This window comes from Hoplias malabaricus, chromosome 13 (genome assembly GCF_029633855.1).
Source record: "Hoplias malabaricus isolate fHopMal1 chromosome 13, fHopMal1.hap1, whole genome shotgun sequence".
Taxonomy (NCBI): Eukaryota; Metazoa; Chordata; class Actinopteri; order Characiformes; family Erythrinidae; genus Hoplias; species Hoplias malabaricus.
The window spans coordinates 22695842-22767930 of record NC_089812.1 but is presented as its reverse complement, the minus strand read 5'-3'; the positions used below and the strand labels follow the sequence as shown (position 1 = coordinate 22767930).

Sequence of the window (72089 nt, the reverse complement as noted above, 5' to 3'; positions counted from 1 at the left end):
CACAGAGAACAGTGAATTACGGGCTGCTCTAGGTGAATTGCAAGCAGCAATAGAGAAACTGAGCATAGACAACTGTGAATTACAGGCTGCTCTAGGAAGAGCAGACTGTAAATCTGTGCATGGTTCTGCATAGGAATCACAGGACTCTGTGATACCTGTAGTACTTATGCCATGAAACAGTATTGTAAGCCAATTTTAAATGTTATTGGAGGTCAGTGCAATGATGGGCTATTGAAGATATTAAACACATAAAATAAAAATGATGCATTTGTGAAATCCGTAATAACCATTCATTAGTGGTTTTGTATTCACCATCTTTGCTGATGCACGATGGAACAGTTCGGCCCATTTGACATTGTTGTGTATTCACACCACAATCTGAATATTGGTGTTTGTTTGTGCTGCCATTTGGCACAAACCACCCACTGACAGGTCTGACACTCAGCAGTTACAGCTGTGTGATAAGGAGGGGAGGGACAAGGTGTGCAGGCAGCTTTCATACAAAAATATAAACACTTATGCTTCACATCATTATTTAGTGCTACAGCTAATATTAGGGAAAACATGAGTGACTCTAAAGAAGGGCTTTGAGCAGAACCACAATATTTAGAATGTGGGGATATTCCCCCACAAAGCGGTTAGCGCTTCCTCACTTCTCTTAGAGTCTAGAACTCTCATGGTTAGGTAGGGACAGTAGTAGCACTATTTAATATGTGAAAGTCCACAGTTATTTTAATAACAGATGCCATCAAAACAGGATAGTGCTATTGCTTTGTTTATCCATTTCAGGAAATGTCGAGTGAGTGTTGGAGGATTTTCTGAAGCTATGGTGGATAAAGAGATGCCAGCAGATACTCTACTCAGCAACTTGAAACTAACTGAAATACAGATGACGACGGAAGATGCAACACTTAAAGCATTCATCTCTCCTACTGTCTTAAATGAAATGAACTCAAATGAAAACAAAAAGTGCTTTCAAAAATGGAGAGATTTTAGGATTTATATATATATATTTTTATTTCTTTTATATACTTTCTTTTCAACTTCCTCAAACTTCCTCAAACACTTCATTTTGGCAGTTCCACTGAATGTTATGGTTGTTGAATGAGACTCCAAGAAATCTTGTTAATGTTTGGTTTCTTACTTGTTATTCTCTCATTCTCTTCTTCCTTGTAGAGGAACTGTTATGATAGTTTACTATTAGAGTATGTATGTACCAGTGTGTTTTGAGCCACTTCTCCAATGACGGGTAAGACTTCTCAAGCCAGTGAGGGGCAACCTAAGGCAGGAGGGTGTCGACCACTGGGTATCACTCAGAAAATGTATGTATAGTAAGTAGTTGATGTGATGCTTCAAAAGCATCAAAGGGGGGAACTGTAAGAAATTACAGCATGGACCCAAATGTGACTGGCTTAACTTGCTGCAATCAACAGTATTAATATCATAACAAATGTTTCAAACCTGTGTGTCTTCCTAGAGATAGGTTGACCATTTGGCATATTTAGTATATAAACAGGCAAAGCAGGAAGAGCCACAACAGCTCTCACTGTGGGACCAGAAGACCTAATCAATATCAAAGGAAGTTTATTACTGAGTAATCAACAACCACCACAGACAAAGTGAACTAGTCTAGACGTGAAGGTGATAGAACTCAATACACATTAAGTTCCTCACAGATGACAGGGTTCCATGTGTATTGTGTTCCTTAGGAGGAGCTGAGATGGAAGGCGGTATTGTCAAACTATATAAGCTGTGTTTTTCTATTACTCAATGTTCAGTCTAGCTCCGCTGAACCCATGGTACATCTTTGTATCTTGCAACTGCTTACTGTAATAAAGGTTTTCCATTTTTCATCAATTTTTGAGAGACGTCCCATTTTTTCCTACACAGCTCTGTTTCAGCATTTCTCTTTTTAGAGCACACACTTTAAATTCTTCCTCTGACTTGCGTTCTTCTTAAACCACTGTTTCTCACCTCGTACCTCAGCTGTGGGTCGCTGAGTTCATTAAATGCACAGAAATGGAGGTCTGAGAGTGTCCTGAGTAAACTGCTACTGTAAAATGCTAGTAAAGATACTCTGGTTCAAAAAGAAACACTCAGAATTAAATCATGCTCAGTTTTTCATCAGATGCAGGCCCAGGTTCAGATAAGACAACAGTCTGGGTCTGGATACAGCATGAGAACATCACTGACACCATGAAAGGAAACTCTCAAACAGCCCACACTCTTTTTGAGTGAAACTCACCACAATATCGAGGCAGGTGGCTTTCAACAGCGTGATCTGGTCAGCGATGGTGAGGGTGGTGAAGCCCAGGAGCTGTTTCGCAAACTCCACCATTTTTATGATGTACTTTGTGGAGAGCTCACTGAACTTATCCCACAGATCAACGTCCAGAGAGACCCTGTGGTCTGCACTGTTGTTCTACAGAACAGAAAGACAGACTTAATGTTGCAGTGTACAGACAGGATTTAGGACACGTTCCACACCACCTCCACTTTTCTCTTGTGTAAACAGAAGCACAAACAATCCTGATCTGCATAAAGTCATGAGAGTTGATTCAAAGCTGAAACTCTGTGTGACACACACTCCATCCACTGATCAAGTGTTCAGGAGCCACAGCAGAAAGTGATCTGAGATGCTTTCAGTTTTTCACTGTGTAAAATTAAGTTGTGTTTTAAAAAGGTATGAATTTTCAAATTCTACCATTTCAAGATCTCCACAGAGTCATTGTACAATATTCAGTTATATTTCCTGGCTGCAGAAAGTCTTACTTTAATGCACTGGGTCACCACTAGATGGTGTAGCATACCAGAAAGTTTCTTGTGGCTCTTTATAGTTTAAGCAGCGTGTTTCTCAAAAAGCATAAACACTAACCTCCACTTAGAAAAGCTCGGTCAAACTAGTCCCCCTCTGTTTTGGAAGAGTATAATGGTAAAGACTTGGAGGTGAACTGATTTCAGAAGAAAAGCAACAAGTTGTTGACAGGAAGTGAATGTGATTTCCCATTCATAAAATACATTTTATAAAAATAAAAAAACTCTTAATTTAATACACAAATGTCTAAACAAATAAATAGGATTTTGTTTGAGAAATAAATAAACACCTTTGTTAAAACTGTATGTAGGGGAAAAAAAATAGGATTTGCTACTCTGGATGCGATGAAGATATCAGGGAATTCTGGTGTTTCATTTCAAATAAAGGCCCTTTAAACGATCATATTTCTATTGGTTTTATTCTAAATTGAGATTGTTATTAAAATTCAAATTGAATGCTTCAGTTTGTAAAGACCAATTTCACATGTGTCAAATGTTTAATATCAAGGCATTAATGTGTCATTTCAAAATAAAGGCCCTGTGTTATCACATTTCTGAAGTTTTAATTCCAAATTAGACAATTATTAAAAGGAACTCACTTCATATCAAGTCATGCTAGTTCGTCATTCTGAATAGTAGCACTATTCAAATGATACTATTTCAGTTATATTTGCTGTGTTTATATTGTTTTTGCACACTCCATTTTCACTGCAGAATTATAGTTCACCGCCTGAATATGTCACTCATTTAATATCAAGACATTCTCGTGTGTCATTTCAGAATAGAAGCCCTTAATATGTTCACATTTGCAATATTTGCCCTAACTTTGTTATGAAAAGGAATTCTCCAGGTTGCATATACCAGTTTCACTTCATAATGATAGAACACCACCTGTATATGTCTCTCCCTTAATATCAAGCCATTCTGGTGTGTACTTTCTTAATAGTAGCACTTTAAATGATCACATTTCAGTTATATTTGCTCTGTATTAAGACTATCATTTAAAAGATCCTTGATTTTGCACACACCAATTTTACTGCAGAATAATAGTACACCAACTAAATATGTCAGTCATGTGCTGTTGAGTCATTCTGGTGTGCAATTTCAGAATATTAGCATTTGAAATTATTAAATTTGGAAGGTATTTTTTGTTTTTGCCTTTCAACAAATATTAAAATGAAATGACATAGATTTTTATTATATATAGTTATAGTATATATAGGTAGTTTTTCTTGAGCTTTAGGAACAAAAATCCAGAAACAAGGGTTTTAATATAAGAACTGAATATCTGCATTCATTCATTATCTGTAACCCGGAAAACACCCTGGAGGGGGTGCCAGTCCTTCACAGGGCAACACATACCCACACCCACCCACCTACAGACACTTTTGAGTCACCAATCCACTTACCAACATCTGTTTTTGGACTGTGAGGAAGAAACCCACACAGACACAGGGAGAACACACCACACTCCTCACAGACAGTCACCCGGAGCAGGACTTGAACCCACAACCTCCAGGTGCCTGGAGCTGTGTGACTGTGACATTACCTGCTGCACCACTGTGCCGCCTAATTTCTGCATTTTAAAAAAAAAAATGAATATACATGAATGAATATAATCAATATATTCTCAGCAGAATAGCATTGCCTGTGGGTAATATAATATAGTAAATTTGCTGAAAACATATTTGAACATGTTACTTCTAAATGATAAAAATATTATTTCAGTCAGTTCTGTGTTTGCAGACTCTCTTTAGTTTAACCTCCATAGTCTCAGAAGACTTAGTTCTGTACTGAGGCATAGAGACTAACTAATGTAGTGTAACTAATGTAAATATAATGTGTTGTGTAAATAAGTCGGTTGATTGATGGATTGAATTGTGTTCTAGCCTACATACAGTGTCTGAGGACAGACACCCTCACCCCTTGTACTAAATGGTTTAGTCCGCCTTCACAGGGATTTTTAACTAGGTGCATTTAACTTAGTTCATTCTGCTGAAGCGGCAGTTCTCATTGTATCCGTGCTATGGAAGATGATGCCCAAGAAAACTAAATCCGCATTTCAGAAAGGAAAAATTTAGAAAAAAGACCAAAAAAAGCAACTGTTACCAAACTTCTTTCCCAAGAAATGTGAGCCCAAATGTGAAAGCAAATAGCCTGCAATGTTAAAAGGAGTTCGTGTTTAATTAAATGACCTCCAGTTGTTATAAAACACTTTAATACCACCGCGACTGTTAGTGCTAAAAAACACCTAACACAAAATTAGAAATAGCATGACGCCTTACCTGTAATCCGAGGTAAACTCTAAATACAGTTTTGTTTACATAACCGCAAAAGTGCTCAACTTCCGTGCAGGCCTATGATGTTAGGAAACCTCATGGCATTCACTGTTACAGCTTTTAATCATTCTGTTTGAGGGGGACCCTGGGCACTGCTTGTGCATAGGGCCCAGAATTTGGTGCTACGCCCTTGTTCCTGGTCCATATGACACCCTCTGTGTGCAAAGCTCATACACATCCACTTTATGTTCTTGCCACATTACAGTGCTCTATATTAGTCTTGATCTGCAGCTGTTGATGAAAAGCACAGCAGATCCCCACCATTGTCTACACCATGCCTTGCATTGGCCACTCACACTTCAGAGTATTATTTTAGCTAAAGCTCGTGTGTGTGGTTTCCTTTTAAAAGAGCAGTTTATTACTACAAAAATATGTTTAAGAAAATAAATATTTGTTTATTTGCTACAAAAAATTATCTACAATTATCTACAAAGTGCTACTCACATGAGATGAAGCATCAAATTGCTTTGTAGTCCCTGTTGTGAAGATCAGAGCATTTAACTATGTGTGGTCAGTGTGTGAGGGGTGCCCCCTGGAGGCCAGCTGGTAAAAATCACATTAAAAGTGACTGGAAATTTCCGTTGTTGTTTTTGGTTATGTGAGAGAATGCATTGAAGACATTTGGGGTGCTAGTGGAATGGTTCTTAGTTTTTCTTGGTGATCCTCTTTGGTGTGTGTGAATGTGTGCCTCCAAAGAGTTAACCACCCACACACACATGTACATAACTGTTGAAGTAAATGTACATTGGGAGACTGAATAAATAGAATTGGTGGAATTTCTCTAATTTGTGCATCCTTACCGATTGCCCACTCAGCGATTACATCTTTATACAATCAGCAAAAAAACATTTTCCTCTTCAAAATAGTCCCTGAAGAAACCAGTTTATGCTCCATATACAGGTCCGCCATGTGGAGTATGGCTGTGTTTCTAATAGATTTACTACAGAATCTCTGACAAATCCAGGCCACTAGGTGTCAGTATAATGACATTTTTATAACTCGATGAAGAATCATTAGACAGAATGACTGACTGCTTTTTTTTAAAACTTTATTACAATATCTCTGTAGTTTATGATTTTTTTAATTAGAATCTCTTATTTTCTCTTATTAAAGTTTCAGGGAGAGCTTCAGACACAGACACTTTAATAAAGAAAATTAAAACTACAGTGCAGCTATCGACTCAAACATGAAATCAGGTACTCGAGGGAGAGAGAGACAGAGAGTCAGAGTTTGTTATGATATTTCATACATATTTCAGCATATATAAAATATAATAGACCTCCTGAACTCAACAGTAGCAGCGCTGCGTTTACATTAATATATTCATCCACAAATGTCTCACTATAATCTGTAAAAAGCGTGAAATATGGGAGGAAGATGTGGCCAAATTGAGTAAAATAATGAATTAGCATTAAAAATATTAATATGTTACATTCCAGTGTGTGTTGAAGTGTGTTAACTTGAGTTAAAGCAACACTTTATTTCTCATGCTACGCATTTGCATACATTTGCTCATCCTCATAGTCACTGTCCACTGCAGTTTTCTCTGCCTCTGCGTCTATATCAACATAGTCCTCATTGAGTCCTCTTCCTGATGGACAATGGCTTCCTGATTTTCATAATCGTCTTCATCATCGTCTCATCCCCTGCCTCCTCAGTCCAATATGTGTCGCTGATACCTGGGGAATGATTTTCAAAATACAGTTATTTAAAGAAATCAAAATGTAATTTTTGTAATATCATAGGAGCCCAATTAAAAAGTATCCTTGTCTTCTAAGGAAGTCGTATTTCACACTGTACCAGACAATCTCATGCTACACCATTTTTTCTACAGAGTTCAGGCCTGAGTTCTAAACTCAAGTATCCCTTTGACCATTTTAATATTTTTTGCCATAAAACTCATTTGTTTAAAATAATTCTCATGTCTCTATATTATTACAGTTTATTACAGTCACGTGTTTCTATATTCTTACCTCTGGGGATGTCCCATACCTGATCTATGAATAAGTGGATTCATATATTTTTCATATGCTCACTTTTTTCCTAATTCTCCATCACTGTTTTCCCACGAAACAGAAGTTTTAATAAAAGTGCCTGAATTTCTTCTTAATTCTAACTACAATACTGGATAGCTGAATTTTCAGGTTATTTACACAGCGTTTATTTGATCGCCTGCATTGTTTTTGTCCACTTCTTTGTTTTCTTTGTCAATGTTTATGTAAAATCTACTTCATGAAAATGGTGTCTTCATTTTTGTAGTAACCTTCATCTTTCATTCTTTGGTCCATTTCTTCCAAACATGTTTTTGGCACCTGCAGAAGAAGTGTGTGTGTCTGACATTGGGCGGGGGGTGTGAATAATTGTCAATTGCAAAATGTTTGGAAACTGAAAACATTAAATATATTATTCATTACGTCAGCAGTAAAGGGTAAAAATTAATTATGAATTCAGAAATGTCAATAATAACAATGTCTGGGATCCATCTTTACTTCCGTTTGATGATATTTCTGTTTTTTATTTCTGTAGCAGGTTGCTCAGAGTCAAAATAAATACAACTAAGAACCACACAACACCATTAACATCAAGCATTAACATGGAAGCAGTGAGCGGAGTAAATGAAATACTTTTTTATTTATAATATTTCTTGAATAATTTATTACAAAGTGCACATATTTATTTTGATTTTTTTTTCAAATATTGGACATTTAAAAGAAAGGAAATAAAATATTTGTATTTAATGTTTAAAAATTAAAAAATAATAATAATATCAAGAGCTTTGGAGGAAAGTCATTTCTGAAAAAATAAGGGCCCATGACTCCCGGGAAGTGAATGTATATTTGTGCTTATCTGACTCCTGTTAAGACGAACAGTTCACAGTCTAAAGTTCCAAAGCTCTGGGTGCTCAGCTCCAATTCATTGTGTAGGTCGAAGAGTGTTCCAGGATCCAATGGGACGTACTCGCCATCAAAGCTGACCCATGCAGTAAATCCAATCTGTAGTATATACAACAGTAGTACAGTGTAGAAGTACTGCTGGTCTACTATCAATACATTCTTCACGTTCAGAAATTATACTCCACATCTCAGAACAATAACTCTTTTCCCCTCAAAACACTTGTTTATGAACACATCAGCAAATTCATGTTCAAATGAGCCCTATATGAAATTCACATAGACTTTTTCTTGGTTAAAATAAAAAAAAAAAAGTTATAAAATATTTTTCGACATTAAACTGATTACTCTGTTTGTTTTTTAGGGTTTTTTTTTTTAAACAAAACAACTTCATTCTACGGAACCCAGGGCGGACGGAGGGTAAATATAATTTGAGTGAAGGGATTTACAATTTGTTGGCACATTTAAATTAATTTGAGGGAACAATTTACAAATAAGTGCCCGTGTTTTAATTATTTCAATGGAACAATTTACAATTCGGGGCGGCACGGTGGCGCAGCAGGTAAGCGTCGCAGTCACACAGCTCCAGGGGCCTGGAGGTTGTGGGTTCGATTCCCGCTCCGGGTGACTGTCTGTGAGGAGTTGGTGTGTTCTCCCCGTGTCCGTGTGGGTTTCCTCCGGGTGCTCCGGTTTCCTCCCACAGTCCAAAAACACACGTTGCAGGTGGATTGGCGACTCGAAAGTGTCCGTGTGAATGTGTGTGTGTGTCTGTGTTGCCCTGTGAAGGACTGGCGTCCCCTCCAGGGTGTATTCCCGCCTTGCGCCCGATGATTCCAAGTAGGCTCTGGACCCCCGCGACCCTAGAATTGGATAAGCGGCTACAGATAATTTACAATTCGTGTTCATGTTTTATTTAATTTGAGCAAACAAATTTGCTATTCTGCTAATCCATTCACTGGCCTTTTGTGCATGTCCTGGTAAAAATGACTGCAGACACTGCACATTAATTAAAATGACCTCTTATTGAATTTACCTGGTAGTAAATTACATCCATTATCATGGACCCATGTAGATATAAAAATATATATATTTGGACTGGATTGAATTTCTGAGCCCTCCTTTCATCACATTTCCCATAATTTTCCTGATTATACTTTAGGGTCGCGGTGGGTCTGGAGCCTACCTGGAATCACTGGGCGCAAGGCCACCCTGGAGGGGGAGCGAGTCCTTCACAGGGCAACATACACTCACACATTCACTCACACACTCACACCTACAGTCACTTTTGAGTCACCAATCCACCTACCAACGTGTGTTTTTTAAACCGTGGGAGGAAACTGACAAGTAAATGATGATAGGCACTAATATGAGTAACAGTCCTTCTGACACTCCTAAGGCAATGATGGGAACAGGGGATGCTGCAGGAGAAATCACCATCAAAACTTACCCCACATCAAATTTGTAACTTCACATTTAGGAGCATAACGAACTAATATTAGTACTTTATTAGACTTTACCTTTCACTGTGACGCTCAGTAATGGAGTGGAACTGGAGGTAAATGTGCGTGTACACACGGCTACTTCATAAACACAGCTCTAGTTTCTTTGGTGGGTGAAATCTGCCTCAGGAAAGAAGAAGGAGGCTGAGTGATTCACAGCTGACTGTGTTCTGGTGATGCTGGATCCACTGAACTCCAAGTGGAAGGATCCCCCTGGATACTGTGGCTCTGTGAAGCAGATGATGGAGAAGCTGTGTCCCCTGGTCACCTCTGAGCTTTGAAGCCACCAGTGGGAGTCTCCATCAGGAGAAGAACTGAAGGAGATGTTGGGCTACAGCAGGTTCACTGAAAAACAAGAGGGACTCGAATATGAAACAGCAAATGATGGCTCAGATTTGACAGGAACTACAAACAAGACCCATCTTACCCACAACAGAGAAACTAACAGAGCTGCTCTGAGGAGAGCTGAAATCTCGACTGGAGACTCTGGTCTGGTACTGGCAGTAGTAAGACCCCTCATGAACAAAGTCCACTTTTGTTAAACTGAAGGTGACTGAGGTCCCACTCTTGGTTTCTCTAAATCACCCAGAGCTCTTTATCAGAGAGAAGGACCCACCTGTGAACTGGGTTTCTACAGAGCAGCTGATATCAACCTTCTCTCCCCATGTGACCTCTCTTGAGGAATGGAGAGAGATGTGTGGAGTGGGTAGAGTTACTGGAAAAGGAACAGGTTTTACCATGAGATTTACCAAAACAATTGTCAAAATGTGTCTAAATGTGACTGATTTAAATGAACAGAATTACATTTTACAAGTGCACTCTGGTGTTCCTTTAGGAGTACGACTAGATCAAGTGTGGAACATCTCCTTTCATGCTGTCTATTCATATAAAATTCAGCACTCATCTCAGAACAACCCAAGAACAGCAGTTTAATCCACTCAGATTTCTTTTGGGGGACTCACTCCCACGCAGAATACAGGCCCAAATACTGTTATTTATTCTCCCCTCCGTCTACAACCTAATGCACCTAGTGCTGGGCGTCCCAAAAGTAAGAGACAGAAGACACCCATATAAAAGATGGTGATCCAATTTTAGAAACAGGTGGGGAACCATGGCCAAACAGGTTTTGCTCTTGCCTTAAATCTTGTGTCTAAAACTGGATCAGTATTTTTCAGATGGGTGTTTTTTTCTGTGTCCTTAGGGGCACCCTGTAAAATGTCTTTGGGAAGATGATCATTCTTAAAGCCCCTCCTTACAATGTTATTTAATATAAATTTCCAACTCTGTGTTCCTTTCTCCCTGACGGGGCACCTCAGCATTTCCCCGTCTCCTCCCTGTTCCTCATTGTTCTCTCTTAGTTTAATCTCCTCATAAAGAGGAGGTCTGCACTTCTGATTGTAAGAAGTAACTAGAGATACATTCTCTCCTCTAAGTCAAACAGGTTCTTCTCATACCACGAGTGTATGTTGAAGGCATATTTAAACATAAAGGAATACTAGTTCATGCCAAGTACAGTTTTCTTTATACAACTAGACACAACCCACACTCAAGGTCTCTGCAGAACCCGCCTCCATCTCTCAGACCTTTCTGTTCATTAAATGGAGCAGTTTGTTTGTAGTGGAGCTGTCAGGAACCTAGTGAACTGTGCTATTGTTTATCATTTCTTTTCACCGTTAAGTTCAGACGTTTTAACAGTCGTTTTGTGTTCTGCTCTTTGTTGCACTAACACATGCTCTGTACCCTGCATGTCAGCTTCAGTTAACTTCTTATTAGAACTCTCCTTTCCTAAAGGAACTCTAGGTAAGATATGGGCTTTTGCTCCTGGGGCTTCACCTAGTGTAATTAATTATTACTTCACTGTAGTGAAATCATTAAGGATGGGGAGGGAGTGGGTGGTTTTCTACTCTCTCCATAAATTACTCTATAGAGCAGTGTTTACCCAAATGACATGGCAGACAAGGTGTTTACTTGTGGTAAAGGGGTATAATATTGTAAAGTAATTTTGACTGAAGTCATTACGATATCAAACTGTGTTAATATGTACTGAGTCATTGTGTGTGCCCTTACTCACTGTAATACTGATAGAGTTGCTCCTGGATGATGTGAGATTGATACGTCTCCAGTAGGAATAGTCACAGCTGTACTGGCCTTGACTTGAGGAGTCCACTGTGAAACTAAATGTTGTTGAAGATACAGCTGTTTGGGTTTTTATAGTTCTCCCATCTCTGTATAAACGGTAGTCTACAGAAATGTACTCTGAGATGGGTGAAGTACATTTGATCTGAACAGTTTCTCCTGGAGAGACGGCAGAGTGTGAGGACAGTACAGGGCTCTGTAAGGTGTCTGTTAAAGAATAGAATCAATGGATTAATGAACATTCATTCATTCATTATCTGAAACCGCTATCCAGTTCAGTGTCGCTGTGGGTCCAGAGCCTACCTGGAATCATTATGTAAATAGACATATCTCACATGTGACTTTGTTTTATCACATATTATTTTCTTAGTGCAGTACCCACTGAGGCTGCTACTTGTGTATGTCATTCACATAATTCATTTATGTATATAGACGATTCTCACTATATTTCTTACAGTCAATAGTACTTCTCCTCTTCTGTACTCTCTGTTACCCCTCTCTATATCCCTGCCCTATTTATTGTGATTACTGTACACTTTTTCTTGTGCACTATGTAAAGTGCTGACACTGTAATTTCCTTTGGGATCCGTAAAGTCTCATCTTCTTTTCATTCAATGTCTGTATCCATTCGGAGCCTAACCGAAATCACTGGGCGCAAGGCAAGAACACACCCTGCAGGAGACGCCAGTCCTTTACAGGGCACCTGGAGGAAACCCCATGCACAGTACCACTGTGTCACCTCATCTTTTATCTTATCTTATCAACTTGGCTGTGTAATGAACATGGCTCAGGTCAGGGGAACTTAGTAGAGAGAAGAAATTCTGAAGGTGATTAAGAAAGGCCATGGTCATGTTCTTCAATTTTTTTTTTTTTTTAGAACTAATGTTGTTTGTTATAAATTATTTTAACATTTGGTTCAATAAATAGTCGGCCAGTCCAGCACATAGATATTCGTTGTTAAATTGCTTCATGGAGCTGATGGAGCTGCTCTCATTAGAATTAACCTTGTCTTTAAAAAATGCCTGATGTTCTGCATTTTTCACGAAGCTGTAGTTGGCTTCTTAAACTAGCATCACATTTCTACAGGTGTGTAAGAAAAGTATCAGATATCTGCATCAGCCCAAATCTCCCATAACATTTGTACGACAAATAACTAAATAAAACTAATGCTCTTTTTTAAATAATTGATCTACAAGAGAAAAACCCCCAGCAGGTTATATCTAAAGTCATGATTAAATAGTGTTTCTAATGTAAAGGGTCACTAAAATGTCATTGTTTACACAACAGGAACAATATGATAAAAGTGGTAAATAGTTCGGATAAAATAAAGTGAAATGTTTAGAGAATCAACACAACAGCAACATGAACATTACAGTGTTTTAAAGTGAAAATGACTCTTTACCTGAGCACACAACACTCGCGTCTTCACCATGACCACAGTCGTGAATGTTAAATCCTCTGTGACTGCATGATGTAATGGAGCTTTCACTTCCAGAACAACCAACATCTTCCAGAAGAATTGGACCACTTCCCTGACCAAAGCGGGCACTCAGAGGGGCACTGATCGCTTGGCCACATCCCATCTGTCTGCACACCACCACTGCATCGTTCATGTCCCAGTCGTCATCACACACTGTTCCCCACTGGCCGTTATGATACACCTCCACTCTACCAGAGCAGACACCACTGCCATTGACGAGTCGTGTATTTAAGGATTCTGTCACAAATGGAGAATGTGAGCTTTTTTGAGGCAGTTGCTATGTTTTTATAAACTGGTACAAAGTCTTAAAATTCTAATTTCACATGCATTACAGCTGAAATTATTTTGGTACTTTCAGAAAACAGACTTACGGAGACCTGGATGGGACATGGGTAAAATCAAAAATTTAATTCATTGAACGATTTACAATTCGTTCACACGTTTTAGTTCATTCAAGCGCACTATTCAGCCAGTTCAAGTGAAAGAATTAGTAATTTGTGCACTTTTTAGTTATTTCGAGTGAACGAATTAGTTATTTAGTTCCTACATATAATATTCCTTGTTTATTTAAACATTTATTTCTTAATTGTTTTATTTGTTGTTTATTTGAAGCTTGTTTCAGTTCGTTTCTAACTAAGCCTACATGTTCTTTACTTATATAAGCGCAACCTTAAAATGCTTAATGTCCCTGCCCGGGGAGGCTGACGCACAGATATGAGCCTTACCAACTTTCACAGGAATTATGTAAAATATCCATGGCTCCTAAGTTATAAACAGGACATCTGTGTGAAAGTTTGGGCATTGGAATTAGATCCAGTGCAAATAATTACTCTATTTTGGTGTAGTTTTGTTTCAATGACAGCTATGAGCTACTAGTGCTCAGCCGAAAAGATGATGCACGCCGTTTACTTCAACACTTCCATACATTTGCTTAATAATCCATACGTACACAGTGTGATAAACACGGAACTGATATCTTTTGTCTTCATGGACTAAATAAGGTCATTTTACTTCATGTGCAGTGACTGCAGCCAGGGCACGAACATTATAAGAGTTTTGGGAAAAAGGTAGCTGGCTTTTACGGATTCCCCAGTGAATTAATTAGTTATTCATGCGCACAAATGACTAATTCCTTCACTCGAATGAACTAAAACGTGCCCACGAATTGCAATTCATTCACTGCATTAATTAAAACGTGTGAACTAATTGTAAATCGTTCACTGAATTATTATCATTTTTTACCCATGTCCCCTCCAGGGCTCCGTACAGATTTACACTATTTATTAAATAAAATTTTACTCTTGAAACAACTTACCCACCAACAAGTGTCACGCGCTCGTCTCGTCAAGTCTGTTTTCCCCCGGCCATGTGCTCTTTTAACACATGGCTATGTTTGTTTATGTTCTTGTCCCGCCTTTGTTCCGCCTCCTCGTCTGTGTCATTTGTTAACCTGCCCCCTCATTAGCTGTCCAGGTGTATGTGTTCAGTATTTAAGTCCCCTTCCTGCAATTCCTGTTGATTGGTCATTTGTTCTTTCGTTCTTTGTATTGTATCGAGTCTGTCGTGTTCTCAAGTCTGTCTGTCTCTGCAAGTTCGTCCGTTATTGTTTTCCACGTCGTTGTTTCATTTCCTCTGTCGTTTGGTTCTTTAGTCTGTCTGTCCCGTTTAGCCTGTTTAGCTCCCCGTGTCCCGTTTAGCCTGATTGGCTCCCCGTTTCTGTTCTTTCTGTTAAAGTCTCTTTGTTTTGTTATTATTGTAAAATAAAGTTTATCGGTGCTTTAGCGTGTGCGTCCGCTCCGTCAGTCCGCCCCGCGTTCCTGACAGAATGACCAAACCTATATAAGGACGCAGCTAGCACTAAGAGTCTGTATGACAGGGCTTTGGAGTAGAATAACCGACTCCAGCTTAGGCCCGGCGCGGTTTTGTATCCTCTACCGGAAAAGTCAACTCGTGAATCGAGTGATTGCACCTCCGCGAGTCCTGACAGAGTGAACAATGATCTTTTTGCGAGGTGTGCTGTTCGCCGGACTCCATTTCGTATAGGCCCCAAAGATCCTGTGGGGGAGGTTTTGAAAGCGGCTTCGGAATGGAGTCGCCGGCTCCAGCTCCTGCCTGGCGCTGTTCCGAATCCCATACCGGAGGAGTCGACTCGTGAATCAAGTAATTGCGCCAGCGGGAGCCGAAAGAGTCGGCGAAAGAAATTGAAGAAAGAAAAGAAAAGAAGAGTCGGCTGGAGGCACCCCCTTGATGGTGGATTACCCCCTCAGGTCAGGGGAAATTTTTTTGGGGGGGTTAAGGGTAGGGGCTGTTAGCCTCCAACCTCAGGACAACGGAGGTGGGGCTAACAGGGGCGCACCTCTGAGGGATCTGATTGGTGCGCCTGTCAAACCCCCTAAACCCTCTACAGGTCCAGCACGTGCCCGGCGAGCGGCACAGCCCCCTGTCTCCGTGGACATCGTCGCAGGGCCCCCTGTCTCCGTGGACATCGTCGCAGGGCCCCCTGTCTCCGTGGACGTCGTCGCAGGGCCCCCTGTCTCCGTGGACGTCGCCGCAGGGCCCCCTGTCTCCGTGGACGTCGTCGCAGGGCCCCCTGTCTCCGTGGAGGTCGTCGCAGGGCCCCCTGTCTCCATGGACGTCGTCGCAGGGACCCCTGTCCCCGTGAAGGTGGCTCCCTCAGCCGCCTCTGTCCCCGTGAAGGCAGCTCCCTCAGCCGCCTCTGTCCCCGTGAAGGCGGCTCCCTCAGCCGCCTCTGTCCCCGTGAAGGCGGCTCCCTCAGCCGCCTCTGCTCCTGTGACTGTGGCCTTGGCAGCCGTGACTGTGGCCCCGGCCACTCCTGGTCGTGTCCGAGGGACGGCCCCAAGGACTTCAGGGTCGATCCCCAGAACTGTGCCCAGGCTGGTTCCTCAGACTGCCCCACAGACATTTGCCAGTCCTGGGCACCCCAGTTATTTTGGTTCCCTTGTCTGTCCCTGTCCTGGTCCCTGTCTCTGTTCTCGTCCCAGTATCTGTCTGCCTTTGTCTCTGTCCCAGTCCCTGTCACTGTGTTTGTGTCTGATTCTGTAAACGTCTTGGTCCCTGTTCCCCTGCCTAGTCCTGTCCAGTCCCCTGTTAGTCCTGTCCAGGCCCCTTTTCAACCCTCTGTCCGGTCTTTTGTCCAGTCCCAGCACCCATCCTCTGTCCAGTCACATACCCCTGTCCAGTCTAACGTTTCTGTTCCTATCCTGTCCAGTGTCTTGTCCCCTGTCTCCTCACCAGTCTCTGCTCCCGTCCATTCCCAGCACCCAGTCCTGTCACCTGCCCATGTCCAGTCTTCTGTTCCCAAACATGTCCAGTCCCCGTATCCATCCAGCGTTCAACCCCCTGTCCTATCTCAAGTCCCGTCTCCTGTCCAGTCCCCTGTTAGTCCTGTCCAGTCCCCGTTTCAATCCTCTGTCCTGTCTCAAGTCCTGTCACCTGTCCTGTCTTCTGTCCAGTCCCCATTCCCATCCAGTGTCATTTCCAATGTGCAACCCCAGTCTCCTGTCAAGCCTTGTGTTTCCACTCCCGTCCTGTCTAGTCTGTTCCAGTCCCTGGTCCCGTCTCCTGTTCCATTTTGTAAATCACCTGTCCAGTCTCTTGTTCGGTCACCTGTCATGTCCCATGTCCCGTCTCAGATATTTGGTCCTGTCGTGTCCCCAGCTCCTGTGTCTGTTCCTGTCCTGTCCTGAGTGCTGTCTCTCATGGTTCCTTGTCTTAGTCTGTCTTGTTTTCCGTGCCCTCTCTTGTGCCAGCTCCTGGGGGGTTTAGGAGTACGAGCCCCGGGAGTTGCGCGTTCAGGGGGGGGGCATCTGTCACGCCCTCGTCTCCTCAAGTCTGTTTTCCCCTGGCCATGTGTTCTTTTAACACATGGCTATGTTTATGTTCTTGTCCTGCCTTTGTTCCGCCTCCTCGTCTGTGTCATTTGTTAACCTGCCCCCTCGTTAGCTGTCCAGGTGTATGTGTTCAGTATTTAAGTCCCCTTCCTGCACTTCCTGTTGGTTGGTCATTTGTTCTTTCGTTCTTTGTATTGTATCAAGTCTGTCGTGTTCTCAAGTCTGTCTGTCTCTGCAAGTTCATCCGTTATTGTTTTCCACGTCGTTGTTTAATTTCCTTTGTCGTTTGGTTCTTTAGTCTGTCTGTCCCGTTTAGCCTGCTTGGCTCCCCGTTTCTGTTCTTTCTGTTAAAGTCTTTGTTTTGTTATTATTGTAAAATAAATTTTATCGGTGCTTTAGCGTGTGCGTCCGCTCCGTCAGTCCGCCCCTCTTTCCTGACAACCAGGTCTCTCCAACAGCACTGATTACTTAAAGAAGAGTTGTTGAAAGCAGTGATAAAAGAAAACACTGTTCTGTGAGACAGTTATTCACCTTTTAGTTGATGTTGTATATTTAGATGTGGAACTTTGTTCCCATGAAATTTTGGTCATGTTTGGTGCAGCACATTGACCTTTCATTCACTTGCACTGTATGGTCTAATGTTTCTTGACATGTTTTCTTTTAAAATGGAGGGCACCAATCAGGAGTTGTTGAAGGCTTTACACTAGATTTTAGAAACTTTGTGAGAATATGATGGTATTTAGCTACACAAGTTTATTCTTGGATATGGATTATTCTTTCTGCCTCATAAGGCTCCATCACTCCAGAAAACACAGCTCCACTGCTTCACAGCCCAAATCTGGTGGAATTTATAACTAATGCTTGGCACTGAGCTTGTGGACCTCATGTGAAGCTGCTCTAGAGAGTTTAATTCTGTTGGTCAGTGCTTGTTTTCAAACGGTGTGTTCACTTCTGTTCCCATGGTTGAGGCACCATAAAGTAGGTAAATTCTATCATTACAGAAGTTCTTCAAACACCTTTGGACATTCAGTGTATGTTACTGCAGTTGTTCATAAACAAAATGTTTTGTTTAAAATATTACACAACAAAATGTTTGGAAATCCACTCAAAAGCATTAAACTGACATTATTCAAATGATATAAACCTGTTTTTAGACAAATTGGGGTGTTTCATAACGTAATAAATACAATAACCTGTGATGTCTCTTTTTTAACAACAAATGCACAAAAACAATAGGTTTCCAAAAATACAGACTATAGTTGTTTCCTTTTCTAAATACAAACACATTTAGAAACGCATGCTTTCAAGAAACTCCAAAAACTTTGGGACAGGGTCATACTAAGGCTGGAATCTTTATAGAATATTCTAGTTCCATGGTCTGAATCACTTCACTGTAAGCATGAATTGAACATCCACCAGAGTAGTGTGTGCACAGTGCTCTGTTTTTTGTTTGTTTGATTGCGGATACACAGCTGACAGTCAGGGCAGGCCCATGCACACAGCAAAGTCCAAAAAGTTTTGAGATTTTTTAAACGACTGTTTCTCTAGGTTTTTTTTTTTTATCAGTGATGTCAGTCTCACTCTCTAGAACTGCAGAGAGCCGGTCCTGTGTAGGAGTGTGTAACTAATGACTCTGGAGCTGCTTCAATTTGAGCTTTATCTTTGAGGGCAGCGATTCTGAACTGGATTTCATGTTTGTAAATGTTGTTGTGATAAGGCTCAGCTGACCACAAATCGTCAAACAGCTCCAGGGTCCTGGGGTTATGGGTTCCAGTCCTGTTCCAGGTGACTGTCTGAAGGTTTTGTTGTTATCTCCTTGTGTCTGCGAGGGTTTCCTCCCACGGTCCAAAAATGTCAGTAGGTGGATTGGTAACTCAAAATGTCCATAGGTGTAAAAGTGTGAGTGTTCCTGTTAAGGAGTGTTGCCCCCTCCAGTGTGTGTTCACACTTTGCGCCCAGTGATTCCAGGTAGGCTCCAGACCCACCGTGACCCTGAACTGTATAAGTGGTTACAGAAAATTAATGAATTTTGAATTCCATATGAATTCCACCTATGCCTCCATTACTTTTATTGATCTTAAGGTTTTTGTCATTGTATTTGTTTTAGTATCTTGTTTTAGTATCTGGAAAGTAAAAAAGCATTATATTGATGTAATAATTTAGGACATGTGAAAGAACTCAGGTGGCAGGAACATGTAATACTAGAGGAGATAGGTGTTAGGGGATTTGTAGCCAAGTCGGCCACATTCCTTCTTGTGCAGTTCGTCATCAGGGGCCGGAAACTAGGGGCAGCTCTGAAGGAGTTATCAGAATCTTTGCCCATTGCATGGGACTCTTAGACAATTCAATGTGGTTTTGTAGACACAGCTCCAGGGCTTCACGTGCCAGCTGGCCTGCAGTCCCAATTCGTCTCCTACAGCAGGGTCATGGAGCACAACAGAAAACTCATCCCCATCCCAACTTTTGTCAAGAAATACAATCGAGTTCTTCAGAGTGAGCATTGGAAATCTTTTTGTGACTTTGTTATTGTAATAAAAGTTTAAGTAATTAAAAAAATAACACAATTTTAAATGTATTTTACACAAAATCACAGCTGTTCTGGAAATGATTGCGTATCAGACGTTACATTATATATGCATCATTGGATACAAAATAAAGTGCAATCAAAATGACTTTCGGATGAACTGAAATGATTATTTAGATTATTTTAAAAATTATTAAAATGTGTCGTACACTCAAATTAGTAACAGTGCACAAGAACTTTTATTTTTAATGTGCTTTAGTGTTCTGGATTGTCTTAACTGAGAGTGGGTGAGATTTCACTAAACCAGTAACACACAATACAGAGCATACGGTGTCACTAGACGAAGGTGTGTTATAAGTGTATTCACTCATAATAATTCAGTCAGCGGTTAAAAAATGCAGAAAATAGAAATCAGAATTTATAGAATTTGGATTTAAACATTATAAACTATGTGCAAGACATTGTTTTCCATGATAATATACAAAAAGGTGTATACAGTATATAGTTGTGTACAAGTTGTGATGTTTATAATTGAAGCAGGTTCTAATAATTTAATTATTCTGAGTTGTAATTTTTTTTCACTTTCAGCTTCAAAGAGGCATTCAAGTGGCTCTGATTCCAAGAAAAAATTATTTGCTGTAGAACATTTAATTGCTGAGCTGCACATACACATGCAATTAATTTAATGTGTCAATATTTCTGCTGAAAAAATATTAATGCTCAAACTTAAAGGAAGAAAAATGAATTTACAGAGAATACAGACGAGAAGAGGTCTCAGCATTTTGGTTTCACTAAATCCTTGTTGAAATGTTCAGTTTGCAGAGGGGTGGGCACTGCTGCTGTGTTCAGACGATGCTCTGAGGTTCTGATGTCTGTGCCTTACAAGCTTCTCTTCCTCTTGGGCCCCTTTTCCTGTTAGCAATAACTCATACTGAAAACACCACAGCTACACTATATGTACAGATGTACAATGATCAGAAAGCATGTCATTTCACTTCAGTTTTCTAAGAGTAGATGTGACCATGGGAGATTCTAGGATCAGAGTTTTAGGAGTGCTGAGCATCTAACGAGACAAACACTCTCTCCTTCACCACCTCCACCCATTAAAAAAACTACATTTAAATCTGACTCCCAGATTTAAATATCCCACACTTCTGTAGGAAGAAAATCTGACTTTTTGGGTACGGGAAACACTTGCCTAAACAGACCCAGCCAATCTGAGACTACTCCCTTTAATGCTAAACCATTGCAAAACTTTAGTACAAAAGAAATTGTATTAAAATGAAACATAATGAGGGATAAAAACATCTGGTCACACTGCTGTGGGCATTCAATTCACTTCATTGTGACCTTATTCTGTCACATGAGCCTGGATCACACACATGAGCATGCACACACCTACACACACACACTCCCACACAGAAACACACACACACACACACACACACACACACACACACACACACACACACACACACACACACAGGACAAGTTAGGAGTTGGGCATCAAAAAACTGGCACTAGGAAGTGTGTGTTTGCTCTCAGCACGGCTTCAGGGAAAGAACATGGATCACACCATTTGTGATGGAAGGCAGGACTTGTATTTTTCTTCATAAATTATTATATTTAGCCACGCATATAATCTTGTGGCACAGTGGTGCAACACTTAGTGCCGCAGTCACACAGCTCCCAGGTCCTGGGGATGTGGTTTTGAGTCCCTTTCTGTTTGACTATCTGCGAGGAGTTTGGTGTGTTCTCCCCATGCCTGCGTGGGTTTCCTCCCATGGTCCAAATTTATTTGGTAGATGGATTGGCTACACAAAATGTCCATAAGTATAAATGGGTGTCCGTGCTTAATCATAATAATAGAGTGCTTAATTTATAAATAATTATATGGCCTTTATACTCTTTCAAATTTATTTTCAACAGCCTCTCTGATCACCTCATTCCAACAACTGCTGAGCCAGCCAGGAGCCTTTATATACAGGAAAGGGAAAATCCAAAGTCAAGTCTGAGGTGCGAGCTGTGCTGACCTCTGCTGTACTGTGTGAGACCAAGGGCTCATGTAGAAGGCCTCATGTAGAAACACATCTATTTTATTTGTATTTAATAGTCTATAACTATAACTTAGGCATAAACTATATTTTTTGGTTGAAATGAAATCCAGGACACACTTGGCCAACTGGTGAGATTAAACAATAGCCCACTGTAATGCGTTGTTGTAATTAGTGCACTACTGACATTAACAAAAACAGTCTCTATACGGGTTTACGATGACCTGAAACAAATTTGACTCTTAGCTATAACAGGCACATCGGTTGTGTGTTGCCAACAAATTACACAAACAGAATCAGTCATTTAAATAACAGGCTGTAATTTAATTGTAATTTTATTTAGAAATAGTGTGTTCTGTTGTAGAGTAAAAGTGTTTCAGCTTGTTTTGACATGAAAGAACATTTCTCATTAAGTACATGGTGTACTGCACTAAGCAGCACTATCTGTTCTCACTATCTGCCTGGTGAAGATGAGCATCTCTGTGCTGTGGGTGCAGGCTTGGGAAAGTTTACAGAAATTATGCATGTCTTACTACTTTACCTGTCCTTCTTGGCTCTCTCTGCAAGTCTTATCAAATAATGTGCTGAAAATATTAGGGCTGTAGACGAAAAAACGTAATATTTAGGACGGTTCTGAGAAAAGTCATGTCATCGCCCTGGTCCATTGTATGTTTAATATATCCTTGTGTTTTCTTTTTTTATTGTGTCTACAATAATAATATATTACATACACATTTACTAAATAATTTTACTATAGTAAGTAAATATTTTTGTGTAGTTTTTGTTGTCATTATTTTTGTCTGTAACTAAAATAATATCCATCAATTATCTGTAACCGCTTATCCAACTTAGGGTTGCGGGGGGTACAGAGCCTACCTGGAATCATCGGGCACAAGGCGGGAATACACCCTGGAGGGGACGCCAGTCCTTCACAGGGCAACACAGACACACACACATTCACTCACACCTACGGACACTTTCGAGTCACCAATCCACCTGCAACGTGTGTTTTTGGACTGTGGGAGGAAACCGGAGCACCCAGAGGAAACCCACACGGACACGGGGAGAACACACCAACTCCTCACAGAGAGTCACTCGGAGCGGGAATCGAACTCACAACCTCTAGGCTCCTGGAGCTGTGTGACACTACCTGCTGCGCCACCGTGCTGCCCTTACAATAATATCAATCAATGATTAAAATCTCACCATAGGACCATGTTAGTTTCCTGAGTCAAAGTCGTTGTTTAAGTCACAATTACTCAGTTTAGAGGAAAAGCATAGGGCAGTGTTTCAACCTACAATTCACAAACTCACTCTTTTACAAAAAACAGGCTTTAATTAAATTTGTATTCTTTAGAAAAAGTGTCAATTTCTTTAGAGCAGAAGCTTTTCTGTCTTTTCACATGAAATAACGTTTTCTCATTAAGTACATGACTTACTGCACTATCTGCTGAAGATGAGCATCTCTGTGCTGTGTGTGCAAGCCTGAGAAAGTGGACAGAAATAGTGCCAGTATTCAAAAGGGCTGTCATTTCTGGAGATAAGGACTACAACAAGGAAACAGCTGCTGTTGTGGTCTGTCTCAAATTTGGGTTCTCTTCAAGATCTCAGGAGCACAAAAGGTGCACACGCTTTATCAGATCTACAAATCCACTTTTCCAGCAGAGGATTCCCTGTAGTGTTGATTCTCTCTCCATCGTCAGCTGATGTTTCCATTAAATCCAATTGATCCTAGAAAATTTTGCATGCTAACTAATATGGTAACATACTAATGGACCATTTTCTTGTATTCTGTGTAAAGAGTGGAATTTTGTGTTGTTGAAATGGCATATGGGTGGCACGGTGGCGCAGCAGGTAGTGTTGCAGTCACACAGCTCCTGCGACCTGGAGATTGTGGGTTCGATTCCCGCTCCGGGTGACTCTCTGTGAGGAGGTTGGTGTGTTCTCCCCGTGTCCGTGTGGGTTTCCTCCGGGTGCTCTGGTTTCCTTCCACAATCCAAAAACACACGTTGGTAGGTTGATTGGCGACTCAAAAGTGTCCGTAGGTGTGTGTGTGTGTGTGTGTGTGTGTTGCCCTGTGAAGGACTGGGGCTCCCTCCAGGGTGTATTCCTGCCTTGCGCCCAATGATTCCAGGTAGGCTCTGGACCCACCACTGGATAAGCAGTTACAGATAATGAATGAATGAATGAAATGGCGTATCAGAACTAGAAAGCAGAGCGATAGAGATAAAACATTTCCCCCATTATTTGCATGAATAACGTTTAGATTTTTTCGTTCTAAATATTGCAATAAACACCCAACTTGGTAAGCTCATAGTTAATATATAAGCTCTAACATTTTTTTTTGTGTGATGCCACTAAGTGTGTGACATTATTCAGGAAATCAATCCCCCCTTCTCTCTCCCTTCAGTTAGATTTATCTGCAGGGAAGGAGGGGCTCCATGAACAAGTGTTACACAGTATTAACCAGAAGAACACAGTGACTATGTCAAAAAGACTACCTTTTGGTGCCCAAAGCAGGAAAAAAAAGAAGAGGAAAGAACAGAAAGCTAGAGGTGATGTAATGTAGGTATTAATATACCAGCTGCTTCTTCCAATTTTCAGTTCCATGTCAAATGGAGCAGAAACTGTAAACAGTGCTACTTAAGTTGCAATGGAAAATTAAAATAAATAGGCCAGGGCTGGGTCTGCTATAGAGACAGAGAGAGAGAAAGAGCCTTTACTAAACATGATTCTCTTGTACAATAAAACTAAGTTTGTGCTGGTACAAATTTTGAGAATTTAAAAGTACATTTTTAACTTTAATCTGTGACGAGGTGATTCCCATCAATGTCATAAATGACTCTGTGGATTCACTGAGGGCAACCTTTCTGTTTAAGAATAAATTACTGGTAAAAGACAATGTTTTACCTCTGACAAGTTCAAATATTTTGTAGCTGAGCTCAGCAGCTCGAGCAGAATCTCATTACTCTGAACTAAATCGTTAACTTTGTTAAAAGTGATCTTTAATTTCCCATACTACACATTAGAATAAATTTGCTCATCCTCATAGTCATTGTCCACTGCAGTTTTCTCTGCCTCTGCATCTATATCAACATAGTCTTCATTGTCAGAGTCCTCTTCCTGATGGACAATGGCTTTCCTGTCTTCATCGTCTGTCTCTTCCTTTTCATCTTCAATCCAATATCTGTTGTTGATACCTGGGGAATGATTGTCAAAATTTCTTAAAGAGATGTAAAATCACCTGTTAAAGCACATGCTACAGAATAACACTTTATTGTTTGTTTTAATGGTTTCCCAAGAGACAGGAGTTTCAGTAAAAGTGCCTGAGCTTCCTTTAGTTCCAGCTACAACACTGAATAGTTTAATTATTCAGAATATTAGAGGGAACAAGATTTACACAGAGTTTGTTTGATCACCTGCTTTGTTTTTCTTCACTGCTTTATTCACTTTGTCAGTGTTTACATTGATGTAGTCCCCTTCAGAATCATCTGAATCTTCTTTGTGGTAAAAAATGGCCTCTGCATTTTCGTAATCGTCTTCATCTTCTGTCTCATTGTTCCCTCCAGTTGTTCCATACGTGTTTTTGGCTCCTACAGAAGAATTGTGTGTTTGGTCCTATTTAATCCTAAATTTTTCTAATCTGATAACAGATATTATTTTAATAATAAAGTTAACAGCAAAGCCCCAGAAGAATATTATAAATTCAGAAAAGTCTGTACTTACGATGTCTGGGATCCATATTTATATCCATCTGATGAACTTCTTGTTTGAACTTTTTGTCCTATCATCATTTACCTCTTTATGAAGTAAATGATGATAGGCACTAATATGAGTAACAGTCCTGCTGACACTCCTGAGGCGATGATGGGAACAGGGGATGCTGCAGGAGAAATCGCCATCAAAACTTACCCCACATCAAATATTTAACTTCACATTTAGGAGCATAACGAACTAATATTAGTACTTTATTAGACTTTACCTTTCACTGTGACACTGTGACTGTGGAAAAGGAACAGGTTTTACCATGAGATTTACCAAAACAATTGTCAAAATGTGTCTAAATGTGACTGATTTATATTAACAGAATTACATTTTACAAGTGCACTCTGGTGTTCCTTTTGGAGTACGACTAGATCAAGTGTGGTACATCTCCTTTCATGCTGTCTATTCATAGAAAATTCAGCACTCATCTCAGAACAACCCAAGAACAGCTGTTTAATCCACTCAGATTTCTTTTGGGGGACTCTGTTTAGGTTTATTCTTATTACATATTCCTGATGTTTTCTGCACTCTTGTTGATGATCTAAACGTGGAGACATACATGACATGAAGACATTATAATAATTTAAATAATGGACTTTTTTATTATTGAAAAAAATCATAACACTTCTGAATCTTATTGTTTTCACTTTCAGTTTCAAAGAGCCATTCAAGGAGCTGTTTCCAAGAAAATAATCCCTTTATTGTGGGAATTATGCCTTTACTGACTGAACTACACATACAGCATTCATTTAATTTGTCAATGTTTCTGCTGAAAAATAATTAATGATCAAATTTAAATGAATAAAAAACAAGTTAATTTACCGATAATAAAGACAAGAAGAGGTCTCAGCATTTTGGTTTCGCTGAATCCTTGTTGAAAAGTTCAGTTTGCACCGCTGTGGGCACTGCTGCTGTGTTCAGACACTTTTGCTCTGAGGTTCTGATGTTTGTGCCTTAAACGCCTCTCTTCCTCTTTCGCCCCTTTTCCTGATCTGTAAACGCTGTGAGACATAGTGATAACACATACTGATAACACATACTGATAACACATACTGGTAACACATACTGGTAACACATACTGGAAACAGAGACCATAGCTACACTGTATGTACAGAGGTACAATGATCATAAGAGTACAGTCTGCAGCAGAGAAACAAGCTCTTGTTTTCTTACATTATTTAAAGTTCCATGAATAATGAGAGCAGCACAACCACCACACCCCAATCCATTAAATACATTTCCAAAAAACTACATCAACATTTTCCACATTGTGCTTTTAGGTTTTAGTGTCATTATTACACCAGTTGATTGTGTCCCAGAATCCATTGCAAGTCTCTTGTTCCCAAGCAGTAGCATCATTAGATAAAAACAGATATTTGTGATTAGTGAGCCATTATAAGCTTTATTATTTATAGTGGATTTGTATCTGTAGCTGTGTTTGTAGTGTTGATTACTGATTGCTCCCTGATGACAAACAAATGTGGATTGTACTTTTGCATTAGCCTCTCATGTTTAGTTATCATTTTCTCACCCTGGTGGTTTAAGATGGATTTCCTTATGACCACAATAATGGGATTTTCAGCTATTGCACCACAGCCCAATTCTGGGTGGCTTTATACCCCTCTAGCCAACATTTGGCATTGTGCATGGTGACTAAGTTGTACATGGTCAATGTTTTTCTCTGGAAATGGTTAATTAAATAACATTTTCGGTATCAGGCCAATTTGAGTGGGAAATGGTGGATCAGTTATCAGAGGGGGGATAGAAGGAAACCAATCCAATACTCTACAGATCAGCAGGAAATATCTCAGGATCGCTGGGTACATGTAATGGCTAACTTCCTAGCACTTGTTACACATCATAGTTCTAATGGAAAATGACATGGAAGCATAATTATAGAAATATACTACAATTAAATAATGATATATTCTTAGTCTTTAGGCTTTGTCTAGTTTATTCCCAAGAACCTCTCAGTTACCTAAATCCAACAATTGGCGAGCCAGCCAGGAGCTTTTACATAAAGAATCCAGATTTATCTTCTGAAATAGGAAAAAAATCCAACGTCAAGTCAGAGCCGTGAGCTCTGCCGACCTCAACACCTCCTGTGCTGTGTGAAATGAAGGGCCCATAAACAGAAACATCTGTGCAATCTACACAGTGGTGAGCTGAATAGTGTTATCCTCACTAAAGGAGACGCAGCTGTTAATGGTGATTTATTCAAGCTTATTTAATGATAAATTAATTACACTTTATGAGGTTAATGGAGTAATATTTCAGACGTGATCCTGAGCTTTTATCTACTTCTTGGAGGTTTTTACTGGTAAAAGACCATGTTTCACTTCTCACAAATTAAAATATTTTGTAGCTCAGCTCAGCAGCTCGAGCAGAAGCTCATTACTCTGAACTAAATATGGTCAAAACTATATATATATTGTTAACACAACACCCTATGTTTCTATGAACACATACCAGAGCCCTAGGTTCTGTCATTTCCTCTGACTGTAAGAACTTGCAGCTTAGTGAGAAACAATGAAACGAGAAAGTTGCAACTTTTTGTAAACGAGGCACAGCACTAAGCAGAACATGACTCAGATTCCTCTGACCAATGTGACACAGGTTCTGAGGGGTCCTCAGACTCCTATAATTGTTTCATTCCTAGAAAGAAAAGAGAAACAAAGTGTATTTTCACCTCTCTCTCTCTAAAATCTGATCTGAAATAACTTCAGTCTCTGTGTGAAATACTTGCTGAAGATTTACTGCCTTTTTAAAGAACAGTGAGCAAGTTTGTATTTTTGTTCATTGTGTTAAAAAAGTCTAAATCCTACTCTACTTCATAGCTGTCAGTACGTGTTCATGCTCAAATGACCACAGAAAGAACTCTGACATTTCTAACCTGTGCACTCTGAAGATACAGCAGCTCTCTGAAAGTTCACATTTGCATTTATTTGCTTTGACTGAACTTACCATTGCCACCCAGTTCACATCCTGTTTGTTGTGAGTGTAACATATAGGAAATAACCTCTTAAATACCTGATCATATGATTATGTAATAACTGGAACAGGCCTAAATAGATTAAAGAAATAAAAAAAGGTTAAAACATTACACTTTTAATGATATTTACGACAAAAATAGAATAAAATACGAGAGAGAACCACTTCCCAAAGCGAAGCACCAAGATCCACAAAAAAAGACGATTCAGAAGCTGATCTGGGTCCTGTGTGTATGTGTGTGTGTGTGTGTGTGAGATGGACAGTTGTTCATTGGTGTGTAGTTGTGAGGGGACGACCGTACACCGTGGCTCACTGGCAGTGAAACATCAGGGCAGTATCTAGAGTCCAGAGAATCGCTCACATCAGCATTATCATATACACACATACGCTTAAAAACAAAACACAGGTTTCTGAGAAGCCAGCGGGAGTTCAGAGCAAGTGGACGCTCAACTTCATGTGCAAGTCATGTGCATAGTTGAAGTGAAATGAGGAAGTAAGACCCCAGCAGAGGTCGAGCTTATCGAAAGGTTTCAGCTCAAACTACGGCCTTGAGTTTCTCACTGAACACGGCGTAGAGGCGGAGGTATTGCAAGAAAGGTACAGTGATGGCCCCGACACTGATCTACAGCAGAAAACTGGATTAGAGTGAAGCCCCACAGTTCAGCTGATGTTCATACGGAGCTAGATTTAGTTGAATCATGATTAGCTGTAACACTGGAGCTGACAGAGAGGCAGGTTTGTGTCGATACGGAGGATCAGTTTCATCAACTGTTCACTTTAAAGATTTTCAGTCGTCTCTTTGAAAACTGCTGCATAATTAAACAGTTCTGATGTAAACAGAGTTATTCAGAGCGATCTGAATGTGCTGCACTGGGCATTGCACAGAGTGGTGGTTAGGAACTAGACTTGGTCTCCCACAAAGTTACCACACACTGAACATTCAAACACATGAAACATCTGTCAATACACCGCCTGGTGTCTGAGAGTTTTCAGAGAAAAACTGTTCTGTCTCTTAAAATAATGACTGTTATTTTATTAGAATTCCATTTAAAGCTCTTTAGACGGGTGGCAGGTCATTGCTGCTGCTGGTGAAGCAGGAATAAAAAGCTGGATTTGTGTTGTAGACGTGGAGACGTCTGGTTCCATTCACCACCATTGTGAAGAAATCTACAGTCAACTACTTCACACCTAAACACACCCTCTCCATCACCATGGTTACAGCTCAAACACTGAATTATGAAGAAGTAAAAAAAAACATTAAATGCATCATGGTCTTTTGGCAAATAATGGAAACCCCACATTGTGTGTTTGGGTCAGAGGTCGGCCAGGATTTGTTCGAGGAAATCATCTGTGACTCAAGATCCAAATAATGTGTGGAGATGCTCCAGTGCTGAAGGATTTTCAGCGAGATTAGATCACTGACAGCACAAATAAGGATCAGCTGGCAGATTCAGTCCAGGGTTCTGCTGTAGACCAGCAGCGTACAGAGGCAGTGCTGTTGGGGAGCTACAGGTAAAGTGATTGTCTCACGGAGGCAGTGGTGTTGTTGGTGGTGGTGATTGTTCAAAAGGACCGAGGCAGTGGTGTTGTAGGGTTCATGAGGCAGTGGGGAAATGGGGCAGAGGTTACGTCTCTTTGCTGACGGGGCGTCTGGTTTTGACTGCGTCATAAAATACTCAAAACAATGATGTTTTACGCTGTAGTTGAGCAGGAATTTTCAATAAAAGGTCTCTCTACTTCACCTTTCTAATGTAAATACCCCTTTACACCAAGTCTTAACGCAGACTGGTCTGGAAAACAACAGAAAGATATTCACTAGAAGCTGTGATCAACTCAATCTCATGCACATTCAGAAACTTCAGAAACCGACCTGAACAGAGGCCACTAACACAGCTCTGTCATTTATTTTTATTTTTTTTTCCGGACAAAAAACTCAGCACTTCACGCTTTGTTCCTCCCCTGTGTGTGTGTGTGTGTGTGTGTGTGTGTGTGTGTGTGTGTGTTTGCTTTTAACTGGTTTTGTTGCGTGAGAGTGCAAGTGTACATGATGTGAACCGTGCGATTTAGTTTTTTGCCAAAGTTAAACACAATCTCCATAACCCTCCACAACAATCTCCTGCAGTGAAGGTGACAGTGGGCAGAACACATCTATTCTCCTGGAACAACGAAGAGTAAAATATGATTTTTTTTTCCTGCATCATTCATCTAAGACAAACATTTCAAATGATCTGTTCTGTTTTCCTGTCAATATAGATATTCATATATTCATATATCTTTTGCAAGAAAAAGAAAAAAAAGTTCAAAATGTCCCTGATGACTTTTGGACTCTGGACGTCCTTTTGTCTTTATTCTATAGTCTTTAGTTTATTTCGCCTCTGTCTCCTCCTCGGTTCCTTAGATCTACACCTGAGGGAGTCTAGAACGTAGCGTCATTGTACAACGCGTGGATGGAGCAATGTTCCCTTTCCTCTTCAGAACCGACACAGCCTTTATTATGTATTACTTAATGCAGAAAGAGTAGAGAGGCCAGTTCTACAAAGTGTGGGCTTCATTCTGCCCAAAGTCCTCAGTCTCAGTTTGCTCTGATCATTCCTTTCCGGTCCTAGATCAGAATCTGCTAAAAAAGCGCCAACTCATTGAGGCCATAAAGTGGGTCATGGATGTGTGTCGCATTCGGCCGTTACATCCCACCCCCAGCCAAGCAAGCCAGGGTATTGTTCGTTTCTGGGTACAATCTCGGTCAAACGGGTACAATCAGTTTGTCACACACCTTTAAGAAAGTCAAAGTAGTACCCGTAAGTACAGATCAGCCCTAAGAAGCCTGTAATACCTCCACAGAGCAGGCGGATGGCGCTGAGCAGACCCGTTTCTGCGTCGTCCATCTCCAGCGGCAGCAGCTGGTTGGCGAAGGCGAACACGAGGTCGGTGAGGGGGCCGAAGCCAGCGTTGTGCATCTGTGTCCGGTTCAGCGTCAGACCGTCCGAGAAGGTCATGGTGTCCTGATCCGGAGTGTAGCGCGTACAGATCCGCAGAATCTGACAGGAACAGAGACGGGGGGAAGTTAATTCTATTCTGTGAGACACAGGTAACAAAGAGGTGGTGAAGTTGAACAAATTAAAAAAGGAGGAAGATAAAAGCTGCAGAATTAAATATACGTTATTCACAGCTGTTTTAATTTGTTTCAAGAGGGAAGTGTGAAACAGCAAATCCAGGTTTAGATTTCAGTGTTCATTTAAAAAGTGACTGTGAATCATAACAATGCACCAGTGACTCATTAAAATACAGCAGGTCCAGTCAGAGAAAATTCACTGAAGGTCCAGACCGGATCATGATTCTGAAGTAGCCTGGTTACATCAACATTTCATGTCTTCAACTGAGCGTCAAATCAAATAAAGCCTCTCGTAGAGGAGCTTCACTGCTGCTTTAATAATCACCTCAGTCTCAGAACACGAGACATGTTTCTAACAGACCGTGAGAAAAAGAAACATAACAATTTTTTGGTTAACAGCTCTGTTTCAGCATTTCTCTTTTTAGAGCACTCCCTTTAAATTCTTCCTCTGACTTGCGTTCTTCTCAAACCACTGTTTCTCACCTCGTACCTCAGCTGTGGGTCGCTGAGTTCATTAAATGCACAGAAATGGAGGTCTGAGAGTGTCCTGAGTAAACTGCTACTGTAAAATGCTAGAAAAGATACTCTGGTTCAAAAAGAAACACTCAGAATTAAATCATGCTCAGTTTTTCATCAGATGCAGGCCCAGGTTCAGATAAGACAACAGTCTGGGTCTGGATAAAGCCTGAGAACATCACTGACACCATGAAAGGAAACTCTCAAACAGCCCACACTCTTTTTGAGCGAAACTCACCAAAATATTGAGGCAGGCAGCTTTCAACAGCGTGATCTGGTCAGCGATGGTGAGGGTGGTGAAGCCCGGGATCTGTTTCGCAAACTCCACCTGTGATGATGTACAGTACCTGTGACACATCACCAAGAGAAACCATTATGTATACTTACCTGTACTTACTCACCTGCATACGGGTCATGTGAGAGGGAAAAGAGTACTATCTCTTGATGCTGAGTTTTACTTACCTGGTTGAATCCATTCTCCACAGAGGGAAGGGGGAACTAGCATCTAGAAGAGGGAAAATATATTATCTAATAAATATTGATATTATGAATGAACGTTAAACATGCCATGGCTGTAACTGAATCTTGGTACAGTTGTTAGTTCATTGTTAATTTTTATTGTGTATGAAACTTGTGTCCAAGATACTTTAACTTATACCTCTTAAGGGAATGGTATATTCTAAGGGGCGGGGCTACCTATATATATACCACACAAGGGTAAAAGAGAGAGACTCTGCTAGACCGTAGCGAGAGGAGCATAACCTAAGGGCATAATAAGACTCAATTGATTTAGTTGTCTTTATCCTTTTTGTCTCTGCTTATAGAGAATTTTGTTTTGTTAATTTTTTTGTTCACAAGGAGCGCGCGTGTATATATATTGTAAATAGTAATTTAAAGTCTGGTGTGTAAATAAAGGTGGAAGGGAACCAAAAATCGAACCTCTCGGTGTCATTTCAAGTCGACCTTATAACATCTCAGGCCTCTCGCCCGACTCTACCCATAGAGAACACCTCCCACCATTTCACTTTGCGATGGTGTAGGGGTGAGCTTTATCACAAATGGTGGCAGTGACTACGAACCTGATGACAGCAACCACATATAGTCTACGACAAGAAACGAGAGAGAGGTACGACGCCGAAAAGCAGAGGAGCGTTGTGTAACTCCAACAATTACCACTAGGAGAAGATGGCTCCCAAGAAACCACCAGTCACCCAGACACGGAGCGAAGAAGAGGAATGCGAGTCAACCACCGTCAAAGGGAATACATCGGAGATCACTAACTTACAGCAGATGCTCGAAAGCTTTTTCAGCTCTCAACAGCAGAGAGATGAAGAACTGCGGAGAGAAGCGACGAAGCAAGAGCAGAGGTGGCGTTCCCTACAACACCAGTTCGGCCTTCTACAGGAAGAAGTACGGAGGGGCCAAAGTGGAGTACAACAACACAGGGAAACGGAGCATTCCACAACAGCATCGCACACAATATACAGACCCGCGACTCCGGCAGTAAGTGCATACGACGCGATGGGAGAACAATTAAGGACAACACAGGTAGCGTGGCCAAGACTCCCGCAACTTAAAGATGATGATGACATCGAACATTACTTCATAATGTTTGAGCGGTTAGCGCTAGCGGCTAGATGGCCGAAAACGGACTGGGCTTTTCATCTGGTCCCCTTGCTGGAAGGAAAGGCAAGAGCAGCCTACGTCGCCATGAGCGTTGAACAGATAAATGACTTTGAAGCAGTGAAAGAGGCTATTCTCAGAAAGTTTGAGATTAACCCTGAGACTTACAGACAGCGTTTCCGTAAAGGGCACGTATTAAACAACGAGACGCCGAGGGAACTATTCACGCGGCTCACGGGACTTTATGAGAGATGGATACGTCCAAAAGACAAGACAAAAGAGGACATTGGACAAACCATCGTTCTGGAACAGTTCCTGAGCGTAATCAATCCAGAATTGAAGAGCTGGATATTGGAACGCAGCCCGACTTCTGCGGAGCAAGCGGTTGAAATGGCAGAAGCTTTCATCGCGGCACGACAAGCCGAGGGAGAGTTCCAGCTCCGAAAGTCAACCTTCACCAAACAGACCAGTAAGTTTGGAGACGTGACTATGGTAGTGGTGTTGAACGTTCAAAGCCAGCCTTTAAAATGCAGTGGCATAAGTCCATTAAAAGCTCAGCTGAAAAACCAAAAATAAGATGTTTTAGCTGTAACCAAATAGGACACAAAAGCTCTGAATGTCAATATCCTCCCACTAGCTCTAACCAACTGTGCTACACCCCTAGAAAAGAAAATCCTTTTAGTACACAGGAATGTAATGATGAAACCACAGTAACAGTTAAATTGAATGGCAAACAGTTTAGGGCTTTATTAGATACTGGGGCAAGCCAAACTTTAGTCACACAAGCATGTCTTGAAAACTCTCAATATAGCCTTACAGGTACGTTAAAGGTCAAATGCATACATGGTGATGAGCAGATTTATCCTACAACTGAGATTAATATATCAATTAAAGGGCAATCCTACCTGGTACGCGTAGGAGTGGTACAAAACTCTCCATATCCCATCATACTAGGCAGAGACATCCCTATTTTGATTGATTAATTGAACTATAAAAATGTAAAAACGGCAGAGGCTATGGTAGTGACCAGGCAAAGCAAAAAAAATTTAGCCAAAGATACCACAGAACTTTTTAAGGAATTGCCATATGCTGCAGAAACTAAAAAAAAGACAAGGAGAGATGTAAGGAAAGCTAAAGTTATGGGAACCAAATGTCTGGAGAAAATAGAACTGCCAGATACAGATAACATTAGTTTACCCTTTAACTTTGAACAACTCCAAAATTTAGATGAAACTTTAAAACCACTATTTGAAAAAAGCAGACAATATAGTGACAACACTGATAAAGGTTGCCACTTAGCGATTAAAGATAACAAGCTATATAGAATCACTGATAAAGGTGAGCAACTAGTACTCCCGGTAAGCCTTAGGGAGAAAGTGCTTAAAATGGGACATTCAGATCCCTGGGCAGGCCACTTCGGGCAAGCTAAAACATTCAGCCGCATAGCATACAGATTTTACTGGCCAGGTCAGTATGCAGATGTGATTAAATACTGCAATAATTGCCCGGAATGTCAACTCACTGCAACTCTAAAAAAGTCAGACAAGGTGCCTATGGTGAGCATGCCTATAATAGACATACCATTCTCTCGCATAGCAATGGACGTAGTAGGGCCGTTACCTAGAACAAAAAACGGAAACCGTTACATTTTAGTAATATGTGACTATGCGACAAAATATCCAGAGGCTTTTGCCCTCAAAAACATTAAAACTCGTCAAATTGTCAATGCTCTGATACAACTTATTTCAAGAGTAGGGATCCCGAAAGAGATATTGACAGACAGGGGCACTAACTTCACTTCAAAACAGATAAAGCAAGTGTACGATCTATTAGGCATTAAAAGTATTCACACCACACCATATCACCCTCAGACTGATGGGCTAACAGAACGTTTCAATAAGACTCTGAAACAAGCTTTACAGAAGGTGACGAACAACAACGGTACAGACTGGGACATGTGGTTACCCTATGTGCTGTTCGCATATCGTGAAGTACCTCAAGCTTCCACCGGCTTTTCCCCGTTTGAACTCCTTTATGGAAGACAGGTGAGAGGTCCGATGGATGTCCTGAAAGAAGCTTGGGAAGGTGAGAAGAGTGAACAGAAACTGAACATTTTAACGTATGTCTTGAAGATCAGAGACAAGTTGAGTCAATTGACAAGTACTGTCCATGAAAACATGGAGAAAGCTCAAGTACAGCAAAAACACTGGTATGATAAAGTGGCAAGGAAGAGAGTTCTGCAAATCGGGCAGAAAGTACTTATTCTACTACCCACCAGTGACACTGGGCTTTTAGCCAAATGGCAGGGGCCATATAAAGTGCAAAGACAAGTCGGAGAAACTACATATGAACTCCACCTGCCTGACAGACGGAAGAAATTTCAGAGCTTCCACATTAACATGTTGAGACCCTGGAAGGAGCCTGAGAATAAGAGTTCGGAGCAGCTATGGATAAGGGCCGTTCATGATGAAGACGAGGTGGCCGAACAGTATTTCCCCACAAGAAACGAAGGTTTCGTTCTTCCAAAGGTGCCCCACTTAACATCACAGCAACAACAAGAACTACTGCACGTGGTCCCACCTAAGCTTTTCTCAGATGAACCAGGATTAACAGACGTGACCCAGCATAACGTCAGACTCATCAAAGATGAACCGATTAGGCAGTTCAACTGCAGAGTTCCAGCACGACTTGTCCCTGAGTTGAAAAAAGAAGTTGAGGCTATGATCAAAATGGGAGTAATAGAACCGTCAAAGAGCGAATGGTGTAGCCCTGTCGTCTTGGTTCCCAAGAAAGATGGAGGCTTACGGTTTTGCATTGACTTTTCAAAGCTAAACGCCGTGTCTGCTTTTGACCCATATCCCATGCCAAGAGCAGATGACCTAATAGAGAGGCTAGGGAAGGCTAAAGTTCTGTCCACGGTGGATTTATGCAAGGGATACTGGCAAGTTCCACTCAGCCAGTCCGCTAAAGAGCTGACTGCATTTAGAACACCATCAGGACTATACCATTTCCGTACAATGCCATTCGGATTACACGGTGCGGCTGCAACCTTCCAGAGGTTAATGGACGACGTTCTCAGAGGTACGGAGGACTTCGCGGCAGCTTATATAGATGATGTGGTGATCTACAGTTCATCATGGGAAGAACATCTACAACATCTAGGCATTGTCCTGAGGAAGATCGCAGATGCAGGTCTGACAGCAAACCCCAGCAAATGTCATCTCGCTCGCGAGGAGGTCTCATATCTAGGTTACATCCTGGGCGGGGGTCAAATAAGACCTCAAGTGGACAAAGTTGAGGCCGTGAGGGCAACACCCCAACCTAATACAAAGAGGAGGGTACGTTCATTTTTAGGTCTTGTGGGATGGTACCGCAGGTTCATCCCTAATTTTTCAACTAAAGCAGCAGCACTGACGGATTTAACCAAGAAGGACATGCCTCAAAGGGTTAAATGGACAGAGACCTGTGAGTATGCTTTTAAAGACCTCAAAAATGCATTATGCCAGGAACCAGTTTTAGCCAGCCCTGATTTTTCGAAACCTTTTATTGTGCAGACTGATGCATCAGGTACAGGGTTGGGTGCTGTCTTATTACAGGGGGAGGACGATGAGAGAAAACCTATCCTGTATATTAGCAGGAAACTGTTTCCACGTGAGTCTAACTACTCTACCATCGAGAAGGAGGCTCTCGCTATCAAATGGGCGCTTGACTCTTTAAAGTATTACTTGCTTGGACATGACTTTGTTCTAGAGACAGATCACAAAGCTTTGCAGTGGATCCAAAGAATGAAAGACTCTAATGCTAGAATCACACGATGGTACTTGTCATTACAGCCCTATCGTTTTACTATAAGGTATAGAAAAGGTACCCATAATGTAACAGCTGACTACCTGTCCCGCCGCTGGGAAGGCGTTGAGCTTAAGGAGGGGGGTGTGTGATGATGTACAGTACCTGTGACACATCACCAAGAGAAACCATTATGTATACTTACCTGTACTTACTCACCTGCATACGGGTCATGTGAGAGGGAAAAGAGTACTATCTCTTGATGCTGAGTTTTACTTACCTGGTTGAATCCATTCTCCACAGAGGGAAGGGGGAACTAGCATCTAGAAGAGGGAAAATATATTATCTAATAAATATTGATATTATGAATGAACGTTAAACATGCCATGGCTGTAACTGAATCTTGGTACAGTTGTTAGTTCATTGTTAATTTTTATTGTGTATGAAACTTGTGTCCAAGATACTTTAACTTATACCTCTTAAGGGAATGGTATATTCTAAGGGGCGGGGCTACCTATATATATACCACACAAGGGTAAAAGAGAGAGACTCTGCTAGACCGTAGCGAGAGGAGCATAACCTAAGGGCATAATAAGACTCAATTGATTTAGTTGTCTTTATCCTTTTTGTCTCTGCTTATAGAGAATTTTCTTTTGTTAATTTTTTTGTTCACAAGGAGCGCGCGTGTATATATATTGTAAATAGTAATTTAAAGTCTGGTGTGTAAATAAAGGTGGAAGGGAACCAAAAATCGAACCTCTCGGTGTCATTTCAAGTCGACCTTATAACATCTCAGGCCTCTCGCCCGACTCTACCCATAGAGAACACCTCCCACCATTTCACTTTGCGATGGTGTAGGGGTGAGCTTTATCACACCACCGTTTATATGATGCACTTTGTGGAGAGCTCACTGAACTTATCCCACAGGTCAACGTCCAGAGAGACCCTGTGGTCTGCGCTGTTGTTCTACAGAACAGAAAGACAGACTTAATGTTGCAGTGTACAGACAGGATTTAGGACACGTTCCACACCACCTCCACTTTTCTCTTGTGTAAACAGAAGCACAAACAATCCTGATCTGCACAAAGTCATGAGAGTTTATTCAAAGCTGAAACTCTGTGTGACACACACTCCATTCACTGATCAAGTGTTCAGGAGCCACAACAGAAAGTGATCTGAGATGTTTAATATAAAGGTGTGTAAGCCTGGCTTTAAGAATGTATGAATTTTCACATTTTTGGGTTTCATTAATGTGCATAAAGAGGTGTATTCTGTCTTGTACAGACATTAATCTTATTTCCTGGCTGCAGAAAGTCTTACTTTAATGCACTGGATCACCACTAGATGGTGTAGCATACTAGCATTTCAGTCATTTTCATGTTGTTTTACTCTGAATGTGATCTTTCTGTGACAGCTGAGAAATGTGGATATATCAGACAAAGACCACAACAAACCATCGACTCTGCGCTTCCTAAGAATCAGTCAGAACTCTAACATCAACAACAGGACGTTAATTATAAAAGTCCAGTTATAAATAAAGTCAGTGAATTAAATCAAATGCTTCTACACCGTGTCCCAAACCACTCCCTATTCACTATTCCCTACATTACTCACTATACAGTGCACTGTATATAGGGAACTGAATTCAGAAGAATAGTGAACAATTTCAGACATGACCTCCTGCAGGTTCTTCCCAAGAAATGCAGAGGATTATGGGTATCCCCTCTCCATCTAGGGATGGTTTGAGTGCACTGAATATTGTCCACTATGCTCCTGGACACTGCATAGTGAACAGGGCATAGTTTTGGACACAGCACTTATTAGTTCAAACATTCTGTGTCTTGCAAAGCCTTATCATTGCAGTCTGAACCACTTTGTTTCACCAAATCAGCTACTTTTAGAGGAATAAAAATAAACCTTAAAACTTAAATCTTTGAGTGGAATTCAACGTTTGGACGATTTCAGTTATAATTTCTGGTCCATTCAGAATCATTTACACACACTGGAAAAGAAAAGGAGAGGGGACTGCTGACTGCTGGCAGGGCTCCCTCACCGTGGTGTATTTGCCGAGCTGACACAGAGATGGAAAGGTTTCTTGATGGGCTTTCCTCACTCGTTCAATCATCTGCTCCGTGTCGGGACTCAGGACATAGCTCTCAGTGCACTCCACCTTCTTCTCCTCCTTCTTCTTCTTGTTCCGATCGTTCCTTACAGCTGCAAGAAGGTGAAAAAACAGTCAAACTCAGAGAAGCTTTGGTGGGTTTGAGTTTCTAAATCATCCACTCAGACCCCAAACCCACTTTGCTGCAGTAACTCCAAGGATGAGTCTCCAAGGATGAGGATTTTTTTGCATTAGGCCACAAAACATTAGTGAGGTGAAATACTCAGTTTCACTGCCCAGTGCTCTGTTAAAACCTTCAGCTCATTTATTCAGGAGCCACAACAGAAAGTGATCTGAGATGCTTTCAGTTTTTCACTGTGTAAAATTAAGTTGTGTTTTAAAAAATTTAATTTTCAAATTTTATCATTTCAAGATCTCAAGTCATTGTACAATATTCAGTTATATTTCCTGGCTGCAGAAAGTCTTACTTTAATGCACTGGATCACCACTAGATGGTGTAGCAGACCAGAAAGTTTCTTGTGGCTCTTATTTATAAGTTTAAGCAGCGTGTTTCTCAAAAAGCATAAACACTAACTTCCACTTAGAAAAGCTCGGTCAAACTAGTCCCCCTCTGTTTTGGAAGAGTATAATGGTAAAGACTTGGAGGTGAACTGATTTCAGAAGAAAAGCAACAAGTTGTTGACAGGAAGTGAATGTGATTTCCCATTCATAAAATACATTTTATAAAAATAAAAAACTATTTTAATTCAATACACAAATGTCTAAACAAATAAATAGGATTTTCTTTGAGAAATAAATAAACACCTTTGTGAAAACTTTATGTGGGAAAAATGAAAACAAAAAAAGGATTTGCTACTCTGTGGATGTGATGAAGATATCAGGGCATTCTGGTGTTTCATTTCAAAATAAAGGCCCTTTTAATGATCATATATCTATTGGTTTTATTCTAAATTGAGATTGTTATTAAAATTAAAATTGAATGCTTCAGTTTGTAAAGACCAATTTCACATGTGTCAAATGTTTAATATCAAGGCATTAATGTGTCAAGGCCCTGTGTTATCACATCTCTGAAGTTTTAATTACAAATTAGACAATTATTAAAAGGAATTTGCAAAGGCAGAATGAGAGTACACCACCTGAATATTTCACTCATTTAATATGAAGTCATTCTAGTTCGTCATTCTGAATAGTAACACTTCAAATGATAATATTTCAGTTATATTTGCTGTGTTTATATTGTTTTTGCACACTCCATTTTCACTGCAGAATTATAGTACATCGCCTGAATATGTCACTCATTTAATATCAAGACATTCTGGTGTGTCATTTCAGAATAGAAGCCCTTAATATGTTCACATTTGTAATATTTGCCCTAACTTTGTTATGAAAAGGTATTCTCCAGGTTGCATATACCAGTTTCACTTCATAATGATAGAACCCCACCTGGATATGTCTCTCCCTTAATATCAAGCCATTCTGGTGTGTACCTTCTTAATAGTAGCACTTTAAATGATCACATTTCAGTTATATTTGCTCTGTATTAAGACTATCATTTAAAAGATCCTTGATTTTGCACACACCAATTTTACTGCAGAATAATAGTACACCAACTAAATATGTCAGTCACGTGCTGTTCAGTCATTCTGGTGTGCAATTTCAGAATATTAGCATTTGAAATGATTCAATTTGGAAGGTATTTTTTGTTGTTGACTTTCAACAAATAATCAAATGAAATTACATAGATTTTTATTATATATAGTTATAGTGTATATAGGTAGTTTTTCTTGAGTTTTAGGAACAAAAATCCAGAAACAAGGGTTTTAATATAAGAACTGAATTTCTGCATTCATTCATTATCTGTAACCCGGAAAACACCCTGGAGGGGGTGCCAGTCCTTCACAGGGCAACACATACCCACACCCACCCACCTACAGACACTTTTGAGTCACCAATCCACTTACCAACATCTGTTTTTGGACTGTGAGGAAGAAACCCACACAGACACATGGAGAACACACCACACTCCTCACAGACAGTCACCCGGAGCAGGACTTGAACCCACAACCTCCAGGTGCCTGGAGCTGTGTGACTGTGACATTACCTGCTGCACCACTGTGCCGCCTAATTTCTGCATTTTTTAAAAAAAATGAATATACATGAATGAATATAATCAATATATTCTCAGCAGAATAGCATTGCTTTTGGGTAATATAATATAGTAAATTTGCTGAAAACATATTTGAACATATTACTTCTAAATGATAAAAATATTATTTCAGTCAGTTCTGTGTTTGCAGACTCTCTTTAGTTTAACCTCCATAGTCTCAGAAGACTTAGTTCTGTACTGAGGCATAGAGACTAACTAATGTAGTGTAACTAATGTAAATATAATGTGTTGTGTAAATAAGTCGGTTGATTGATGGATTGAATTGTGTTCTAGCCTACATACAGTGTCTGAGGACAGACACCCTCACCCCTTGTACTAAATGGTTTAGTCCGCCTTCACAGGGATTTTTATTAACTTAGTTCATTCTGCTGAAGCTGCAGTTCTCATTGTATCCGTGCTGTGGAAGACGATGCCCAAGAAAACTAAATCCGCATTTCAGAAAGGAAATGATGTTGGAAAAAGACCAAAAAAAGCAACTGTTACCAAACTTCTTTCCCAAGAAATGTGAGCCCAAATGTGAAAGCAAATAGCCTGCAATGTTAAAAGGAGTTCGTGTTTAATTAAATGACCTCCAGTTGTTATAAAACACTTTAATACCACCGCGACTGTTAGTGCTAAAAAACACCTAACACAAAATTAGAAATAGCATGACGCCTTACCTGTAATCCGAGGTAAACTCTAAATACAGTTTTGTTTACATAACCGCAAAAGTGCTCAACTTCCGTGCAGGCCTATGATGTTAGGAAACCTCATGGCATTCACTGTTACAGCTTTTAATCATTCTGTTTGAGGGGGACCCTGGGCACTGCTTGTGCATAGGGCCCAGAATTTGGTGCTACGCCCTTGTTCCTGGTCCATATGACACCCTCTGAGTGCAAAGCTCATACACATCCACTTTATGTTCTCGTTGTGTTTATAATAGATTCCAATAGATTTACTACAGAATCTCTGACAAATCCAGGCCACTAAGTGTCAGTATAATGACATTTTTATAACTCGATGAAGAATCATTAGACAGAATGACTGACTGCTTTTTTAAAAAACTTTATTATAATATCTCAGTGTAGTTTATGATTTTTTAATTAGAATCTCTTATTTTCCTCAGTAAAAGTTTCAGGGAGAGCTTCAGACACAGACACTTTAATAAAGAAAATTAAAACTACAGTGCAGCTATTGACTCAAACATGAAATCAGGTGTTCGAGGGAGAGAGAGACAGAGTTAGAGTTTGTTATGATATTTCATACATATTTCAGCATATATAAAATATAATAGACCTCCTGAACTCAACAGTAGCAGCGCTGCGTTTACATTAATATATTCATCCGCAAATGTCTCACTATAATCTGTAAAAAGTGTGAAATATGGGAGGAAGATGTGGCCAAATGGAGTAAAATAATGAATTAGCATTAAAAATATTAATATGTTACATTCCAGTGTGTGTTGAAGTGTGTTAACTTGAGTTAAAGCAACACTTTATTTCTCATGCTACGCATTTGCATACATTTGCTCATCCTCATAGTCACTGTCCACTGCAGTTTTCTCTGCCTCTGCGTCTATATCAACATAGTCCTCATTGAGTCCTCTTCCTGATGGACAATGGCTTCCTGATTTTCATAATCGTCTTCATCATCGTCTCATCCCCTGCCTCCTCAGTCCAATATCTGTCGCTGATACCTGGGGAATGATTTTCAAAATACAGTTATTTAAAGAAGAAATCAAAATGACCTGGTAAAGCACATGCTACGGAATAACAATTCATGTTTTGTTTTAATGTTTGTAACTGTTGTCGTTTCCACGACGTGTTAATCTTGTATCTAGTCTTAACTATAATACTTGAAAGAATAAGTTCAATTAAAAGTTTCTAAATCGTTTTTTAAAAAATACTTAAAATACGAAGACGACTTCTTGGAAGATCAGCAGGCTCTTTATTTTCTTAAAACATTGGGGAGCAGTCTCAGAAGCCTCCTGCAGACTCACTCACAAAGACACACGGAAAACCACAGTTTACATACACTTTTTTGGGGTGAATTCATCTCGCCCCTCCAATTAGGTTGCATTACATAGGACACAAAATGGTACCCTTATCTCCCCAAGGACTCAGTATATCATAGGAGCCCAATTAAAAACTATCCTTGTCTTCTAAGGAAGTCGTATTTCACACTGTACCAGACAATCTCATGCTACACCATTTTTTCTACAGAGTTCAGGCCTGAGTTCTAAACTCAAGTATCCCTTTGACCATTTTAATATTTTTTGCCATAAAATTCATTTGTTTAAAATAATTCTCATGTCTCTATATTATTACAGTTTATTACAGTCACGTGTTTCTATATTCTTACCTCTGGGGAAATGTCCCATACCTGATCTATGAATAAGTGGATTCATATATTTTTCATATGCTCACTTTTTTCCTAATTCTCCATCACTGTTTTCCCGCGAAATGTTTCAATAAAAGTGCCTGAATTTCTTCTTAATTCTAACTACAATACTGGATAGCTGAATTTTTCAGGATATTTACACAGCGTTTATTTGATTACCTGCAATGTTTTTGTCCACTGCTACATTTTCTTTGTCAATGTTTATGTAAAATCTACTTCATGAAAATGGTGTCTTCATTTTTGTAGTAACCTTCATCTTTCATTCTTTGGTCCATTTCTTCCAAACGTGTTTTTGGCACCTGCAGAAGAAGTGTGTGTGTCTGACATTGGGCGGGGGGTGTGAATAATTGTAAATTGCAAAATGTTTGGAAACTGAAAACATTAAACATATTATTCATTACGTCAGCAGTAAAGGGTAAAAATTAATTATGAATTCAGAAATGTCAATAATAACAATGTCTGGGATCCATCTTTACATCCGTCTGATGATATTTCTGTTTTTTATTTCTGTAGCAGGTTGCTCAGAGTCAAAATAAATACAACTAAGAACCACACAACACCATTAACATCAAGCATTAACATGGACGCAGTGAACGGAGTAAATGAAATACTTTTTTATTTATAATATTTCTTGAATAATTTATTACAAAGTGCACATTTTTATTTGGATTTTTTTTTTCAAATATTGGACATTTAAAAGAAAGGAAATAAAATATTTGTATTTAATGTTTAAAAGTTAAATAATAATAATAATATCAAGAGCTTTTGAGGAAAGTCATTTCTGAAAAAAGTAAGGGCCCATGACTCCCGGGGAAGAGAATGTATATTTGTGCTTATCTGTCTCCTGTTAAGACGAACAGTTCACAGTCTAAAGTTCCAAAGCTCTGGGTGCTCAGCTCCAATTCATTGTGTAGGTCGAAGACTGTTCCAGGATCCAATGGGACGTACTCGCCATCAAAGCTGACCCATGCAGTAAATCCAATCTGTAGTATATACAACAGTAGTACAGTGTAGAAGTACTGCTCGTCTACTATCAATACATTCTTCACGTTCAGAAATTATACTCCACATCTCAGAACAATAACATTTTCCCCTCAAAACACATGTTTATGAACACATCTGCAAATTGTTCAAAATGTTCAAATGAGCCCTATATGAAATTCACATAGACTTTTTCTTGGTTAAAATCGAAAAATATAAGTTCAACGTTAAACTGATTACTCTGTTTGTTAGTTAGTTAAACAAAACTGCTTCAGCCTATGGAACCCAGGGTGGGCGGAGGGTAAATATAATTTGAGTGAACGATTTACAGTTTGTTGGCACATTTAAATAAATTTGAGGGAACTATTTACAAATAAGTGCCCGTCTTTTAATTATTTCAATGGAACAATGTACAATTCGTGTTCATGTTTTATTTAATTTGAGCAAACACATTTGCTATTCTGTTAATCCATTCACTGGCCTTTTGTGCATGCCCTGGTACAAATGACTGCAGTCACTGCACATTAATTAAAATGACCTCTTATTGAATTTATCTGGTAGTAAATTACATCCATTATCATTGACCCATGTAGATATAAAAATCAATATATTTGGACTGGATTGAATTTCTGAGCCCTCCTTTCATCACATTTCCCATAATTTTCCTGATTATACTTTAGGGTCACGGTGGGTCCGGAGCCTACCTGGAATCACTGGGCGCAAGGCCACCCTGGAGGGGGAGCGAGTCCTTCACAGGGCAACATACACTCACACATTCACTCACACACACACACCTACAGTCACTTTTGAGTCACCAATCCACCTACCAACGTGTGTTTTTTAAACCGTGGGAGGAAACCGACACAGTGTGGACACAGGGAGAACACACAAACTCCTCACAGACAGTCACCCGGAGCGGGACTCAAACCCACAATCTCCAGGACCCTGGAGCTGTGACAGAGACACTACCTGCTACGTAAATGATGTAAATTAAGTAAATTATGATAATAATATTATATTGTATTATTATATATTATAGGATATATTATATATTATTATATTATAATTATTAAGTGATGATAGAAGAAGAATATATTATAAATTCAGAAAAGTCTGTACTTACGATGTCTGGGATCCATCTTTACATCCATCTGATGAACTTCTTGTTTTTTGCTTCTCTTTATGAAGTAAATGATGATTAGCACTAATATGAGGAACAGTCCTTCTGACACTCCTGAGGCGATGATGGGAACAGGGGATGCTGCAGGAGAAATCACCATCAAAACTTTCCCCACTTCAAATTTCTATCTTCACATTTAGGAGCATAACGAACAAATATTAGTACTTTATTAGACTTTACCTTTCACTGTGACGCTCAGTAATGGAGTGGAACTGGAGGTAAAGGTGCGTGTAGACACGGCTACTTCATAAACACAGCTGTAGTTTCTTTGGTGGGTGAAATCTGCCTCAGGAAAGAAGAAGGAGGCTGAGTGATTCACAGCTGACTGTGTTCTGGTGATGCTGGATCCACTGAACTCCAAGTGGAAGGATCCCCCTGGATACTGTGGCTCTGTGAAGCAGATGATGGAGAAGCTGTGTCCCCTGGTCACCTCTGAGCTTTGAAGCCACCAGTGGGAGTCTCCATCAGGAGAAGAACTGAAGGAGATGTTGGGCTGCAGCAGGTTCGCTGAAAAACAAGAGGGACTTGAATATGAAACAGCAAATGATGACTCAGATTTGACAGCAACTACAAACAAGACCCATCTTACCCACAACAGAGAAACGGACAGAGCTGCTCTGAGGAGAGCTGAAATCTTGACTGGAGACTCTGGTCTGGTACTGGCAGTAGTAAGACCCCTCATGAACAAAGTCCACTTTTGTTAAACTGAAGGTGACTGAGGTCCCACTCTTGGTTTCTCTAAACGACCCAGAGCTCTTTATCAGAGAGAAGGATCCACCTGTGAACTGGGTTTCTACAGAGCAGCTGATATCAACCTTCTCTCCCCATGTGACCTCTCTTGAGGAATGGAGAGAGATGTGTGGAGTGGGTAGAGTTACTGGAAAAGGAACAGGTTTCACCATGAGATTTAACAAAACACTTGTCAAAATGTGTCTAAATGTGACTGATTTAAATGAATAGAATTACATTTTAAAAGTGCACTCTGGTGTTCCTTTTGGAGTACGACTAGATCAAGTGTGGTACATTTCCTTTCATGCTGTAACTGCCTACCTGGACAGTTTATAATTTATTTTATTTTTTGGTTAATTCCCCTTAAAGACATTAAGAACTGAGGCGGAACTATATGTCGGCAAGGGTCTCCAGGGGGGACACATTATATGCACGGATAACACCAGTAGCAGAATGTTTGTCTTATTTTAACCTTGAAAATTACATAAGTGTTAAATAAGGTTAAAATAAGTGTTTTCACGTGTCAAGGAACATTCTAGATCAAGCCATATACTCCCTTTGTTATTTAATGCAGCCAATGACGTTTGTGTTGTGTTTAAATGTTATTTTGTGTTTAAGTGAAGTTGAAATTTTGCATTGCTGCTAATGTTGCTAGTATGCATTTAGCTATAAGTTTATGTGTAAGCTAAGGATTAAATTCATGTGGTTTTAATGAAGTTAAAAGTCAACATTGACACTAAGAACTAATTCATAATGAATAAATAGCAGTGATATTTTACAAGGCAAGAAACATTTCATTGTACAAGTTTAAACTTATGTCATATTCTAAAATTAAGGACTACTTTATATTGGAGTTACTTGTGTATAATTGTATATTTGTTTGTGCAATTTTATATTACAGTTCTTACGTTTAGGAATAAACCTAATCAGTACAATTGTCACGCCTTCGTCCTGTCATGTCTGTTGTCCCCGACCATGTGCTTTTTTTTTGTTTATGTCCTTGTCTCCGCCTCCTCGTCCGTGTCATCTGTTAACCAGTCCTCCTCGTTATCTGTCACAGGTGCGTCTCGTCAGTGTCTTGTATTTAAGTCCCCTTCCTGCACTTCCTGTTTGTTGGTCATTGTTCCCTGTATCATGTCAAGTCTGTCGTGTTCTCTCGTTCTTTGTCAAGTTTATCGAGTTATTTAGTCTCTCCGTTATTAGTCTCCACGTTGTCGCTGTATTTCCTCTGTCGTTTCGTTCTTTAGTCTGTCTGTCCCGTTAGTCCTGTTTAACTCCCCGTGTCCCGTTTATCCTGCCTGGATCCCCGTTTCTTGTCTTTTGTTAATAGTCTCTTTGTTTTGTTATTATTTGTTATTAAAGGTTATCTGTGTTTTAGCAAATGCGTCCGCTCCGTCAGTCCGCCCCGCGTTCCTGACAGAATGACCAACCGCCAGGACACAGCTAGCACAGACAGTTACCTTCGGAGGTTAGGAGAAGTCCAAGCGTCCATAATTCGTGCAATGGTAGCCTCTAGGACTTCAGAGGAGCCGAATTATGGACAGAAGGACTGCTACAGCGGGAGTTGCCGGCTCCAGCTCCTGCCTGGCGCTATTCCGATTCCTAAACCGGAGGAGTCGACTCGTGAATCGAGTAGTTGCGCCAGCGGGAGTCGAAAGAGCCGGTGGAAGAAGCGTGCTGGAGTTCCCCCCTCGACGGTAGATTACCCCCTCAGTTCCGGGGAAATTTTTGGGGGGGCGTTAAGGGTAGGGGCTGTTAGCCTCACCTCCGTAGCTCTGAGGTCTGAGGCTAACAGGGGCGCACCTCGAGGGGATCTAATGGGTGCGCCTGTGAAACCCCCTAAACCCTTTACAGCTCCAGCGCGAGCCCGGCGAGCAGCACGAACTCCTGTCCTCGAGAGCGCGGCGCCTCCAGCTGCGCCTATCTTCGTGAGCGCGGCGCGCGCCCCTCCTGTCTTTGTGAGCGCGACGCGTGCCTCTCCAGTCTCCGTGGACGACGTCGCAGATTCCTCTGCCTCCGTGGACGTCGTCGCACTGTCTCCAGTCCCCGTGGACGACGTCGCAGATTCCTCTGCCTCCGTGGACGTCGTCGCACTGTCTCCTGTCTCCGTGGACGACGTCGCAGATTCCTCTGCCTCCGTAGACGTCGTCACAGTATCTCCAGTCCCCGTGGACGACGTCACAGATTCCTCTGCCTCCGTGGACGTCGTCGCACGTTCTTCAGTCTCCTTGGACGTCGTCGCAGGGTCCCCTGCCTCCGTGGACGACGTCGCAGGGTCCCCTGCCTCCGTGGACGACGTCGCAGGTTCCCCTGCCTCCGTGGACGTCGCTGCAGGGCTTCCTGTCTCGGTAATGGCGGCACCCGCCGCTCCTGTCTCGGTAATGGCGACACCTGCCGCTCCTGTCTCGGTATTGGCGGCACCCGCCGCTCCAGTCTCCGTGATGGCGGCACCCGCCGCTCCTGTCCCCGTGACTACGGCGGCACCCGCCGTTCCTGTCCCCGTGACTACGGCGGCACCCGCCGCTCCTGTCCCCGTGACTGTGGCTACGGCCGCTCCTGTCCCCGTGACTGTGGCTACGGCCGCTCCTGTCCCCGTGACTGTGGCTACGGCCGCTCCTGTCCATGTCCGTAGGTCGGCTCGAAGGACTTCAGGGCCGATCCCCAGAACTGTGCCCAGGCTGGTTCCTCAGACTGCCCCACAGACATTAGCCAGTCCTGGGCACCCCCCTGTTATATTGGTTCCCTTGTCTGTCCCTGTCTTGGTTCCTGTCTCTGTCCTTGTCCCAGTACCCGTGTCAGCCTTTGTCTCTGTCCCTGTACCTGTTACTGTATTCATGTCTGTCCCCGTAAACGTCTTGGTCCCTGTTCCCCTGTCAAGTCCAGTCCAGTCCACTGTCAGTCCTGTCCAGTCCCCGTTTCAACCCTCTGTCTTGTCTCATGTCCAGTCCCCTGTTAGTCCTGTCCAGTCCCCGTTTCAACCCTCTGTCTTGTCTCATGTCCAGTCCCCTGTCAGCCCTGTCCAGTCTCTGTTTCAACCCCCTGTCTTGTCTCATGTTCAGTCCCCTGTTAGTCAGGTCCAGTCTCCGTATCTGTCCAACGTCCAGTCACCCGTCTTGTCTCCAGTCCAGTCTCTGTCTCAAACCCCTGTCCCGTCTCCTGTCCAGTCCCCGTTCCAACCCTCTGTCCTGTCTCATGTCCAGTCCCCTGTTAGTCATGTCCAGTCTCCGTATCCGTCTAGTGTCATGTCACCTGTCCTGTCTTCTGTCCAGTCACATACCCCTGTCCAGTCTAATGTTCCTATCCTGTCCAGTGTCTTGTCCCCTGTCTCGTCACCAGTCTCTGCTCCCGTCTATTCCCAGCACCCAGTCCTGTCATCAGTCCCGTCTCCATTCCAGTCCCCTGTTCTGTCACCTGTCCATGTCCAGTCTTCTGTCCCCAAACGTGTCCAGTCTCCGTATCCGTCCCACGTTCAGTCCCCTGTCTTGTCTCCAGTCCAGTCTCCCGTCAATTCCCATGTGTCCACTCCTGTCCTGTCCAGTCCGTTCTCGTCTCTTGTGGCCCCCCTTTGTCAGTCTCCTGTCATGTCCCATGTCCAGTCTCGTATATTCGGTCCTGTCGTGTCCCCAGCTCCTGTGTCTGTTCCCGTCCTCTCCTGAGTCCTGTCTCCCTTGGTTCCTTGTCTTGTCTTAGTCTGTCTTGTTTTCCGTGCCCTCTCCTGTGCCAGCTCCTGGGGGGTTTAGGAGTACGCGCCCGGGAGTTGCGCGTTCTTGGGGGGGGCATCTGTCACGCCTTCGTCCTGTCATGTCTGTTGTCCCCGGCCATGTGCTTTTAGCACATGGCTATGTTTTGTTTATGTCCTTGTCTCCGCCTCCTCGTCCGTGTCATCTGTTAACCAGTCCTCCTCGTTATCTGTCACAGGTGCGTCTCGTCAGTGTCTTGTATTTAAGTCCCCTTCCTGCACTTCCTGTTTGTTGGTCATTGTTCCCTGTATCATGTCAAGTCTGTCGTGTTCTCTCGTTCTTTGTCAAGTTTATCGAGTTATTTAGTCTCTCCGTTATTAGTCTCCACGTTGTCGCTGTATTTCCTCTGTCGTTTCGTTCTTTAGTCTGTCTGTCCCGTTAGTCCTGTTTAACTCCCCGTGTCCCGTTTATCCTGCCTGGATCCCCGTTTCTTGTCTTTTGTTAATAGTCTCTTTGTTTTGTTATTATTTGTTATTAAAGGTTATCTGTGTTTTAGCAAATGCGTCCGCTCCGTCAGTCCGCCCCGCGTTCCTGACAGAATGACCAACCGCCAGGACACAGCTAGCACAGACAGTTACCTTCGGAGGTTAGGAGAAGTCCAAGCGTCCATAATTCGTGCAATGGTAGCCTCTAGGACTTCAGAGGAGCCGAATTATGGACAGAAGGACTGCTACAGCGGGAGTTGCCGGCTCCAGCTCCTGCCTGGCGCTATTCCGATTCCTAAACCGGAGGAGTCGACTCGTGAATCGAGTAGTTGCGCCAGCGGGAGTCGAAAGAGCCGGTGGAAGAAGCGTGCTGGAGTTCCCCCCTCGACGGTAGATTACCCCCTCAGTTCCGGGGAAATTTTTGGGGGGGCGTTAAGGGTAGGGGCTGTTAGCCTCACCTCCGTAGCTCTGAGGTCTGAGGCTAACAGGGGCGCACCTCGAGGGGATCTAATGGGTGCGCCTGTGAAACCCCCTAAACCCTTTACAGCTCCAGCGCGAGCCCGGCGAGCAGCACGAACTCCTGTCCTCGAGAGCGCGGCGCCTCCAGCTGCGCCTATCTTCGTGAGCGCGGCGCGCGCCCCTCCTGTCTTTGTGAGCGCGACGCGTGCCTCTCCAGTCTCCGTGGACGACGTCGCAGATTCCTCTGCCTCCGTGGACGTCGTCGCACTGTCTCCAGTCCCCGTGGACGACGTCGCAGATTCCTCTGCCTCCGTGGACGTCGTCGCACTGTCTCCTGTCTCCGTGGACGACGTCGCAGATTCCTCTGCCTCCGTAGACGTCGTCACAGTATCTCCAGTCCCCGTGGACGACGTCACAGATTCCTCTGCCTCCGTGGACGTCGTCGCACGTTCTTCAGTCTCCTTGGACATCGTCGCAGGGTCCCCTGCCTCCGTGGACGACGTCGCAGGGTCCCCTGCCTCCGTGGACGACGTTGCAGGTTCCCCTGCCTCCGTGGACGTCGCTGCAGGGCTTCCTGTCTCGGTAATGGCGGCACCCGCCGCTCCTGTCTCGGTAATGGCGACACCTGCCGCTCCTGTCTCGGTATTGGCGGCACCCGCCGCTCCAGTCTCCGTGATGGCGGCACCCGCCGCTCCTGTCCCCGTGACTACGGCGGCACCCGCCGTTCCTGTCCCCGTGACTACGGCGGCACCCGCCGCTCCTGTCCCCGTGACTGTGGCTACGGCCGCTCCTGTCCCCGTGACTGTGGCTACGGCCGCTCCTGTCCCCGTGACTGTGGCTACGGCCGCTCCTGTCCATGTCCGTAGGTCGGCTCGAAGGACTTCAGGGCCGATCCCCAGAACTGTGCCCAGGCTGGTTCCTCAGACTGCCCCACAGACATTAGCCAGTCCTGGGCACCCCCCTGTTATATTGGTTCCCTTGTCTGTCCCTGTCTTGGTTCCTGTCTCTGTCCTTGTCCCAGTACCCGTGTCAGCCTTTGTCTCTGTCCCTGTACCTGTTACTGTATTCATGTCTGTCCCCGTAAACGTCTTGGTCCCTGTTCCCCTGTCAAGTCCAGTCCAGTCCACTGTCAGTCCTGTCCAGTCCCCGTTTCAACCCTCTGTCTTGTCTCATGTCCAGTCCCCTGTTAGTCCTGTCCAGTCCCCGTTTCAACCCTCTGTCTTGTCTCATGTCCAGTCCCCTGTCAGCCCTGTCCAGTCTCTGTTTCAACCCCCTGTCTTGTCTCATGTTCAGTCCCCTGTTAGTCAGGTCCAGTCTCCGTATCTGTCCAACGTCCAGTCACCCGTCTTGTCTCCAGTCCAGTCTCTGTCTCAAACCCCTGTCCCGTCTCCTGTCCAGTCCCCGTTCCAACCCTCTGTCCTGTCTCATGTCCAGTCCCCTGTTAGTCATGTCCAGTCTCCGTATCCGTCTAGTGTCATGTCACCTGTCCTGTCTTCTGTCCAGTCACATACCCCTGTCCAGTCTAATGTTCCTATCCTGTCCAGTGTCTTGTCCCCTGTCTCGTCACCAGTCTCTGCTCCCGTCTATTCCCAGCACCCAGTCCTGTCATCAGTCCCGTCTCCATTCCAGTCCCCTGTTCTGTCACCTGTCCATGTCCAGTCTTCTGTCCCCAAACGTGTCCAGTCTCCGTATCCGTCCCACGTTCAGTCCCCTGTCTTGTCTCCAGTCCAGTCTCCCGTCAATTCCCATGTGTCCACTCCTGTCCTGTCCAGTCCGTTCTCGTCTCTTGTGGCCCCCCTTTGTCAGTCTCCTGTCATGTCCCATGTCCAGTCTCGTATATTCGGTCCTGTCGTGTCCCCAGCTCCTGTGTCTGTTCCCGTCCTCTCCTGAGTCCTGTCTCCCTTGGTTCCTTGTCTTGTCTTAGTCTGTCTTGTTTTCCGTGCCCTCTCCTGTGCCAGCTCCTGGGGGGTTTAGGAGTACGCGCCCGGGAGTTGCGCGTTCTTGGGGGGGGCATCTGTCACGCCTTCGTCCTGTCATGTCTGTTGTCCCCGGCCATGTGCTTTTAGCACATGGCTATGTTTTGTTTATGTCCTTGTCTCCGCCTCCTCGTCCGTGTCATCTGTTAACCAGTCCTCCTCGTTATCTGTCACAGGTGCGTCTCGTCAGTGTCTTGTATTTAAGTCCCCTTCCTGCACTTCCTGTTTGTTGGTCATTGTTCCCTGTATCATGTCAAGTCTGTCGTGTTCTCTCGTTCTTTGTCAAGTTTATCGAGTTATTTAGTCTCTCCGTTATTAGTCTCCACGTTGTCACTGTATTTCCTCTGTCATTTCGTTCTTTAGTCTGTCTGTCCCGTTAGTCCTGTTTAACTCCCCGTGTCCCGTTTATCCTGCCTGGATCCCCGTTTCTTGTCTTTTGTTAATAGTCTCTTTGTTTTGTTATTATTTGTTATTAAAGGTTATCTGTGTTTTAGCAAATGCGTCCGCTCCGTCAGTCCGCCCCGCGTTCCTGACAACAATAAGGAAATCTGTGCTGTCATCATTATATCAGAGGGAGTAACAGTAAGAACTCAGTGCTACAGAAAACAGCACCAAAGAGCAGTGATTTACAGTATCCAAAGGAGATGTCTGAGAGGGATAGAGAATGTGCAGATGTGAATACGCAGGCGAGCTGCATGGTCAAAAAGCCACAACCAAGCGAACCAGATGAGTCACAGCCTTACGCAAACATGCATTCACTAGTGACTGAGAGTACAAGAGGTTATGACTTCATTCCTCTACAAGAGCCACAAAGAGATCAAAGAGTCCGCAAGATGACAGAGAAAGGTCAAGAACTGCACGACGCGCGAGTAAGAAGTATTGAACGTCGTTTCAGTGTGTGCTATAAGAAGTGGAAGTCACAAAGAAAGCCAACCAAACGCTAAGTGGACAGTGCTCAGTCGACTTGTTAAATGAACATGTCACTAAAGTGAACGATGCTTTAAGAAGCTTGAATGCTGTTTATGAAGAGTTAAACGCATTAGTGTTCCTGACCATGACACACGTCGTAGAGCTGACACCTGTGAAACAGTGACAAAGCAGGTCGTTCATCAAGCAATGAATATTCTAGACACAATAAATGCTCAAAGTCGAGGTCATGAAGAGACGAGGTCAGCCAAAATGAGTGACAGCTCTCACAGCACTAAGACCTCTACCTATTCTCGTTTAACTTCTGCTAGCAGAATGAGTGTAGCTGCAGAAGTTGCTGCCAATGAAGCCACCTTGCAAGTACTGCTAGAGCAAGAACATCATATTGAAGAACTGCAAAGGCTGGAGGCTGAAGCTGCTCAGTTAAAGGCTAAACAGGAGGCTGAAAATGCAGAGAGACAAAGAGTGCTAGAAGCCAAGCGCAGAGAATTAGAACGTCTGGAGATGATTAAAAAACTGAAGGCTGCCAAGGCACGGCAGCAAGTATATGAACAAAGCAAATGCTCATGTCAAACATCTAAACAGAGTCAATGTTCAGATGATGAAATAAATGAGCTGCTCCATCAACCTGTTCCTGTGAAGGTTAAAAGGGCAATCAAGCAGGAAGGAAGCCCACCACAGTATTACTCACCACCACAAGCTGTAACAAATCCAGCTGAAGACAACACAGTAGCTCTTGGTCACAAGTTGTGTCTTCTGTGAGAAGGTAGGCCACAGTCTACCAGAGTGTCGTAAGTTCATAAGGAAGACAGTCACAGAACGAGTCAAGTTTGTTCAAGAGAAAAGGTTGTGTTTCGGCTATTTGAAATGGGGCCATCGTTCCAAGAATGGCAGAGACAGGAATATCTGCAAGACATGTGGAAAAAGACATCCAACTTGCCTCCATGATGATTGCACCAAGGAAGAAAGGATGCAAGCAAAGACTGATGGAGGTAGATACCATGACAAGTCAAATGATGGGAAGCTAGATCAGCCAAAAGATCAAGCAACAAGCACATCACGTGATGCAACATCTCATAGAGTCACCCAGAATAGCAGACACCCATACATCCACAATAATTCCAGTGTGGGTCTCTGCCACAGCTGAACCAAATCGTGAAGTTCTTGTGTATGCACTCTGTTACGCTGTGCTGTATATGTGTGTGTTCTCTCTCTCTCACACACACACTATCTATGTAAATGTATAAGTTCTGCAATCTGTTCCAGTCCATGTTTGTTCACCCATCTAGAGTTCATTCCATATTCCAGTTCGTGTATTTGTTCGTCGTCCTGAGTCCGGTCCACCATCCAGTCCATGTGTTGTGTCTGTCACCATTTCCGTCTACGTCATCCCGGCGGGAATCATAAATACGTCTCTGTGTACACTGTTAGGAAGCTTTGTTTTCTGCTGTGATTTGTATTGTGTATATTGAATTCTGTTTGCCTGGTTTTGACTTTGATCCATTCCTATTTCGACTACTGGGTCATAACAACTCCTTGATACACAGAGTGACACAACCTTTATACTTGAAGAGACTGCAAGGGTGCTCAATACAAGGAGTGAACCAGTTCAGCTAAGACTCTCCACAGTGGCTTCAAGAAACACAGTCGTGTCCTGCCAGAAACTGACTGGTTTACAGGTAAGAGGGTTCTACTCAGACAAGATAATCCCTCTTCCAGTGACCTACTCCAGAGAGTTTATACCTGCAAACAGGAACCATATTCCCACACCAGAGACGGCGAAGGTATGGTCTCATCTTGAACACATTGCAGATGAGATCGCTCCTCAGCAAAGCTGTGATGTTGGCCTGCTAATCGGCTACAATTGTCCTCAAGCCCTTGTACCAAGACAAGTGGTGCCTGGTGAAGAAAGTCAACCCTTTGCTCAGAGAACAGACTTGGGGTGGAGTGTGGTCGGCTATGATAATCCATGCCTTGATTATGGAGATGCAATTGGAGTAAGCCACCAAGTCATAGTGAAGAAAGTGATGCCAGGTCTTCAGTCCTCTTCAGATCTCACAAGTGAAGTGTATTATGTCTGTAGAACACAGATCAAGGAAGTAATTTTACCTGCAGATGTCATCAAGGTGCTGGAATCTGACTTTGCTGAAAGAGCTTCTGAAACTAGCCACATCTCTCAAGAAGATCTCAGATTTTTATCAAAATTGAAAGAGGGCATCATACGTAAGAGTGATGGACATTATGAAATGCCACTGCCATTCAAGAAAGACAGACCCAACTTACCTGATAACAAGATGTGCGCCATCCACCGTCTCAAGTGTCTAGAAAAAAGGCTGAGAAGAGATGAGCAGTATAATAAAGACTACAAGACTTTCATGAATGAGATCATAACTCGTGGAGATGCAGAAAAGGTCCCAGAAGAAGACATCCACAAAACTCCAGTGTGGTACATCCCACATCATGGGGTGTATCATCCACAAAAGCCGGGGAAAATACGCGTTGTCTTTGATTGCTCTGCCAAGTTCCAAGGGACGTCCTTGAACGACCATCTCCTGACTGGTCCAGAGCTGACAAACACCATGGTGGGAGTTCTGTTTCGCTTCAGAAGAGGCCAGATTGCAATCATGTGTGACATAGAGCGCATGTTTCACCAGTTCCACATGAAGGCAGAAGATCAAGATTACCTTCGATTCCTTTGGTGGGAGAACGGAAATCTTGAAGTCCAACCTTCCACCTATCGAATGAGGGTCCATCTCTTCGGTGCAGCTTCATCACCTGGCTGTGCCAACTATGGACTCAAACACATTGCAGCTGAAGGACAGGGACGCTTCAGTAATGACACCATCAAGTTCATACAGCGGAACTTTTATGTTGACGATGGCTTGTTAAGTGTAACATCTACAAGTCAAGCAATTCAGTTGGTGAAAGAAGCAAGAGAGCTTTGCAGCACAGGCAGACTATGACTGCACAAGTTTGTCTCTAATAGCAAGGAAGTCCTCGCAACCATTCCCAAGGAAGAATGTGCTGAAGCTGCTATGGACAAAGACATGGCATCTGATGAGTTCCAGTTCAGAGTTGTTATCAAAGAGAAACCACTTACCCGTAGAGGTGTGTTGGCAACAGTTGCTTCAGTCTATGATCCTCTTGGATTCGTAGCGCCTTTCATTTTACATGGAAAGTTGATTCTACAGCAAATGTGTTGGGGCAAGCTCAGTTGGGATGAAACTTTACCTGATGATCTGCGACCTCAGTGGGAGCATTGGCTCCAAGATCTACCAAACTTGGCTAATGTTAAGATTCCAAGATGCTATGTTCCATCAAGCTTCAAGGCACAGCACTATGAGCTTCATCATTTCTCTGATGCCAGTGTGTCAGGCTATGGTGTATGTTCATACCTCAGAGCAGTCAGTGAATCAGGTGAAGTTCACTGTTCCTTAGTGATGGGAAAGGCAAGAGTCGCCCCTACCAAAGTCACCACCATACCTAGGCTTGAGCTGTCAGCAGCCATGGTAGCCGTCTGTACCAGTGATATGCTCAAGAAAGAACTGGAAGTAAAGTGTTTACAAGAATTCTTCTGGACTGATTCCATGGTTGTCCTGGGGTACATCAATAATGAAGCCAGAAGATTTCATGTGTTTGAGTTGACTATTATCAAGATGGTTCAAGAAGCAACATTTTCAAAGGAGATAGAGTGCCTTCGGCACCACAGGGAGACACAAGTCAAGAGCAAGGCCAACAAGCTATACAAATTAAGTCCATTTCTTGATGACAAAGGCGTTCTGAGAATAGGAGGCCGCTTAACTCATGCTGCCCTACATCTGCACGTTAAACATCCAGCAGTCCTTCCAAAGGACAGTCATGTGTCAGCATTACTCGTCAAGCACTTTCATGAAAGAGTGCACCATCAGGGATGTGGAATGACCATGAATGCGCTCCGATCCAATGGCATATGGATGTTAGGCTGCAGCAAAGCAGTATCGTCTCAAATCTACAAGTGCACCACATGCAGGAAGTTCCGAAGAAGCCTAGAACAGCAAAGGATGGCAGATCTCTCAGAGGACAGGATGGAAACCACCCCTCCATTCACCTACTGCGGGATGGATTGTTTTGGACCATTTTATATTAAAGAAAGAAGAATGGAGCTAAAACGCTATGGGCTGTTACTTACCTGTATGTGTTCCAGAGCAGTGCACATTGAGATGCTTGACGACTTGACCACGGATGCCTTTATCAATGCTCTGCGTTCATTCATCGCCATACGTGGAATGGTACGCCAGATAAGATGTGATCAAGGGACAAACTTTGTTGGAGCTAGACGTGAGTTTGCTGAAGCACTGAAAGAGATGGATCAGAAGGAGCTCAAGGACCTTGGATGCGAGTTCATCATGAACACCCCAGCCTCAAGTCATATGGGTGGAGTCTGGGAAAGACAAATTCGCACCATCAGAAGTGTTTTGACATCCATCCTGGAACAGTCAACCAGAAAACTTGACTGCTCATCCCTGCGAACATTCTTGTATGAAGTCATGGCAATTGTCAACAGCAGACCTCTGACCACTGATTGTCTTAATGACTCATCCAGCCCAGAGCCCCTTACCCCAAATCATATTTTAACAATGAAATCAACAATCCTCGCTCCACCTCCTGGAAGGTTTGTCAAGGAAGATCTCTACCTTCGCAAGAGATGGCGTCGTGTCCAACTCTTGGCCTACCTCTTTTGGAGTCGATGGAAGAAGGAGTATCTCCTGAATCTCCAACAAAGACAGAAGTGGATCAAAGAGCGCAGAGACGCAAGGGTCAATGATGTTGTTCTCCTGAAAGACGATACTATACCACGTAATCAGTGGAAGTTGGCAAGGGTGATCGAAGCATATGCAGGAAGGGATGGAAGAGTGAGAAGACTGAAGTTGCACATCAGTGATTCCAACCTTGATGAGAAGGGAAAGCGCGTATCCAAACCTGTCTATCTTGAGAGGCCCATCCATAAAACAGTGACGATACTGGAAGCTGATTGAAGACTGTTTCTTCTTCTGTCTTTATCTTCTTTAAGGTGCAGTCTGGTGATTATCTATGGGGAGTTCAAGACCTGAAGCAAGCGTTTGTTCAGTTTCTGCTTAGTATATTTTCATTTGCATGATTTCAAATCATAGATTTGGTGGGAGTGTAACTGCCTACCTGGACAGTTTATAATTTATTTTATTTTTTGGTTAATTCCCCTTAAAGACATTAAGAACTGAGGCGGAACTATATATCGGCAAGGGTCTCCGGGGGGACACATTATATGCACGGATAACACCAGTAGCAGAATGTTTGTCTTATATAATTTTCAAGGTTAAAATAAGTGTTAAATAAGGTTAAAATAAGTGTTTTCACGTGTCAAGGAACATTCTAGATCAAGCCATATACTCCCTTTGTTATTTAATGCAGCCAATGAGGTTTGTGTTGTGTTTGAATGTTATTTTGTGTTTAAGTGAAGTTGAAATATTGCATTGCTGCTAATGTTGCTAGTATGCATTTAGCTATAAGTTTATGTGTAAGCTAAGGATTAAATTCATGTGGTTTTAATGAAGTTAAAAGTCAACATTGACACTAAGAACTAATTCATAATGAATAAATAGCAGTGATATTTTACAAGGCAAGAAACATTTCATTGTACAAGTTTAAAATTATGTCATATTCTAAAATTAAGGACTACTTTATATTGGAGTTACTTGTGTATAATTGTATATTTGTTTGTGCAATTTTATATTACAGATCTTACGTTTAGGAATAAACCTAATCAGTACAATAAGGAAATCTGTGCTGTCATCATTATATCAGAGGGAGTAACACATGCTGTCCATTCATATAAAATTCAGCACTCATATCAGAACAACCCAAGAACAGCAGTTTAATCCACTCAGATTTCTTTTGGGGGGGACACTCCCACGCAGAATACAGGCCCAAATACTGTTATTTATTCTTCCCTCCATCTACAACCTAATGCACCTAGTGCAGGGCGTCCCAAAAGTAAGAGACAGGAGACACCCATATAAAAGATGGTGATCCAACTTTAGAAACAAGTGGGGAACCGTGGCCAAACAGGATTTGCTCTTGTCTTAAATCTTGTGTCTAAAACTGGATCAGTATTTTTCAGATGGGTGTTTTTTTCTGTGTCCTTAGGGGCACCCTGTAAATGTCTTTGGGAAGATGATCATTCTTAAAGCCCCTCCTTACGTTGTTATTTAATATAAATTTCCAACTCCATGTTCCTTTCTCCCTGACGGGGCACCTCAGCATTTCCCCGTCTCCCCCCTGTTCCTCATTGCTCTCTCTTAGTTTAATCTCCTCATAAAAAGATCTGCACTTCTGATTGTAAGAAGTAACTAGAAATACATTCTCTCCTCAAAGTCAAATAGGTTCTTCTCATACCACGAGTGTATGTTGAAGGCCTATTTAAACATAAAGGAATGCTAGTTCATGCCAAGTACAGTTTTCTTTATACAACTAGACACAACCCACACTCAAGGTCTCTGCAGAACCCGCCTCCATCTCTCAGACCTTTCTGTTCATTAAATGGAGCAGTTTGTTTGTAGTGGAGCTGTCAGGAACCTAGTGAACTGTGCTATTGTTTATCATTTCTTTTCACCGTTAAGTTCAGAAGTGTTAACAGTCGTGTTGTGTTCTGCTCTTTGGTGCACTAACACACGCTCTGTACCCTGCATGTTAGCTTCAGTTAACTTCTTATTAGAACTCTCCTTTCCATGTTAAAGGAACTCTAGGTAAGATATGGGCTTTTGCTCCTGGGGCTCCACCTAGTGTAATTAATTATTACTTCACTGTAGTGAAATCATTAGGGAAGGGGAGGGAGTGGGTGGTTTTCTACTCTCTCCATAAGTTACTCCGTAGTGCACTGTTTACCCAAATGACATGCCAGACAATGTGTTTACTTGTGGTAAAGGAGTATAATATTGTAAAGTAAATTTGGCTGAAGTCGTTACGATATCGAACTGTGTTAAAATGTACTGAGTCATTGTGTGTGCCCTTACCCACAGTAATGCTGATAGAGTTGCTCCTGGATGATCTGATAGAAGGACGTCTCCAGTAGGAATAGTCACAGCTGTACTGGCCTTGACTTGAGGAATCCACTGTGAAACTAAATGTTGTTGAAGATACAGCTGTTTGGGTTTGTATAGTTCTCCCATCTCTGTATAAACGGTATTCTGCAGAAGTGTACTCTGAGATGGGTGAAGTACATTTGATCTGAACAGTTTCTCCTGGAGAGACGGCAGAGTGTGAGGACAGTACAGGGCTCTGTAAGGTGTCTGTTAAAGAATAGAATCAATGGATTAATGAACATTCATTCATTTATTCATTATCTGAAACCGCTTATCCAGTTCAGGGTCACTGTGGGTCCAGAGCCTACCTGGAATCATTATGTAAATAGACATATCTCACGTGTGGCTTTGTTTTATCACTTATTATTTTTCTTAGTGCAGTACCCACTGAGGCTGCTACTTGCGTATGTCATTCACATAATTCATTTATGTATATAGAACACTCTCACTTTATTTCTTAGTCAATAGTACTTCTCCACTTCTGTACTCTCTGTAACCCCTCTCTATATCCCTGCCCTATTTATTGTGATTACTGTACTCGTTTTCTTGTGCACTATTTGAAGCCTACCTGGAATCACTGGGTGCAGGAACAAACCCTGGAGGGGGCACCAGCCCGTCACAGAGCAACACACACTCACACATTCACTCAGACACCTATGGACACTTCTGAGTCACCAATCATGATTAAATAGTGCTTTTAATGTAAAGGGTCACTGAAATGTCATTTTATGCAAAACAGGAACAATATGATGAAAGTGGTCATTTTAAATTGTTGAACAGAATAAAGTGAAATGTTTAGAGAATCGAAACAACTACAACATTACAGTTTTTTAAAGTGAAAATGAATTTCTTTACCTGAGCACACAACACTAGCGTCTTCACCGTGACCACAGTTGTGAATGTTAAATCCTCTGTGACTGCATGATGTAATGGAGCTTTCACTTCCAGAACAACCAACATCATCCAGAAGAATTGGACCACTTCCCCGACCAAAGCTGGCACTCTGAGGGGCTCTGCCACATCCCATCTGTCTGCACACCACCGCCGCATCATTCATGTCCCAGCCGTTATCACACACTGTTCCCCACACGTCGTTATGATACACCTCCACTCTTCCAGAGCAGACACCAATGCCATTGACAAGTCGTATGTTTGAGGCATCTGTCACAAATGGAGAATGTGAGCTTTAAGGCAATTGCTTTGTTTCTATAAACTGGTACAAAGTTTTAAAATCCCAGTTTCACAGGCATTACAGCTGAAATTATTTTGGTACTTTCAGAAAACAGATTTACACTGTATATCAACTTACCGACCAACCAGGTGTCTCCAACAGCACTGATTACTGAAATAAAGAAGAGTTTTTTTTAAAATCAGTGATAAAAGTAAAAACGCTGTTCTGTGAGACAGTTATTCACCTTTTATTTGGTTATTTAGTTAGTATTTAGATGTGGATTTTTTTATCAAGACATTTTGGTTGTTCTTGTTGCAGCACATTGACCTTTCATTCACTTGCACTGTGTGGTCTAATGTTTCTTGACATGTGTTTTCTTTTAAAATGAAGGGCACCAATCAGGAGTTGGTGAAGGATTTGCACTAGATTTTAGAAAATTTGTTGTGAGAATATGATGGTATTCAGCTACACAAATATTAATCTGGTCAGGTACTGATTCTGGATTCAATCTGCTTCACAAACAATAATCCAACTGGTCCCAGATGTATTGGATTGGATCACTCAAAAAAAAAAAAAAAAAACCACACAGTTCCACTACTTTACAGACCACATCTGGTGGAATTAATAACTAACGCTTGGCACAGAGCATGCGGAGCTTGGGCTCATGTGTCGCTGCTCTAGAGAATCTCCATAAAACAGCTAAATTCCATTTACAAACCTTTGGAAACTCAGTGCACCTTACTGCAGATTTTCATAGACAAAATTATTTAGTTTAAAATATTATACAACTCTAAAATATTTGGAAATCTATTCTAAAGCATTAACTGGAAATTATATAAAGTAAAAAAAATAATCTGTGATCATCATCATCATCATCATCATCATTTTCTTCTCCGCTTCTCCATTTCAGGGTCGCGGATAATCTGTGATGTTTATTCTATTTTATTAACAACAAATGTACAAAAATATATTTGCGACAACACGGACTGTAGTGATTTTTTTTTTTTTTTTTTGTAAATATAAACACATTTAGAAAAATAAGGTTAAAACTTTAAAGAATATTTTAGATTTGAACACACACACATACACTAGTTTACTAGGTCCTCTAAACATTAGGCCAAGGTTGCCCCACACAGTCAGGGCTAAACAATGCACACAGCAAAACCAGTCTGAAGATGTTTTAAATGACTGTTTCTCCAGGACTCTTTCATCAGTGACAGCAATCTCACACTCTCTAGAACTGCAGAGAGCCGGTCCTGTGAAAGTGTAACTAACGACTCTGGAGCCGCTTCAATCTGAGATTTTTCCTCGAGGGCAGCGATTCTGAAATGGATTTCATGTTTGTAAATATTGTTGTGATATGGCTCAGCTGACCACAGGTCGTCACGTCTCCACCATCTGTATTTGATATTTCAAATTAAAAGCCCTCTGCAGAGGTTTGTAATAGTGACTTCATGTAATTCACCAAAACTCTGAAGAAGGGGTATGGCGTTATTTTTGTATATTTCGAACCGGATATTTCGAGCGAGCAAGAAGGTTTCTGCGCGCTTCCTAAATGAAGCTTAATACTGCAGTTCAAAAACTGTTCATGTAGAGAGAGGAAGGCAGGTTTAAATCAATCCACCTGAGCAACCCTCCTGAGTTTTACACACACACATCTTCATAAAGAGCCGGCTCTTTTCGGCTCCTAAATGGCTCTTTGTTTTACCACTTATTTCCACTGGTACAGAACAATATTACCTACATTTTACATGACTATATGGACAAAATATTATTGTTCAATATTAAAAATAATAAATAGTGTTGCAATGGCCAATTGTTTTTATGTCTGTCTTGTAATAACTCACTGATTGCACTCACACATTCAATTGTGTACATTTTTTTTATTTAAACACCTTAATAAAAAATCAACCACAACTGTCAACAAACATTTAACTGATTTAACCTTTTCTTCAACTATTTTTTGGAAGGCAGATTGGCATTCAGGAAAACCAAGTGTCTCAGCTCGGAGGGTTGGAGCTTGCTTGTTGTTCTCTGATTGGTTGAATGACAAGCCTTAGAAAAAAATGGCTCGGTCTTAGACGGGAATCGGCTCTCATCGTTCACTTACAAGAGCCGGCTCTTTGAACCGGTTCGTTCGCGACCGACACATCACTAACACACACACACAAAACACTGAACAAATAGGTTTTAACTCTGGAAAGCTCTATTGAGTTTATCAGAAAAAGACCAAAAAAAAAAGAAATACAGAAAGACTTCACAGACCAGGTGGGTTCAGTTCACCATTCTTTCGTTCCCCTGTATGATTTAAGGCCACATTGCTTTGCCAATATTTACGGCAAAAAACTGAAATACTCTTTTGCTGTACATAAATTGTGAAGCATAGTTTAGAATCCTTTAGAAAGTTATTTAGATAGCATTTACAGTACATTCTATTATTAATAAAATACTTTCTACAGTAGTTGCAGTACAATTTACCGTCGTTACTAGAACTAATTTACACTATGTACATTGTTTTTAGCACATCAACTATGTTGCTGACTCAGTTAATCAAGGTAAATACAAGGACAAAAAGATAAAAACTCTACAATGTTGCCAATTCAATGAATATAAAATAAAATGACTGACTGTGGTGCACTGGTCTGTTGTCATTCTGAGGACATTGTCAGATTTCCCCCAAACCATAACCTCCCACTCGCATGTATCCGCCTATTTACTGGTCTCCCGCCTGTATGTCCTTCCCACTTGGCGCTCAAGCCATCCAATCAGAAATTACCTTTGTCATTTGACGGTTCTGATTGGCTGAATCTGAGGCACTTTGTAATGGCTGTAAGTTTGAAGCGAGCGCGCAGGTCAGAGACATCGCGCACGCAGAACCTCAAATAATATCCGCGGGCGCAGAAACCTTCTTGCTCGTTCGAAATATCCGCGTGCGTGCAGAATTGTGGCACAAAAATAACGCCATACAGCGGCAACTGCATCAATATATTTGTAGTGGAAAAACTGATTAAACCTGTTTATTTAGGAGGCAACACATCTATATGAAGTCATGCAATTAGTGTTTCTTTATGTTTTTTAAGGTGCGGTAAAAAATAATTTATTATGGTTATTTTATAATTGTAATAATAATAATCTTTATTTATATAGAACCTGTCATATATAAATGTAGCACAGTTCTTTACAGATTTTCTAAAAAGAAAAAGTATAAAGAGTGGAACCACAATAAAATCATAATTTTAAAAAATAATGTTAAACTAAAGTTGCTGGTGAAGCAAAGGGAAATATGTTTGTTGACAAAACAGAATGTGTCTTACACACAAACTAATAACATTGCACAAGCAGTAGGCAACATTTCGATTGTTTAATGTGTTTTAGTGTTCTGGATTTTCTTAAACTTAACTGAGAGTGGGTGAGATTTCACTAAACCACTAACACACAATACAGAGCATACGGTGTCACTAGACCAAGGTAATGTTGTGTTATAAACCTATTCACTCATGATAATTCAGTCAGTGATTCCAGAATGCAGAGAATAGAAAATACTGTTCACGCTGCTACTTATTATATATAATACTTTATATATGAAATCATAACTTACAGAATTTTTCAGTAAGTACAAACTTTTCAGTTTCAAAGAGCAATTCAAGGAGCTCTGTTTCCAAGAAAATATTCCCTTTACTGTGGGAATTATGCCTTTACTGACTGAACTAAACATACAGCATTCATTTAATTTATCAATATTTCTGCTGAAAAATAATTAATGGTCTAATTTAAATGAATAAAAAACAAATTAATTTACCAATAGTAATTTTGGTTTCGCTGAATCCTTGTTGAAAAGTTCAGTTTGCACCGCTGTGGGCACTGCTGCTGTGTTCAGACACTTTTGCTCTGAGGTTCTGATGTTTGTGACTTAAACGCCTCTCTTCCTCTTTCACTCCTTTTCCTGATCTGTAAAATCTGTGAGACATACAGATAACACATACTGATAACACATACAGATAACACATACTGGTAACATATTGGTAACATACTGGTAACACATACTGATAACTCAAACTTGTAACACATACTAGTAACTCAAACTGGTAACACATACTGAAGATAAAAATGTTCTTTTGGACCGTTCTCAAAGTATTTAAAATTTAGAAAATATCAAACAGGTCCAAAATACACCCTCCCTCTTCGGGGGGGCGTGTTCGTTACGGAAGAGTCGCAGACACCAGTCGAGTGAAGTTCAAAGCAAATCAAAGTATTTATTTAACAATACTGGATCCAGGAGAACTAATACATCGAGAAGAGTGTGATACCCCTCCCAAGTAAAGCTCTGACCTCTCAAGATCTGACTCCAACAGTTATACCCCAAATGACGTAAACCCTGCCGGTGAGGCGTTTTCTGGCTGATTAGCGTATATTAATATGCATAATTTCACGTGTTAGTACTCAGCTCTTCACGTGCATGCCGTGACCCCGAAGACATTCGTTATCCGGCCAGGCTGACAATGGGCCTCTCTTCCCAGCACTCCTCTCCCGAGAGACTAAAATTTAGGGAGTCAGAAATGCACTTCAATGTCAACAACATGCACCTACACTTCAGCCCTCCTGGGCCAACACTATGATTGATGTCAGTGTGTTAAAAGCCTGGAGTGCACATCTGTTCAAGGTTAGACATTAAGAATTAACAATGTGTAAATATCACGTGAGTTATCATGCCATAGAGTTAGCTTATAATATGTCTTTTAAGAGTATTTATCATATGAGTTAGTCGTGCAGGATCAAAAAATGTTTAACTACATGTGCAAGTAATACATGATGTAAATGCTGGTTAGTCATTCATATAAATGCATATAAGGTACAAGATTTCATACAATGAGTATGTAGTTATAAATGCTAATTTAACTAATCATCATTTAAGGATATTCATCAACAAACACAAAGTAATAAAATTGTTTCCCATGACAATACTGATAACACATACTGATAAAACATACTGATAACGCATATTGATAACACATTCTAGTAACTCAAATCGGTAACACATGTTAATAACACATACTGGTAACGCATACTAATAACTCATACTGATAACACATACTGATAACTCAAACTGGTAACACATACTGGTAAAACATACTGATAACGCATATTGATAACACATACTAGTAACTCAAACTGGTAACACATGTTAATAACACATACTGGTAACGCATACTAATAACGCATACTGGTAACGCATACTGGTAACGCATACTAATAACGCATACTGATAACGCATACTGATAAAGCATACTGGTAACGCATACTGGTAACGCATACTGGTAACTCATACAGATAACGCATATTGATAACGCATACTGGTAACGCATACTGGTAACTCATACAGATAACGCATACTGGTAATGCATACTGATAACTCATACTGGTAACGCATACTGGTAACACATACAATAAATGTGTTACAATAAATGTACAATAAATAAATAAATTAAAACTAAATATGGTCAAAACTATATATATATTGTTAACACAACACCCTATGTTTCTATGAACACATACCAGAGCCCTAGGTTCTGTCATTTCCTCTGACTGTAAGTAGTTGCAGCTTAGTGAGAAACAATGAAACGAGAAAGTTGCAACTTTTTGTAAATGAGGCACAGCACTAAGCAGCACATGACTCAGATTCCCCTGACCAATGTGACACAGGTTCTGAGGGGTCCTCAGACTCCTATAAGTGTTTCATTCCTAGAAAGAAAAGAGAAACAAAGTGTATTTTCACCTCTCTCTCTCTAAAATCTGATCTGAAATAACTTCAGTCTCTGTATGAAATACTTGCTGAAGATTTACTGCCTTTTTAAAGAACAGTGAGCAAGTTTGTATTTTTGTTCATTGTGTTAAAAAAGTCTAAATCCTACTCTGCTTCATAGCTGTCAGTACGTGTTCGTGCTCAAATGACCACAGAAAGAACTCTGACATTTCTAACCTGTGCACTCTGAAGATACAGCAGCTCTCTGAAAGTTCACATTTGCCTTTATTTGCTTTGACTGAACTTACCATTGCCACCCAGTTCACATCCTGTTTGTTGTGAGTGTAACATATAGGAATTAACCTCTTAAATAACTGATCATATGATTATGTAATAACTGGAACAGGCCTAAATAGATTACTCTCTAGTGAAAAAAAGGAATAATAAAAAAAGGTTAAAACATTATACTTTTAATGATATTTACAACAAAAATAGAATAAAATACGAGAGTGAGCCACTTCCCAAAGCGAAGCACCAACATCCACAAAAAAAGACGATTCAGAAGCTCATCTGGATCCTGCTCCAATCAGAGTCTACATTTAAATCCTATAGAGTAGATCTGAGACTCAGTTTAATGGTGTTATAGATTTATTTTGGAAATGTTTAAACTCATCATTTGTTAATATCCTCAGCTGTGATTGGACAATAAACACCTGACCCTGTAAATCACTTTCACTGGACGTCAACAGTTAAGAGCTCTTTCTTTTCATTTTCATTTGGATATTTATTCATGTGGATGTTATTTTGTGCATAGAATCGTCATCAGTAAAGAAGCATAAACACACTGCTCATAAACACACACAAAACATGAGTCTTTATTAAAGATTATTCTTATCATCCAGGGAACTGATACAAGAGACAATTTTTATTGTGCGTTTGATGGTGTAACAAGTGTTAGAGCAGTACAGATCTGTGTCTTGTGCTGGACGCTGCGTGTGTGTGTGTGTGTGTGTGAGAGATGGACAGTTGTTCATTGGTGTGTAGTTGTGAGGGGACGACCGTACACCGTGGCTCACTGGCAGTGAAACATCAGGGCAGTATCTAGAGTCCAGAGAATCGCTCACATCAGCATTATCATATACACACATACGCTTAAAAACAAAACACAGGTTTCTGAGAAGCCAGCGGGAGTTCAGAGCAAGTGGACGCTCAACTTCATGTTCAAGTCGTGTGCATAGTTGAAGTGAAATGAGGAAGTGAGACCCCAGCAGCAGTCGAGCTTATCGAAAGGTTTCAACTCAAACTACGGCCTTGAGTTTCTCACTGAACACGGCGTAGAGGCGGAGGTATTGCAAGAAAGGTACAGTGATGGCCCCGACACTGATCTACAGCAGAAATCTGGATTAGAGTGAAGCCCCACAGTTCAGCTGACGTTCATACGGAGCTAGATTTAGTTGAATCATGATTAGCTGTAACACTTGAGCTGACAGAGAGGCAGGTTTGTGTCGATACGGAGGATCAGTTTCATCAACTGTTCACTTTAAAGGACACATTCAGTCGTCTCTTTGAAAACTGCTTTACAATGAAATGGTTCTATTGTAAACAGAGTTATTCAGAGCGAACTGAATGTGCTGCACTGGGCATTGCACAGAGTGGTGGTTAGGAACTAGACTTGGTCTCCCACAGTTACCACACACTGAACATTCAAACACATGAAACGTCTGTCAATACACCGCCTGGGGTTTGAGAGTTTTCAGAGAAAAACAGATCTGTCTCTTAAAATAATGACTGTTACTTTATTAGAATTCTATTTAAAGCTCTTTAGACGGGTTAATCTAACCCTGGTGTTCCACATGGGTACTGACATCACATTAGATTTATTTCCCCACTTGCACATCAACATTTGTGCTTGTTTTGGATAATGTGGAGTCGAGTGGTGGAGCAAAAATTTAGGAGCGGTAGGGTTTGCTTCGTTAGCCTCTTTAAGCCACAAGTTTTGATGAGAATATTTCTCTGAATCTCAGCACAAACAGGTGAATGTTCATTCTCCCAGCAGCACAGTCTCCAGTGTCATTTCAGGGAGGTTTTGGACTGTGACCTGTTTGTACTAAACTGAGTAGACAACAGTTCACTCTGGATAGTTAAATCTATTCTCTGAGATACAGGTAACAAAGAGGTGGTGAAGTTGAACAAATTCAAAAATGAGGAAAATAAAAGCTGCAGATTTAAATATACGTTATTCACAGCTTTTTTAATTTGTTACAAGAGGGAAGTGTAAAACAGCAAATCCCGGTTTAGATTTCAGTGGTTATTTAAAAAGTTACTGTGAATCGTAACAATGCACCAGTGAAAAACTACTCTGAAGTAGCCTGGTTACATCAACACTTCATGTCGTCAGCAACTGAGCGTCAAATCAAATAAAGCCTCTCGTAGAGGAGCTTCACTGCTGCTTTTAATAATCGCCTCAGTCTCACAACACGAGACAAGTTTCTAACAGACCGTGAGAAAAAGAAACATGTATGACTCTGTCTATTTTTGGTTAACAGCTCTGTTTCAGCATTTCTCTTTTTAGAGCACACACTTTAAATTCTTCCTCTGACTTGCGTTCTTCTCAAACCACTGTTTCTCACCTCGTACCTCAGCTGTGGGTCGCTGAGTTCATTAAATGCACAGAAATGGAGGTCTGAGAGTGTCCTGAGTAAACTGCTACTGTAAAATGCTAGAAAAGATACTCTGGTTCAAAAAGAAACACTCAGAATTAAATCATGCTCAGTTTTTCATCAGATGCAGGCCCAGGTTCAGATAAGACAACAGTCTGGGTCTGGATAAAGCCTGAGAACATCACTGACACCATGAAAGGAAACTCTCAAACAGCCCACATTCTGCTGCATATAACACACTCATGACATAAGGTTTTTTGAGTGAGACTCACCAAAATATTGAGGCAGGCAGCTTTCAACAGCGTGATCTGGTCAGCGATGGTGAGGGTGGTGAAGCCCGGGATCTGTTTCGCAAACTCCACCGTTTTTATGCTGCACTTTGTGGAGAGCTCGCTGAACTTATCCCACAGGTCAACGTCCAGAGAGACCCTGTGGTCTGCGCTGTTGTTCTACAGAACAGAAAGACAGACTTAATGTTACAGTGTACAGACAGGATTTAGGACACTTTCAACACCACCTCCACTTTTCTCTTGTGTAAACAGAAGCACAAACAATCCTGATCTGCACAAAGTCATGAGAGTTTATTCAAAGCTGAAACTCTGTGAGACACACACTCCATTCACTGATCAAGTGTTCAGGAGCCACAACAGAAAGTGATCTGAGATGTTTCAATTTTTCACTGTGTAAAATTGTGTGTTTTAAAAAGGTATTCAAATTTTATCATTTCAAGATCTGCAAAAAGTCATTGTACAATATTCAGTTATATTTCCTGGCTGCAGAAAGTTTTACTTTAATGCACTGGATCACCACTAAATGGTGTAACATACCAGAAAGTTTCTTGTGGCTCTTATTCGTTTAAGCAGCGTGTTTCTTAAAAAGCATAATCATCACTGTCTGAAGACCCTTGTTTAAGCAAATTAGTAAATTTTAGGTGGGATGAAAATAAAAAATCTTAACT

General features: G+C 41.5%; 1 protein-coding gene and 1 pseudogene across 1 annotated transcript; both read right to left on the bottom strand.

Annotated features, from left to right (window-relative positions):
* Positions 1 to 24574: 24574 nt before the first annotated feature.
* Positions 24575 to 66618, bottom strand: LOC136664723 (uncharacterized). The gene is made up of 9 exons (XM_066642084.1): positions 66531 to 66618; positions 62870 to 62902; positions 62416 to 62721; positions 61492 to 61767; positions 46797 to 47084; positions 46388 to 46714; positions 46151 to 46288; positions 25008 to 25181; positions 24575 to 24788 (listed from the first exon to the last, which is right to left on the bottom strand). The coding sequence occupies exons 3-9, from the start codon at positions 62615 to 62617 to the stop codon at positions 24607 to 24609; spliced, it is 1587 nt and encodes a 528-aa protein (XP_066498181.1). The 5' UTR covers positions 62618 to 62721; positions 62870 to 62902; positions 66531 to 66618; the 3' UTR covers positions 24575 to 24606.
* LOC136665159 (retinoic acid receptor alpha-B-like) lies at positions 30424 to 43179 on the bottom strand (annotated as a pseudogene).
* Positions 66619 to 72089: the final 5471 nt, after the last annotated feature.

Bases quoted from the DNA above. Each gene is read 5' to 3' on its own strand.
- LOC136664723 (XM_066642084.1), bottom strand. From the start codon at position 62,617: ATGAATGATGCGGCGGTGGTGTGCAGACAGATGGGATGTGGCAGAGCC. The intron at 47,085-61,491 runs GTAAGGGCACAC...TTCCTTTTCCAG, and splicing joins CTCTATCAGCATTACTGTGG to TAACTCTACCCACTCCACAC. The intron at 46,289-46,387 runs GTAAAGTCTAAT...TTTCTCCTGCAG, and splicing joins ACTGAGCGTCACAGTGAAAG to CATCCCCTGTTCCCATCATC.